Consider the following 72,089-nt stretch of genomic DNA (forward strand, 5'->3'; position numbering starts at 1 on the left):
CCTCATCTGCCACTTATCTGCCCAAGACTGCAATCTATCCAGATCCCTCTGTAGTAGTATACAGTCCTCTTCAGTGTTAATTACTTTACACAGTTTAGTGTCATCTGTGAAAATTGATATTTTACTATGCAAGCCTTCTACTAGATCATTAATAAATATATTGAAGAGAATAGGGCCCAATACTGACCCCTGAGGTACCCCACTAGTGACAGTGACCCAATCTGAGTGTGTACCGTTAATAACCACCCACTGTTTTCTATCATTGAGCCAGTTACTTACCCACTTACAGACGTTTTTCTCCCAGTCCGAGCATTCCCATTTTATATACTAACCTTTTATGTGGTACAGTGTCAAATGCTTTGGAGAAGTCCAGATAAGACATCCATTGATTCACCGCTGTCAAGTCTAGAACTTACCTCCTCATAGAAACTGATTAAATTAGTTTGGCTTGACCGATCCCTCACGAAGCCATGCTGATTTGCTTATTTCCGTTGAGATGCTCTAACATAGCATCTCTTAGAAAACCTTCAAACAGTTTACCTTTAAACTGTTTTAGATCAATGGTGTCTGACCTCTGGGACTCCCTTACGTGTTTAATTTATATTTCCACCAAACTATTCTGACCAGCCACCAAGTCTTACGGAAATATTTGTACAAACACTATAATGATTACAGCTAAGTGCTCTGTAAATAATAACTTTCTTTCTTTTTTCAGGTTCAGAACAACTTTACTGCTGGTTCCTATCTCAAATGTGCCAGGATGACAAAATGCTTGAAATGGCCTTTGTAATGGTAGATGCCAATCTCCTATTCTGCCAAATAATTATTAACCCTCATGGCTCCATCAAGCAGCAGCTGACCCCAGACATGGCAGACCACAAGCTATTGAGCTCACTATGTGGGCTGAGATTTGATGTAACATTACCATTTCAAAAAGCACAAAATGCAGCAGAATTTTGTATACGACCTGTATGTCCTGAAAAAGCAACCGAAAATTTGGAAGCAGGGACTTCAAAACTCTGCCCTCCTTTTCTGGTTACATTATGGTATGCACAGCCAGGAGCATGAAGACCTACAATCTATTAATAGCCAATGGAAGCTAATGAAGAACAATGAAGAACATTATCTATGTCATTCTGAGAAAAAAAAAAAAATCATACATGGGCAAAATTGTTTTTTCTTCACCATGATAAAAGTTACAAATAATAAAAAAATATAAACTTTTTTTTATTTCTAGCAAAGTGCTGGAAGCCTGTTGAAATACTGATAAAAAAAAAACATTCAGTCACAGTGTACGGCATGAGATCACCGCTGCAGCCAAAACAATGTGTCACTGCAGCAGCCCAACTGAGGACAGAGTAGCAGAGCTGCATTAGAGGGGGCTCTGGAAGGTTATTTTTTAATTTTTTTTGTTATTAATATTATTATATTAAAAGGCTCCTAAGGGTACTTTCACACTTGCAGCAGAGAATTCCGGCAGGCAGTTCAATCGCCGGAACTGCCTGCCGGATCTGTCAAAACGCATGCAAACTGATGGCATTTGTCAGACAGATCAGGATCCTGATCCGTATGACAAATGCATTGAAATGCCGGATCCGTCTCTCCGTCAGTGTTTTGCCGGAACACTCCGGGCTGGATCCGGCATAATGCATGTCAATGGGAAAAAATGCTGGATCTGGCATTCTGGCAAGTGTTCCGTAATTTTAGACGGAGATAATACTGCAGCATGCTGCGCTATTATCTCCGTCCTGAAAAGGCAAAAAGACTGAACTGAAGACATGCTTGCTCTCCATTTAGAATGCATTAGATTAAAACTGATCAGTTCTTTTCCGGTATTGAGCCCCTAGGATGGAACTCAATGCCTGAAAAGAATAATGTGAAAGTACCATAACATTGTGCTAGAATTGAAAAGAACTTGGAAAAACACTTTAAGTAACATTATACATTAGGCCTTATTGCTTGCCCTGGTGCCTGAATAATAAGCTATTTCAATAATTCTAAGCTGATTGATTTAACTGAATGTAAGTTTAATGTAAATTTCTAACTTTTATTATTATTATGTAAATTTAAGGGGAACCTGTCACCTGTAATATGCTGCCCCAGCATAGTGACAGACCCACTGATTGAGCTGTCACTTCTGTGATGGTACTTTAGCGTACTGACACGCCCCGTAGTGCTGGCCAGCGCTGCAAAGGAGACTAGTCCGATGAGGCTTGCTGCCCCTGCCCTTTCCTTTCGTCCTAACCATCAGCACAAGTGGGGATTTGCCCCTGTGAAGCTGGTCAGGACAGGCGAAATTTTTATTGAACAAAAAATCTCTGCCAAGTATCATTAATTAATTAATTGATGCCACCAATATATAACCCGCCCCCTGCCTGGACGGGGTTGCTTTTTTTCTGTCCTCTGGACTGGAAATGGACAGGCTAAACTCCTTTAGGAGTTTCTCCCCTGGTAGGGTTGAGTATGTTAATGTGTTTTACATTTTTGTTTGTTTTTACAGGTCCGCTGCCTGCTGCTGCAGACGATGGATCTGGCCGGGATATGAGGAGCGTCCGCTTTAGTGATCTTTTCTCTCCCCCCCCCCCCTTTTTTTTTTCCTTCCCCCTCCGATGCTCATAGCCTTACCCTGCACTGTCGTCAGCGCCGCAGGCTAGTGCTGCGTGCGTACACTGCATCTCTCTGCCATACTCACAAAACCGGAAGTGCGTCATGGATCACTTCCGGTTTCGGACGCTGATAGTGCGCTCCGAAAAATAATAAAACAAGCCACTGGGGCTCTTTCCCTCAGTAGTGCATGCAGGTTCCCTAAGTTTGATTAAAATCAAACAGGTTATTAGTACCTCCAAGGGCTAGGGCGGAGGGGGCGGGAGCAGGGGGGGCGGACCAGGCGGGGGGCGTGGCCTACCGCCCTATTTAAACCTCCAGGTGCTAGAGCTCAGAGTTGCATTCAGTTTTGTATGCAACTGACCTGTGATTTGAGTGGTGTCTTCTGTGTCTCCAGCATGTCGACCAATCCAGATCCCTCTATGCCCTCTCTTGGTAAGGTGGAGGTCAATTTTTCCTAAGGTTAGGTAAAATACACCTATATTAACTGTATTATTATTACTATTTCTAGGGAAGTCTACGCACAAGCAGAGACATCTGGCTTGTTCTAATTGTAGCACCCCCTTGCCTGATGGATATGAGTTCCACCGCTGTCCAGGTTGCCGACCCAGACCTGCGAATCCAGAACCTACTATGGTGGAGATGTTCTTCTGGATGAAAGAATTCATGGACACCTCCGTCGCGCAGATAAAAGGCGCGGTTTCGAATAAAAGACCTAGAGAGGCCTCTCCGGGGCCAGTCCCCGTGTTAGAAGAAGTCGTCTCCTTAGAAGAGAATTCTTCCTCTGATGATGAGAACGCGCCATTTTTCTTCCCGGCCGAAAAAACTCAGAGGTTACTTCGCTCCATCAGGTCAAGGGACCAGGATGTTGAGCATGGGGAAGCTCCACAATCCACCTCTAGGGGGCCAAGGGCTTTCAAAGTGGACGATTCTTTGAAAAAAACGATAGCTTTGGAATGGAAACACCCGGAAAAAGGTCCGGTCCTGACCAAAAGATTTAAGTTAATGTTTCCCCTACAGGAGGAAGACTCCCAGAGTTGGGTTTCCGCCTCCTAAAGTAGATATGGCAATATCTAAGCTTTCTAGGAGAACTCTTGTCCCCTCTGATGATGGAAGTAATTTAATAGACCCCTAGACAGACGAGCTGAATGTTCACTTAGATGCAACTACACTGCGGCTGCTGCCTCTGCCTCTGTGGCTATCGCCAGCAGTGAAGTCTCGAATTTCATCCGCACCCGCACTCTTAGAATTCAGTCTGAGCTGGATTCTGGGGTTGCCAGAGATGATATACTGGACCAATTCAAGACCCTTTAGTTAGGGATAGATTATTTGGCTGATGCATCCCAGCAGCAGCTAAAGTTAGCTGATAAATCTATGGCACTTTCCTCGGCCAGTAGACGCCCCTTGTGGCTGAAGCCATGGGCAGCAGACAACACGTTGAAATTCAACCTCTGTTCCCTTCCCTATGAGCCGGGTATACTATTCGGTTCTGAGCTGGATCGCTTAATGGAGGACCTCGCTGATAAAAAAGGGAAGTCCCTTCCTCAACAGTCCTTTCGGGGTCGAGGAAGAGGTAGACCAGCAAGGTTCCAGAGGGGAGACAGGACCCAGAGGTGTCCTGAAGGAAACAAAAGAGGTAAAGGCCGCGGTTGTGGAAACCGCAGGGCTGAACCATGACTCTCAGCAGCCCGACGGCCCTCCGTCCCCACCTGCTGTTCCAGCCCCAAACCCTCAGTCGATTCCTCCAGTTGGAGGTCGTTTACGTTTATTTAGAGTCTTTTGGAATAAAAAAATTCCAGACCCATGGGTGTTAGAAGTCATAACATCAGGATACAAGATCGACTTTATTTCCCTACCTCAGGAGAGGTTTATCCTGGCGAGGGTTTTGACTCCCACCAGGCAGTAGGACAGTACGTACAAAAGGGGGCACTGTAGGAACGTCCTCCGCGCGAGCAAGGTCGGGGAGTCTATTCTCCCATATTTCTGGTCCCAAAGCCATCAGGGGATTGGCGTATGATCATCGACCTACGCTATTTAAACAATTTTATCAGAAAGAAGCGTTTCCAGATGGAAACCATTCATTCAGTTCTAAACATCCTGAACCCAGCATGATATGATGGTGACGATAGATGTTCCCATCCATCCAGCGCACAAAAAATACCTCAGAGTTGCGGTGACCATAGGCGGTGTAGTGAAGCACTACCAATTTGCTGTGTTGCCCTTCGGCATCTCCTCTGCCCGCACACCTTTACAAAGGTGGCGGCTCCTGTTGTAGCGCATTTAAGGCTTCTAGGGTTAGAAGTCATCCCCTATTTAGATGACTGGCTGCTAAAAGCCACCTCCGCAGTCGTCTTGCAGACTCACCTCCAGCAAGCTCTCCACACTCTGCAGACTCTAGGTTGGCTTATAAACTGGGACAAGTCACAGTTGATCCCATCCACCACGAGAACATTCCTAGGGTTTGTGATCGACTCACAACAGATGATCCTGTCCCTCTCACCACAGAGGAAAGACAGAGTAATAAAAGCAGCAGAGTTTCTACTTCCACCCAGACGGGTGTCTATCAGGGTTCTCATGAGGATGTTAGGCCACATGTCAGCATCTGCAGAGGCAGTTCCATGGGCCCTATGGCATCTACGTCCACTTCAGGAGGAAGTGTTAACCGTATGGAGTTGCAAGCCAAAGGACTTGGATCAGATGCACTCCCTATCTGTAAAAGCCCGTTCTTCACTTAGGTGGTGGAGGAACCTAACAGATGGGAGGTCCTTGATCCAACCGCGTTGGATTACGTTGACCACAGAGGCCCATCTGGAGGACTATCCAGTACAAGGTACATGGAGTCCTCAGGAGAGACTTTTTTCTTCCAATTTGAGGGAGTTGAGAGCGGTCAGACTAGCCCTCAATCATTTTGCTCCTTTCATTCGCAGTCAGGCGGTGAGAGTCCGGACAGACAACACAACAGTAGTGGCTTATCTAAACAGACAGGGAGGTACGGGATCCCAGACTCTCCTTAGGGAGGTGGGACTAATTCTCGCTTGGGCAGAGACAAACCTATCCCACCTAATGGCAGTTCATATCAGAGGAGACCTCAATGTAGTGGCAGATCGCCTAAGTCGGGGCCTTCCTGTTCCAGGGGAATGGTCATTGAACAAGAACATCTTTTCCAGGAGTGTCCAGCATTGGGGTACTCCAGAGATCAATCTGATGGCAACTCGTTTGAACGCCAAAGTGAACAGGTACTGCTCCCTTTACAAAGAGGACAACCCTGTAGTGATAGACGCTCTGTTCATAACTTGGAGGTTCAGGCTGGCTTATGTGTTCCCTCCAATTTCCATGATACTAAGGGTATTGATGAAGATCAAGCAAGACCAGACCTCAGTGATAGCCATCATACCATTCTGGCCAAAGAGGTCTTGGTTCACCCAGCTCATGCAGATGAGTCAGGGCACATGTTGGAGACTTCCCCTAATACAGGACCTAGTGTATCAGGACACAGGTCCCTGTCTAGATCTGAGGAGGCTCAGTCTGACAGCCTGGAGATTGACAGGTCCCTTCTAGATGCTAGAGGGTTATCTGCGAAGGTCTGGAGAACAATCTCGCACTCCTGGGCGGAGTCCACAAACAAGAAATACTCCAGGATATACAAAATTTTCATTCTATGGTGTACTGAGAGAGAGGTAGTTCCCTCAGATCCTCCTCTCTCTGTGATCCTACAGTTTCTTCAAGATGGTCTAGGCAAGGGTCTAAGCCCATCTACACTCAGAGCTCACGTCTCTGCTTTGTCGGCATGTATTGGTAGGCCGATTTCTCAAGACCCCCTAATCAGGAGGTTCCTTAAAGGAGCTCAGAGACTTAAACCTATCATCCTGAGACCAATCCCTGAGTGGGATCTAGCAATAGTGCTAAAGGGGTTGTGTGTTCCCCCCCTTTTGAGCCATTAGACGAGGTAGACTTGAGATTCCTATCTCTCAAAGTCACCTTTCTATTAGCCATTACCTCGGCTAAAAGAATTGGGGAACTTCAAGCTCTAGGAGCGGCAGAGCCATACCTAACTTTCCTCCAGGACAGCGTCCTGTTGAGGTTCCTGCCAACCTTTTTGCCGAAGGTGCCTTCATTCGCAAATCTTAACCAGACAATAACATTACTGAAGTTTTCCCCTGCTCCAACGTCTCCAGAGGAGGAAAAGTTACTCACCCTGGACATTCTAAGGGTTCTAAAGATATATTTGCACAGAACACTGGACTTCAGAAGATCTGAGAATCTCCTTCTAGCCTACTCAGGGAAAAACAGAGGGCTTAAAGCCTCCAAGCCTACTTTGAGTAGGTGGATCAAGGACACTATCCGTTTGACCTTTCTATCACAAAATCTGTCACCGCCGTCATTTGTATCTGCCCATTCGACCAGGGCAGTATCTACGTTGTATGCTGAAAGGAAATTAATTCCTTTAGACCAGATTTGCGCTGCCGCCTCTTGGAGTTCCCAGACCACCTTTATCTCTCACTACCGTATAGATTCAAGGCGAGCTGAAGGAGCTGCCTTTGGATACTCTGTTCTAAGTGCTGCGCTCCCTTAGACTGAGAGAAATTATTTGTTGGTATATATGTTCACACATAATATTTTGCCCTCCCAGATTTGTGTAAAGTCCTTGCTACTTCCCCACTTGTGCTGCTGGTTAGGACGAAAGGGAAGTGTCAATTTTGACGTAAATTTGTTTTCCCTTAGTCCTAACAGCAGCACACAAATTTTCCACCCTTTTGGTTGTGTGAATTACTTGTTAAGAAAGCAACCCCGTCCAGGCAGGGGGCGGGTTATATAGGGGTGGCATCAATTAATTAATTAATGATACTTAGCAGAGATTTTTTGTTCAATAAAAATTCCGCCTGTCCTGACCAGCTTCACAGGGGCAAATCCCCACTTTACGTCAAAATTGATGCTTCCCTATCCAAAGATGACGGACAGGTTTTCTTTCCTGTTGTGCATAGGGAAAAAAACTGTCACTAACCATCTGGAGGTGGGAAAGGGTGGCGGCAGTGAGCCTCATGGGACCCCTCTCCCTCGCAGAGCTGGAATGCACGCTGCGAGGTTCGACATGTCAGTACTGACCACATCACAGAAGTGACAGACTGCAGAAATCAGCAGGTCTGCTGCTACACTATGCTGCCATCAGGGAGGGTGACAGGTTCCATTTTATGTGATTAATTCATTAGTATATCTTTATAACAGTTGGAGGACCATTTTACTGACACAGAGCTCCAAATCCTCTACATATAGCTATATTTAAATAATAAAATTCTGTTTGCCTGCTATTCCAGCACTGCATCTCCCACCCCCTTTATACAATTCAAGCTATAGAAGTAGTGACAACACGTTCTTGGTCACATGATCACTGCAGCCAATCATCGGGCTCAGCGGTCAAGAATTTGTGCAAGAATGGCACGTCATCACTTTTGGTGGTGTTTCCCATTCTTGTATATGTGACTACTTAGACCAGCAACTATCTGCAGTGGTTACATGACCAAGAAAAGGAATGTCATCACTTCCAGTCCAGCAAGGACTGATAATCGCAGTTCTGGAAGTCACGGTGCCAGAACAGAAGTATTCATTTTTTTTTGTACTTATTGCTGCCTGTCTTAAACTTTTCAGTTATGTCAGACAAGGCAACAAGAGAAACAAACCTCTAGCCACTGTAAATATAGTAAAATTAATCAACACAATTGCTGATCTTAAAAAAATAAAATAAAAAAATGACAATGTTATATGGTTGACATTTACTTTGAGTTTACAGTTTAAAGGGACACCTCTGTCAGAAAGGGCTATTCATAGAAAACCAAATCTTATCTGCTAACACACAAGTAGTTGTAGAATTGGGATGAGAGGTCTATTGTTTTCTGGATAGGCCTAGATAAATATACCAGCAGAAGTGCATTCCATTGATTCATGTAATGTAAGTCACGCACCCCCTACCTATCTGGTTGAAGTGAATGATCACAATGAAAAAAGGCAGGCAAGCCTGTTTGCTGTGCTAAAAGTACAAAAAAAGCTGAAAGTTAAAGGAAATGTGTTAGGCTACTTTCACACTTGCGTTCGGGGGTCCGCTTGTGAGTTCCGTTTGAAGGCTCTCACAAGTGGCCCCGAACGGATCCGTCCAGCCCTAATGCATTCTGAGTGGACGCGGATCCGCTCAGAATGCATCAGTCTGGCACAGTCTGTCCTCAGCTCCACTCAGCAGGCGGACACAGCGTTCGGATGTCCGCCTGGCCGTGCGGAGGCAAACGGATCCGTCCAGACTTACAATGTAAGTCAAAGGGGACAGATCCGTTTAAAGTTGACACAGTATGGCTCAATTTTCAAACGGATCCGTCCCCCATTGACTTTCAATGTAAAGTCAAATCCGGATACGTTTGTTCATGGTAATGCAAACGGATCCGTTCTGAACGGATACAAGTGTTTGCATTATAGGTGCGGATCCGCCTGTGCAGATACAGACGGATCCGCACCTAACGCAGGTGTGAAAGTAGCCTTACCATTTTATCTGCTAGTTAAAACCTGAGAGTAACACACATCCTTTTTATCTAATCAGTTTTTTTTTTATTCCTTCTACTTTCTGAGAACAATTATGGCGGTCATCTTGCCTGGGCTGTTCCTAACAGCATTAAAAAAACATAATAGACCTAAATGACTTCTATTGGAGAGTTTTCTGGACATGCTCTGTGCAGAGGTCATTGTACAAGGAAAGACTGGATAAGATGTGACACCTATTGTGAACAGAGTCTTATCTATACACAGAGGTGGTATCTCCTAATCATTACAGGCAGGTTTAGAATAATATATAACTGCAGTAAAGTAAGACTACTTTCACACAGGCGTTTTGGTTTCCGTTTGTGATGTCCATTCAGGGCTCTCACAAGAGGTCCAAAACGGATCGGTTTTGCCCTTAATGCATTTTGAATAGATAAGGATCCGCTCAGAATGCATCAGTTTGGCTCCGTTACGCATCCATTCCGCTTTGGAGGCGGACACCAGAACGCTGCTTGCAGTGTTTTGGTGTCAGTCTGACGAAACTGATCCAAACGGATCCGTCCTGACACACAATGTAAGTCAATGGGGATGGATCCGTTTTCACTGACACAATCTGGCACAATAGAAAACGGATACGTCCTCCATTGACTTTCAATGGTGTTCAAGACGGATCCGTTTTGGCTATGTTAAAGATAATACACACAGATCTGTTCTGAACTGATGCATGGGTTGTATTATCTGAACGGATGCGTTTGTGCAGATCCATGACGGATCCGCACCAAATGCGAGTGTGAAAGTAGCCTTATCAGTACAGACCAAAAAGTGGAACCTATTATTAGGCTTAGTGGCCAGTGTGAAAACTGCAGGATTTTATGGTTTTTGTTTAAATATAGATGTTGTCATGGAAAATTAAAAAATGACAGAAATTCTTAAAAAATATCTTAGAAAATTACCCATTGTTGAAATCTAATGACACATTCCCTTTAAGTACAGGGCAGAAGTAGGATTCATTAAGAAACTTCAAAAATTATATCCAGAAAACTATAAAATTATCCACCACTTTTATTTTTGTAAATAACCCATAATTAAAAGTTAAATGTGATAAAAATGTTGTTGATGGTAGTGTCCCTTTAACAATGACCACTCCACTCATGAAATTACAGAAAAACAAAATGATCTTGCCTTCTTAAATAATTCACGTGTTAATGTGCGGAGCTCTACTTCTGGCAATACTGACCATAAAGAATGTTTGTCATTAAAAAATATATATTTTTTTGTAATTTTGGACCAACTATTGTACAGTGATAAAATGACTATATTGCGCACAATAAAAAAAAAATTGTTTCTTTTTTTCTATATATGTGTAATATCGTAGTCACCTTTATTACAGTGGTTCTGCTCATCCAAGCGATCACATATCATTCTGTTCTTTTTATTGGATCTATTAGGCCCCTTTCACACGAGCAAGTTTTCCACGCGGGTGCAATGCGTGAGGTGAACTCATTGCACCCGCACTGAATCCGGATCCACTCATTTCAATGGGTCTATGTACATGAGCTGTGATTTTCACGCATCACTGCTGCGTTGTGTGAAAATTGCAGCATGTTCTATATTCTGCGTTTTTCATGCAGCCCTGGTTCCATATAAATGAATGGGGCTGCGTGAATAACGCATTGCATCCGGAAGCAAGTGCGTATGCAATGCATTTTTCACTGATGGTTGCTAGATGTAGTTTGTAAACCAGTTTTTTTTATCACGCGCTTGAAAAACCCATCAAAACGCATTGCACTCGCACGGAAAAAACTGAACGCAATTGCAGACAAAACTGACTGCATTTGCTTGCAAAATGGTGCAAGTTTCCCTGAACGCATCTGGACCCAATCGGTCACACTCGTGTGAAAGAGGCCTTAGTTTATGATTATTCATTAGTATTTATTGGTTTTGAGTAGCTGTTATTGGCAAATAACCCAATATTAAGATTAGCATTTTCAATTGTCACAACATCAATATTAGGATTGTAAAAATATAAAGGAGTTTTATACTGATGACCTATCCTCTAGATAGGCCATCAGTATCTGATCAGTGTGAGTCCAACAATAGGGACTCCTGCCAATCTTCTGTTTGTGAGGGCAGTAAAAGTTTGTGATGGATCTTACAGTAGCACCATGGCCTTCTCTCAGCAAACCAAGCACTGTGCTGTAAATTGCATAGCTGCTGTGCTTGGCCTAGGCAAAGCTGGTGAAGGTGGAGGCACTACTGTGAGTGCCGGTAAATTCTCAGACAGCTGATGGGTGGGATGACAGTTCTAGGCAATAAAAATTGTTGGAAGTGGGCTCAGAGGGGCTTAAAAGCATAAAAGAATGGATATTCTTCGCCCGCCCGCCCTGCCACTGCTCCAGTTCTTGCTGCTCTCCACTTCCTGTCCTGGCTTCAAATGCCGGAAATCCAAGGAAATTGGATTTGATCTAACGCATCAGCAGTTGTTCCTCCGTTATGTCCACATGGACTGTCCTCTACATAAAAGAACATGTCGTAAACATTGGAAGACGTATAAAGTTTTATAAGTGCTTTTAGAAAATATACATGCATAAAACTAATGTTCAACCTCTTAAGGACACAGGGCATACAGGTACGCCCTGATGTCCTGGTACTTAAGGACAGGTACAGGTGGAACTGGGTGCCTGCTAAAATCAATCAGCAGGCACCTTGGGTCAATGCGGATTAACCCCTTCCATGCTGTGACTGTGACCCCTACCTAAGCCAATCGCCCAAAAAATAAAAAAACGTTGGCTCAGAATATGGAGACACTAACACTTTTTGTTTAAAAAATGCTGGTATTGTGTAAAACTTAAGTAAATAAATAAAAAAGTACACATATTAGGTATCACCGTGTCAGTAATAACCTGCTCTATAAAAATATCACATTACCTAACCCCTCAGGTGAACACCGTAAAAAAATAAAAATAAAAACGGTGCATAAAAAGCCATTTTTTGTCCTCTTACATCACAAAAAGTGTAATAGCAAGTGATCAAAAAGTCATACGCACCCCAAAATAGTGCCTATCAAACCATCATCTAATCCCACAAAAATCATACCCTACCTAAGATAATCGCTTAAAAACTGAAAAATCTATGGCTATGGAGACACTAAAATATGATTTATTTTTTATTTTTTATGAAATCATTGCGTAAAACTTACATGAATAAAAAAATCAGTACACATATTAGGTATCGCCGCGTCCGTAAGAACCTGCTCTATAAAAATATCACATGACCTAACCCCTCATGGGAACACCGTAAAAAAATTAAATTAAAAACGGTCTAAAAATAGACATTTTTTGTCATCTTACATCACAAAAAGTGTAATAGCAAGCAATCAAAAAGTCATACGCACCCCAAAATAGTGCCAATCAAACCGTCATCTCAGACCCTACCTTTAGATAATCGTCCAAAAACTGAAAAAACTATGGCTCTCAGACTATTGAGACACAAAAACTTTTTTTTTTGTTTCAAAAATGAAATCATTGTGTAAAACTTACATAAATAAAAAAAATTGTATACATATTAGGTATCGCTGCGTCCATGACAACCTGCTCTATAAAAATACCACATGATCTAACCTGTCAGATGAATGTTGTGATCAACAAAAATTAAAAACGGTGCCAAAACAGCTATTTCTTGTTACCTTGCCTCACAAAAAGTGTAATATAAAGCAACCAAAAATCATATGTACCCTACAATAGTACCAACAAAACTGCCACCTTATCCTGTAATTTCCAAAACCACTTTTTTGGATTTTCTACTCTAGGGGTGCATTGGAGGGCTTCAAATGGGATATGGTGTCAAAAAAGCAGTTCACAAAATCTGCCTCCCAAAAACCGTATAGCGTTCCTTTCCTTCTACGCCCTGCAGTGTGCCCGTACAGCAGTTTACGACCACATATGGGGTGTTTCTGTAAACTACAGAATCAGGGCCATAAATATTGAGTTTTGTTCTTGAGTTTTTGGCTGTTAACACTTGCTTTGTAACTGTGAAAATATTATTCAAATGGAAAATCTGCCCAAAAAGTTAAATTTTGAAATGTTATGTCTATTTTCCATTAATTCTTGTGGAACACCTAAAGGGTTTGTTAAAAGTATGTAAAATCAGTTTTAAATACCTTGAGGGGTGTAGTTTCTAAAATGGGGTAATTTTTGGGTGGTTTCTATTATGTAAGCCTCACAAAGTGACTTCAGACCTGAACTGGTCCTGAAAAAGTGGGATTTGCTTGTAAACTTCTAAGACTTGTAACGTCCCCAAAAAAATAAAATGTCATTTACAAAATGATCCAAACATGAAGTAGACTAATGGGGAATGTAAAGTAATAACTATTTTTGGAGGTATTACTATCTATTATAAAAGTATAGAAATTGAAATTTGGAAATTCTTAGCAAATTCTTCAAAATTTTTGGTAAATTTGGAATTTTTTCATAAATAATAAAAAAAAATTGACAAAATGTTACCACTGTCATAAAGTACAATATGTGATGAAAAAACATTCTCAGAATGGCCTGGATAAGTAAAAGTGTTTTAAAGTTATCACCACATAAAGTGACACATGTCAGATTTGCAAAAAATGACCTGGTCCTTAAGGTGAAAAATGACCCAGTCCTTAAGGGGTTAAAAAGACACTGAGCTTTTTGTGAGGGCCTTCTGTATCTTTCTGCTGCAAACAGCATTCTGTGCACAGTAGAGGGTGTATGACAGTAAAATAGTTCATAACATAGTAGCTTATAGTTTATAAGGCCGAAAAAGATATTGGTCCATCCAGTTCGGCCTGTTATCCTGCATCCAGGCCACTCTTGAACTCTTTTAGTGAACTCACCATCACCACCTCCTCAGGCAGAGATTTCCATAGCCTCACTCCTCTTACCGTAAAGAATCCTCTTCTATGTTTGTGTACAAACCTTCTTTCCTCCAGATGCAGAGGATGTCCCCTCATCACAGTCCTGAGGATAAATGGATGATGGGAGAGATCTCTGTACTGACCCCTGATATATTCATATATAGTTACTAGCTGAAGGACCCGGCTACGCTCGGGTATATTTAATCTATCTCATTTAATGTTTGTATGTGTCATTAAGATATCAACACTATCCACTATAACAGTGACATCTACAGCACCCCGCCCCCAAAATAGGGACCTCCACAGCCCCCCAACCCTTAAAACTGCCCCCCCCCCCACAGTGCCCCGTCCCTTAAAATTGGACTTCCACAGCAGCCCACCCCCTTAACTTTGACCTTTACAGCATCCTTCCCATTTAACAGTGACTTTCACAGCATACCACCCCCTTGACAGTGACCACCACAGGGGCCCAGGGACCCGCCCCCTTAAAAGTGTCCTTTACTGGATCGGGGGCGTGTCCTTTTGAACAGCTCACTCTAAGACAGCAGCACTGTACTGTCTGAGTGTGAGCTGCAGGGAGAAAGTCACCCACCTCTGCAGCTGACAGAAGTTGAGTTTTACATTCATTTTTTCAATCCCTGTCGGCTGAGGAGTGGAGGGGGCGTGGCCTAACCAGATCAGGGCGTGGATTAGCGGGACCTAGAAGTTGATTTTTAACTTCATTTTTTCAATCTCAGTCGGCTGAGGAGTGAGAGGGGACATTGCCTAACCGGACCGGGGGCGTGTCCTTTTGAACAGATCACTCTAAGACAGCAGCATTGTGCTGTCTGAGTGTAAGCCTCAGGGAGAAAGTCACCCTCCCTCCCACTCCTGCAGCTGACAGAAGTTAGATTTTTAACTTAATTTTTTCAATCCCTGTCGGCTGAGGAGTGGGAGGGGGCGTGACCTAACTGGATCAGGGGCGTGGCTTAGCGGGACCTGGGGCAGGGTTTTAAGTTTGTCTATTGAGGGTGGACACATTGTGGCAGGGGGAGTGTCTGTGCTCCTTCTCGCAAGACTGACGCCCCTCTGGGCACCTTACTGGCTCATTTGCATACCAAATAAACTGGATTTTCAAAAGATAAAAACATCTATTGCTGGAACAAAGGCACATTTTGAAATAAGGTGCTAAGTGCTATTAGGCCATGGCTTTACTTCGATAGCGATTATCCTGGTGACAGATTTCCTTTAAAGCTCTCCTACAGCAGTGAAGAAAAATGGCTGGGTTGTTATGGAAACCTTGAGTAAAACTGTGTATGTGGAGGCTAACGGCCTGCGAGCTTCTATTGGCTGATAAGGGTCATGTGACCAAGCTTATATTGGATAATGTATTTTTTGGGAATATCTCAGGAACGGTACGTCCTAGAGAGCTGAGACCTGGTCTAAAACCTTCCCGGACACCTGATGTAACTGTGTCCAAAATGTTGTGATTGTAAATGCGACGGTGCGGATTCCTTTAGCGGACATACACACACATACACTCAGCTTTATATATTAGATTAGATCTCCCCCCAGTCATCTTTTTTTAGTTTTTTTCTGAAGTGAATAACCCTAATAGATAGTTTTTTTCTAAAGTGAATAACCCTAATTTTGATAATCTTTCAGAGTACTGTAGTCCACCCATTCCAGTTATTACTTTAGTTGCTTTCCTCTGAATCCTCTCCAGCTCTGCTATGTGTGCCTTGTTCTCAGGAGCCCAGAACTGTACACAGTACTCCATGTGTGGTCTGACTAGTGATTTGTAAAGTTGTAGGATTTTGTTCTCATCACGGGCATCTATGCCCCTTTTGATGCAACTCATTATCTTATTGGCCTTGTCAGCAGCTGCACACTGGTTTCTACAACTTAGTTTGCTGTTCACTAAAATCCCTAGGTCCTTTCTCATGTCAGTGTTACCCAGTGTTTTACCATTTAGTATGTACCGTTGACTTGGATTATTCCTTCCCATGTTCATGACCTTACATTTGTCAGTGCTAAACCTAAATCTTGTGAATGTAGGATAAGGAAAAAATAGGCAGCACTCACCAATGGTTCTTTTGCTTCTTTTATTCAAGACAGGCGACATAAGAATTGTCCTAAGCATCCTGCAAACCGGAGAAGTGATGGCATCTATGGATCTAAAGGATGCGTACCTACATGTACCAATCCACAAAGATTCAAGAAAATATTTGAGAGTGGCGATCAAGACTCATCATCAGACATGGCATTATCAGTTCAAGGCTCCTCGTATCTTTACAAAAATTGTTGTGGTGCTGGTGGCTGCACTATGGATATGAGGTCTAAGAATAGTCCCATATCTGGACGACTGGCTATTTGTAGCAGCATCCCCAGAAATTCAAAGCAGTGTCAGGTCAAATCTTCACACTGATTTGACCTTAGTTCAGCAAGCCGGGTTTATTATCAACTTAAAGAAATCTCAACTGATTCCTACGACGAGAATTCAGTTCCTGGGCCTTCTGATAGACTCCGAGTTAATGAAGGTCTTTCATCCTCCTCACAAAGTGACTCAGATCGTCCAAAGAATTCACGCTTTGATATCTACAGCAAAGACATCAATCAGGACAGCGATGAGCACCCTAGGATTGTTGACGGCCGCAATAGAAGCAGTTCCGTGGGCAAGGGCTCATATGAGAGACCTACAGAAAAAGATTTGGGATTCTTGTCCCAACAATAGAGAATCTCTAACATCCATGATGAAGATATCATGTGCAACTCGAAAAGGTCTTCTTTGGTGGACAAAGGAAGAGAATCTTCTGAAAGGTCAAGATTTTCGCTTTATGGAAAAAGTGGTAATAACCACAGACGCTTCTCGCAAAGAATGGGGCACGCACATGGGAGAGCGGTAGATTCAAGGGGAGTGGTCGTCGGCCATAATTAAAAGATCTTCAAACTTCAGGGAACTGAAAGCGATTCAGTTAGCCCTGCAACATTTTGAGCCTTATCTCCATAACAAGGCAGTTCTCCTCCAGATGGGCAATTCTACGTCAGCGTTTTATGTGAACAAGCAAGGAGGAACTCGTTGCCTGTCTTTCCAGGCTATTTGCAACAGAATGGCTTGGGCGGAACTGGTGCTACACAGTTTGGTGGCAGTTCATATCAAAGGATCCGAGAATATCACAGCGGACCGTATCAGTCGAGAAAGAGTGCCCCCGGGAGAATGGGCTTTAAACCCCAAATACTTCCATCAAATAGTGGACAGATGGGGCTGTCCAAGTGTTGTTCACTCAGGAGAACAGACAGACCAGACTGTCTGGATGACTTTTCTCTCAATTGGAGTCACAAGTTTTGTTACCTATATCCTCCCACACCGCTATTACCTCAGATCATAACCAAATTGATCAGGGAAGCACCAGAAAGTATACAGATAGCCCCATATTGGCCTCGCAGGGCTTGGTTTCCTGTCTTGTCTCAGCTATCGGAAAACGATCACTGGACTTTTCCTCTGTACCCGGATCTTCTTCTACAGGGAGACCTCTACCATCCTCAACTTAACAAGCTACATTTAACATCCTGGTACCTGAGAGGGAAAGACTAAGAGAAAGAGGCTTATCAGATGAGGTCATAACCACTTTATTATCTTCCAGGAAGCAATCTAAAAAATTGTGTATAACAAGTTATGGAAGAGATTTTCATCGTGGTTACAAGAAAAAGAATTACAAATATCTGTCAATTCTATTCTGCAATTCTTGCAAGAGGGACACCAAAAGGGATTAAAACCTAATACTTTGAGGGTCCACAGGACTGCAATTAATTGCTATCACATGTGCTAAGAGACTAGGGGAGTTACAAGCATTATCCTCAAGAGAGCCATATCTAAAGATCCTACCCAGGGCTCCAGATGGCGACCAAAATGGTCGCCAATGCGACTTATAATTTACAAATGGCGACAAGACTTTTTAGTCTTGTTGCCATTTGTGACTAGACCTGCCGCAGCTTTGCAGTTGAATACAGCGGCGGGGCACAGGAGATGATAGTTCTCTGCCTCGTCGCCGATGTTCTTCTCAGCAGTGCATTGGAGAAGAAGTCTCTCCCTCCCCCCTGTGCTGCCGCCGACAATAAGAAGAGAGAGAGGAGGAGGAGGAGGGGAGGCCTGTGACCACTGCGCCACCAATGAAGATAACTGACCTGTTAATACAAATACAGAAGGCGGGTGCCGGAATCAAATAGCCGTCACCCGACCTCTATGACAGGGAGCTGGGATCAGCGGCAGTTAACCCTTCAGGTGCGGTACCTGAGAGGTTAACTGCAGCGGATCGCAGCTCCCTGTCATAGAGGTCGGGTGACGGCTATTTGATTCCTCCTGTATTTCTATTAAAAGGTCAGTTATCTTCATTAATGGCGCAGTGCGCCCCCCCCCCCCAGCGCCCCAGTATAATAAACATTGGTGGCGCAGTGCGCCCCCCCAACATCCCAATATAATAAACATTGGTGGCACAGTGCGCCCCCCAACACCCCAGTATAATAAACATTGGTGGCACAGTGTGCCCCCCCCAACCCACAGTATAATAAACATTGGTGGTGCAGTGCGCCCCCCCTAACACCCCAGTATAATAAACATTGGTGGTGCAGTGCGCCCCCCTAACACCCCAGTATAATAAACATTGGTGGCGCAGTGCCAATGAGGGTTAAAAAAATAAAAATTAACTCACCTCCTCTAATTGATCGCGTATCTGGCAGTCTCCTGTTCTTTCTTCAGGACCTGTCAAAGGACCTGTGGTGACGTCACTGAGCTCATCACATGGTCCATTTCCATGATGATGGATCATGTGATGTACCATGTGATGACCACAGTAATGTCACCACAGGTCCTTTGACAGGTCCTGAAGAAAGAACAGGAGACTGGCAGCTACGCGATCAATTGGAGGAGGTGAGTTCATTTTTTATTTATTTTTTAACCCTCAGTTGACCTTCTACTAAGCATTCTGTATTAAAGAATGTTATTATTTTCCATTATAACCATGTTATAAGGGAAAATAACGCAGTGAATAGACTTTCATCCTAGCAACCATGTGTGAAAATTGCACCACATCCGCACTTGCTTGCAGATGCTTGCGATTTTCACGCAGCCCTATTAACTTCTATGGGGCCTAAACACACAACATAGAGCATGCTGCGATTTTCACGCAACGCACAAGTGATGCGTGAAAATCACTGCTCATGTGCACAGCCCCATAGAAGTGAATGGGTCCGGATTCAGTGCGGGTGCAATGTGTTCGCCTCACGCATTGCACCCGCGCAGAAATCTTGCCCATGTGAAAGGGGCCTAAGGATGAATAGGACAAGGGTTCCAGCACCTATGGGGGCTAATAGTAAGTAAAAACAAAACAACAAAAAAACACAAACACTAAGGCTACTTTTACACTTGCGGCAGTGTGATCCGGCGGGCAGTTCCGTCGTCGGATGTGACTGAAAGCATTTGTGAGACGCATCCGGATGCGGATCCATCTCACAAATGCATTGCAAGAACGAATCCATCTCTCCGCTTGTCATGCGGACAGACGGATCAGTCTTGTATCTTTTTACACATTTTTACCGGTCTGCGCATGCCCAGACCGTAAGGACGGATCCGGAATGCCGCATCTGGCTCTAATACATTCCTATGGGGAAAAATGCCGGATCCGGCATTCAGGCAAGCCTTCAGTTTTTTTCGCCGGAGATAAAACAGTAGCATGCTACGGTTTTATCTTTTGCCTGATCAGTCAAAATGACTAAACTGAAGACATCCTGATGCATCCTGAACGGATTACTCTCCATTCAGAATGTATGGGGATATGCCTGATCAGTTCTTTTCCAGTATAGAGCCCCTGTGACGGAACTCTGTGCCGAAAGTGAAAAACGCTAGTGTGAAAGTACCCTAAAATATTAAGTTTAAATCCCCCCTTTCTCAATTTTACATGTACAGCAGGCTGGTTTTCCAGCCTGCATTTGTGGGAGGGGCATAGGGTACTTAACCTTCCCTCGCTGCATCCATCAGACGTCGGCATCGCGTGGTGCGCATCTCGTGTTTCGGTGACGTCATCCGGGTGCGACTTCCGGTTCCGGCCTTCCCTGTGTAGACGAGCAGCGGCGCCGGCGTCTTTCATCTCCGTGGTAAGCAACTCGGGCCCGGTTTCGTACTGCCGCCCGTCGGTACGTCCGGCCGGCCGGCCCCAGCTGGTTCACCTCGCTCACCAAGCTCCCTCCGCACGGCCATCCTGCCAGCCCCTGCTGTTTCCCGCCCGGTCCCTCCCACGTCCGGCACCCTCGTCAGGCTCGAGTGCGCCATCCTCGGTTCAAGTGGCCACCGCAGCTGGGCGCCGGGGGGGCCGCGGGCAGCAGCGGGGTTTTTTTCGCCGTCCCCGCAGCAGGGCCTGCCCTAGCAACCATCAGAAACTTGTATCATATCGCATATTCTCCCATCATGAACTGTTTTTTTGCACATGACACAATCTGACCTAGCGACAGCGTGCTGCGGAGACGCGCACCGGCCACACCAGCTCCTCCTCCTGGCCCGAGGCGGCCTACAGGGGGCGCTGTGCGGTCCAATACTGCACAGGGACTGTGAAAACGTGCATCCATTGCTTCCACCCTGCACATTTTTCAATTCACGTTCACACACCTTTTTGCCAGGAACAACTCTCCTGATGGGCCAGGCAGTCTCCGGCAGGGTCAGTGACCACCAGAGCGCACCATCACTCCTCAGAGGAGCAGCCCTCACCCACCCCGGAGGGGCTGCACCCAGACGCGCACACGCAGCAGAGTGCCGGGATCTTCTGCTCGGGGCGGGTCCGCCCCGCTACAGCTCCCCCAGGGCCCGTGCACCCCGGTTTCTGGTCCCAGAGCTGTGGTGGGGGGAGCTTGCCCAGGTCAGAGCAGCAGGGCAAGTCAGGTCCCTTTTCCTGGCTCCCGGCACGCTGCACGGCACGGGCATGTCTTCCACCCTTCACCAGCCCCCCCTCGTCCGTCCATTGCTCCTGGCAAAAAAAAAAAAAAAAACCTCTCCGTGTTCTGTCACCCTGATCCGTTCAGGTTCTCTTCGTGTCCTGTCACCTGATCCGTTCAGGTTCTCTTCGTGTCCTGTCACCTGATCCGTTCAGGTTCTCTTCGTGTTCTGTCACCCTGATCCGTTCAGGTTCTCTTCGTGTCCTGTCACCCTGATGATCCGTTCAGGTTCTCTTCGTGTCCTGTCACCCTGATCCGTTCAGGTTCTCTTCGTGTCCTGTCACCCGATCCGTTCGGGTTCTCGTCATGTCCCGTCACCTGATCCATTCAGGTTCGCCTCGTGTCCCGCCTCCAGATACGTTCATGTTTCTCTCTCGTGTCCTGTCTCCATGTTTTTCTCAGCTTCTGTTCGGGTCCTGTCGCTCTTCATGTCCTGTCACCTGATACGTTCAGGTTCGTTTTGTGTCCTGCCACCTGATACGCTTCAGGTTTGTTTCATGTCCTGCCACCTGATACATTCAGGTTTGTTTCGTGTACTGCCACCTGACACGTTCAGGTTCGTTTCATGTCCTGCCACCTGATACGTTCAGGTTCATTCGTGTCTTCTCACCTGACACTTTCAGGTTCATTTTGTGTCCTGTCACCTTTAGGTTCAGGTTTTCTCGTGTCTTGTCATCTGTTTTCAGTTTTCTCTTTATGTTCTGTTACCCTTCATGTCCGGGCGCCCGATACGGTCAGGTTTCGTCATGTCCCCTTGCTTGGCAGGCTCAGTTTGTCTCCTTCACGATGCGCACGGATTTTCAGGGCTGACTCTCCCACAATCACTCAATGTTTTCCAGTCGTCCCGTCAAGGTCCTTCACCTGTCCTTGTCCACCCCTGTCAACTCCCTCCCCACTGTCCTGTCACACTTTTTTCGGCTTCAACATGCCATCACGGTCAGTTCAGGCTCTTCACCTCTCTCATTCGGGTCCCGTTGGCTCTCCGTCGCCATCATGCGCGGGTCATGTCGCCTCGCTGGCGGCCACTCTGGTAAAATCCACGTTGACACCCAGCTGAGGCCTCGTCACCTGAGGCTTTTCGGCTTTCGGTCTCGTGTACGGGACCCAACTTTCCAAGTCTCCTGTCGAGCAGCTCATGCTCCTTTCATTAACCGACTCGCTCAGGCCATTTCATTTTCCGGCTTCATGGGGGCCTCTCGGCCATGGTACCATTTTCCTTTTCTCCAGCAACCATCTCCCGGCATACCCCGGGGTCTTCAGTCCAATCTTCCTGCACAGTCATTCACTCTCGTAAATTCCTGGCCCGCTCAGGTTGTCATTTTTTCTTCCCTCATTCAGGTCTCGTTCTTCCTGATCATCATCCGCGTAAGTTCCGTTTTCAGAAATATTGTTCAGCGTATCTCTTCACGCAGGTACCTGTTTAATTCCGCCTCGCTTACAAATCCCAGGTTGCGGTTGCGAGGTCTCACCCTCTTCGTGATTTTTCCCGGGCTTTCGCTTACTCCCAGGTCCCCCCTTTTTTCTCCACCCCAAATCCTCTTGACTCCAGGTAAGAAAAATAAATAAATAAATAATAATAATTTTCGTGGGGTTAGTTGCATGAGTTTTGTTATTTCAATTTAGATCCTCCCAACAGGGTCCAGCTCAAACGAGGGCCACCCTTCCCGATACCATGTCCCACGTGTCTGACATTGAAGACTCAATGTCTATCCCGGAGTCAGCAATCTCCGAGGCAGCCAGCCGTGCTTCATACAGGCACTGGACCGTCCCCAGGTTGGTCACCGAACTCAGAAAGAAGGGGATCCGTTACTCTGCATCGGCTCGAAAGGCAGAGCTATATCGTCTGCTCTTTCCTGAAACGCCCAGGGCCCCTGAACCACCCAGAGCTCCCGAAGACCTAGTCTCCATGTCGACCATCCAGCTATCATTGACCCAGCTCCACGCAACCATAAACAATCTGGCATCCTCGATTTCGGACATCGACTCACGACTCCAGGTCATCGAGAACAAGGATTCTGCGTCTCCTCCCCCGGCGGAGCCCGAAGCCGTTCCTTCTACTTCCCGGACCAACCCACCAGGTACAAGTCTTGGCACTCCTGACATCGCCCCCGCTTTCTTTGTACCAGAGAACATCAGGCGGGATATCCTAGCAGGAAAGGACATCAACTTGGCCGCTATCCTGATCTCTACCCACGACACAGTCGAAAATCGGACAATTGCCTGCGGTGACGTATCGGTGGTGCTGAGATCTAAGGACGTCCGACTCAACAGAAAACTCACCATTCCCGAGTTCATGCTGACCTTCAGTCTGTACCGTGACATCGTGTGCTCCGTTCATCCCCACCATAGGGAAGAACTAGATACCTACCTATACCAGATCACCGAGCTAGGTTACAAGTACGGCGGCTCTGCTTTCTACGAGTATCACCGGTCGTTTTCCGCAAAAGCTGCAGCGGCGTTCCTCCAGTACCAGCATGTCACCAACTGGGCCGTCCTGGATATGGAACTCTTTTGCAGGCATTTTGCCGGCCAAAAAGCCCCGGCTTGTGCCAGCTGCCAGTCTGTCCTCCATGCTTCCGACTGGTGCCCCCATATCTCCAATCCAACTTCTGCCAGACCAACGACCAGCTCCAGTGCGCCAAGGTCCAACCCCCTTACGGACAAACTCGGGCGACCTATCACCTTTTTAGGGAAGAACCAAGTTTGCAATAATTTTAATCTGGGGTTCTGCAGTTATGACAAGTGTAAAGCCTTACACATCTGCTCCATTTGCTTTAGGGCCCATCCGCAGTCCTCCTGTTCCCAGCGCACGGCCAAGCGCTCATGACTAGGCGGGGTCAACATTGACCTATTACTCTCCCTCCTCCAACGGCATCATGATCCCAGTTTCGTCCTGTTCCTCAGGCAGGGTTTCTCCGAAGGTTTCCACACAGGGTTAGTCACCCTCCCACAGGTCACCCATGAATGCCCCAACCTTCTGTCTTCTCTCGCGGACCCCGTGGCAGTGGACGAGTTGTTGGAGGCCGAATTGCAGAAGGGCTTCATGATCGGGCCGTTCGCTCAGTCTCCTTTCCTGGTGTATCGGGTCAGCCCCATAGGTCTGGTCACCAAAAAAACCTCAAATAAAAAGAGATTAATATACGACCTGTCTGCTCCTCATGCATCCAGCACCCCCAGCTTAAATTCCCTGGTCCCTTCAGACGAATTTTCAATGCAATACTCCTCTTTGGATGAGGCCATAGAGCTCATTTTACAGGTCGGGGCAGGAGCCTGGTTGTCAAAGGCTGACATTTCTGATGCCTTTAAGCTGCTGCCAATCCTGCCTCACCTGTGGAGGTTCTATGGCATCAAATGGAGGGCTAAGTATTATTTCGCCACCCGCTTGACGTTCGGGTCAAAGAGCAGCCCTTGGCTCTTTGACCAGTTCGCCCAAGCTCTCCACTGGATCCTGGTGAATCATGTCCACTGTCCGAGGGTGATCCATTACTTGGATGATTTCTTGCTCATCGAGCAGGCGGTGCACGCCCCGGACAGGCTGGACAGCCTACTCAACCTGTTCAGCCGCCTGAACGTTCCCGTGGCTTCGGCAAAGGTCGAGGGACCGTCCAGGGTGATCACCTTCCTAGGCATCACCTTGGATACCGTCAAGATGGAGGCCAGCCTTCCCCTGGACAAATTAGTCAGACTCAGGGACTCTGTGGGTACCCGCACGGTGTCAAAATTGGAACTCCAATCTTTATTGGGGTCCTTCAATTTTGCTGCCAGGATCACGCCCCAGGGCAGATCCTTCACCTCTGGCCTGCTCAGACTCCTCCCAACAGCCTCGGATCAGCATGCCCTCGTCCACCTCGGACGCGATGCATTGGCAGACCTGGCCATGTGGTCAGTTTTTTTGTCCAGCTGGAACAGCATCTCCCTCTTTGTTCCTCAGTGGAACGATGCCTCCCCCTTGGTGTTCTCTGACGCTGCTGCTTCCCTCGGTTTCGGGGCCATCTGCGGGGACCAATGGTTTGCGGGTCCTTGGCCCACGCAGGTCTCTTCTGACCAGGAGGCTGCCAAGTCCTCCCCCTTACTCGAGGTATACCCCATCGTAGCGGCTGCTCACGTCTGGGGGCAGTCATGGAGGGACAAGCCGGTGTGCTGCATGACAGATAACCAAGCAGTTGTCGACATCCTCGCCAGGGGCAGATCCAGCTCCCCAAGGTCATGCGTCTAGTTCGCAAGCTCACCTGGCTGTCCTTACAACACAATTTCCGTATCATCTGCAGGCACATTGAAGGCAAGAAAAACACCGCAGCTGATGCCCTGTCCCGCTTAAACTTTAATTTGTTTTTTCAGATCATGCCGGGAGCACGGAGAGTCGGGATCACCCCCCCAGGGTTCGAAGACTTGATAATGGACTAGATAAGTACATCTCCGCTGCCCATGGTCTCATCCGCAAGTCACTCTCAGCCAACACTGCCCGGAACTACTTAACGGGGTGGAACACCTTCAGACGGTTTTCACTTCTTCACCCCAGGGGGGACAGGGACAAAGTCTCCTTCGTCCTGGCCTTCCTGGCTTACTGCCACAAGGAGCTACGATTATCCCACAATACCATCAGACTCTACCTAGCAGGGATCCAGCATCACCACATGGTCAGTCACCCCAGTCACTCCTCCTTTTTTTCCTCTCAGGCGGTCAAGGAGGTCCTGAGGGGCATCCAGAAGCTCTCTCCTCCATCCGCTCCCACCAGGCAACCGGTCACAGGGGACATTTTCCCAAAAATTTCGGCCGCCCTAGATGGTAGTCCCTTTGGCCCTTTCAAAAGCCTGGTCCTCAAAGCTGCCCTCTATCTCAGCTTTTACGGGTTCCTCAGGCCTGGGGAGTTCTGCTGCACCTCGGCACGGAACTTAGGGCCAGCAATCGGTCAGCTCCACCGCAGTCTCGACCATTTCATTTTCTTCCTTCCTCCAAGACCTCCCAAGTCGGTCCGCCAGTGCAGATCGAGTATTTCAATTCATTCAACCCTTGGTGTCCCGTGACAGTTTTCAACCAGCTGCTCTCCGCTCTACGTGACAGAACTCCCGACAGCCCCTTACTGCCTTTTCCCGTGCTCTCACTGACTTCTGCGCAGTTCATCAAACACATCCGCTCCTTAGCCTCGGGGCTAGGTTTTCACGCTGCCTCAATATCCGGGCACTCTTTCCGAATCGGAGCAGCATCCGCTGCTTCCAAACACGGCGTGCCCCCTCACGTCATACGGAAGATGGGACAGTGGCAGTCTTCATGCTTTTCCCGTTACGTCCCCCATCCACGTGCTGAGATCGCCAGGGCCTTCTCCAGTCTGGTTCTGTAAATTCTCAACCAATAAACTGCCTAAATCCATGTTTTGCCCCCTTTTCTGGCTCACCCGCGTTACATGGCTAAAGGCACACCACTAGCCAAGTTAGGTTCCACATCTCCAGTTCCCCACCTTCGGCCGGCGCTCCCCCGGAGCCTTGACCACAAGTACACAGGCTGGTTTTCCAGCCTGCATTTGTGGGAGGGGCATAGGGTACTTAACCTTCCCTCGCTGCATCCATCAGACGTCGGCATCGCGTGGTGCCCCACCCTACCCTCCCTCATCTCCAGTCTCGCTCCAAGCTCAGACTCCCTGGGTTAGCCCCCTTTTCTGGCTCACCCGCGTTACATGGCTAAAGGCACACCACTAGCCAAGTTAGGTTCCCCATCTCCAGTTCCCCACCTTCGGCCGGCGCTCCCCCGGAGCCTTGACCAATAAAATATATAAACAATAAATAAATAAACATATTAAATAGCACTGCATCCGAAAAGTCCAAACTATTAAATTATTAAATATCTCCTATGCGGTGAGCGCCGTAACAGAAATAAAAAAATAAAAACCATACGATTCGCCATTTTTTAATCACCTTGTCACCACAAAAAACAGGATAGGACTGTTCTATCCTATTTTTTGTGTGCGGCTTTTTTTTTGTGTGTTTTTTTTTGTTCGGTATTGAGTATAGCAATACTTTTTTATGTTGCCGAAAGCTAATCAAAATTTTGGTATCAAAACAACCCTACGCCGATCTGATCGGCATAGCGTTGTCACGATACCAAAATTTTTATTCGGTTTCGATTTTACGACGAAAAATTTTATTTGGCCCCTAAAGTTTTCAGTTCAGGAGCCAATGGCTACAAGGTATTTTTTTTTTTAAATGAAAAAAGGCGGCTGGCACTCACTATGTGGTTTCACATCAAACAACAGTTTATTATAATCACTATACCGCTAATATGACAATAAAATACATATAATATAAAAATGGTAATTAAAAAAATCCCCTAAAAAATAATTAATAAAATGCAAAGTATCTTATTATATTGGGTCATAAACCGCACCAAAAATGAATAAAGTCTCTGTTGGAGAATAAATAATTCTTTGCCTGTTTGGGCAGTAATGTCCAATTTGATACCAATGCCGTCACTTTAAATGCAAAATGTAGCCCAGTCCACAAGCTGTATGAAATACTGTTGGGGAGTAGTATCACTCACTTTATATTTCTCTTTCACAGTTCGTATAGCAATCTTGTCACTTCCAATTTGAGATATATGATCGGTTTCTAGGGTAAATGTTGTAGCTTACCCTCCCAGACGAATCTCCGGCCGTCTGTTTGTGCTGCTACTGCTCGCTCTCGGCGTCTCCGCTCTCCGGCGTTTGTCACGTGGTGTACAGGAGTTATCGCGGGATTTGAGTGTCTCAGTCCGAAGATCTGATGAGAGCTGCAGAGTAGGTAAAAAATGGAGCGCTCCACTTGTAGAAGGTAATTCAAATATCGTCGATCATGTAGAAAGCTTGTAAAAAGCTTGTTGTTGGCAGGGATATAACGCTAAACGCGTTTCGAGGACTTCAGTCCTCTTCCTCAGTAGCTATATCCCTGTTGTTAAATCCCCTCCTTTTATATCTTCATCAGCAATCCACAAAATCTGGACTGGAATCGCTTTTCCTCCCATTGCGGTTTTTTGGTGCGATTTTTGGTGCGGTTTTAAAATCGCATATGCGTTTTTTGTGGCATTCAAACCGCAACCTATTTGTTAGTATAAATATATCAACTCACAGTTCTTCACAAATATAAAATCACAACAATAATGCTCAATATATAAAATGATATGAAAAAATATAAAAATATATATACTATAAGGTATAGTCCAGGAGATCAATGTTTTTTTAAAAATAATTTAAGGACAACATAGTAATTTATGACAAATATTCATTCATAAAAGGCATCTATATCCTCAAGGGCCTCATCCTCTATAGATTTTCTTTTTATCTTTCTTATAATATTCATATCAATGTTGGAGAATAACGAAACTGGTGGTGTGCACATACAGGAATGTTTGAGACAATTATCGGACAATTGTACATATAAAAAATTGGATACAGATCCTACAAAAAAATTTCTTGATAAATTAGAAGAATACTGCCATAAAGGCACACAGATGGGTATTTTGTCTCAACATGAATCTGATTATATTATGGGGACGCCGGGAAGACTCCCGGTCTTTTATTGCCTTCCTAAGGTACATAAGGACATGGAGAGTCCTCCCGGCCGCCCCATAGTATCAGGCATTGGCTCTTTAACATCCAATTTATCCAGATACATCGATACATGGCTACAGCCCTTGGTGAAAACCACTACATCATATCTAAAAGACACCACGCAAATAATCCAAATCTTAGAAGGGCTAAATGTGGGAGAGGACTGGATTATGACTACACTCGATATCCAGTCCCTCTACACAGTGATAGACCATGAAGCTGGAATAAGAGCCATTAAAACCCAATTGGAAAATAGTAAGAGAATGAAAGAACAACAATCAGATTTCATTTTAGAAGGTATTAAACACATCTTACAACATAATTATTTTTATTTTGAGGGATGTTTTTATTTACAAATTAGAGGAACAGCCATGGGCACCAGGTTTGCCCCCAGCTATGCAAACCTGTTCCTAGCACAATGGTAACAGGAAACTATTGATCTGCATAGAGGGGGTAACCTGGTGCTCTGGCGTCGATATATCGACGATGTCCTTTTAATCTGGAAGGGAGATCAAGATAGTCTTAATAGTTTTTTAATGGGACTCAATGACAATAATTTGAATTTAGTTTTTACCCAAAATATTAATACGACAGAAATAGAATTTTTAGATTTGGCAATTACGAGGGCAGCGGATAAATACATCTGCAAGACATATCAAAAACCCTCCTCTCGAAATGCTTTTATCTTGCACTCCAGTTGCCATTTGCCTAACTGGCTGTTAAATGTACCCTTCGGACAATTCCGTAGGCTGAAACGGAATTGCACCGAAGAGGCGCAATTCGAATTGGAAGCAATGCACCTGAGGGACAAATTCCTAGTGAAACAATACCCAACCAATTTATTAGAAAATTCATTGGAAAAGGTTAGGAAATTACCTAGGAGTGCATTATTAACTGTAAAAACAGTAGAACCAAAAGAAACGGATTCCCAATTCAGGATTATTCTGCCATATACAACACAGAGAAGAAAGGTGGAAGAAATTATCAAACGGCATTGGCATCACCTACTACAAGATAAAATACTAGGTAGGTTAATACCAGCCAGACCACTAATAACATACACAAGAGCAGCCAATTTAGGGATAAAAGTTGCCCCATCGATCAAAACTAGGAAAAGAATAACATCAAACTCTGGGAGATTAACGAATTTAAAAGGTTTTTACAAATGTGGACACTGTATATGTTGTAAAACCACAAAAATCCCTAGGAATGTTAAGACAGTATCCTCCACACAGAATTATTTTACATGGGAGATCGAACAATTTCTTACATGCAACTCAGAGAGTGTGATCTATTTAGCTAAATGTCTGTGTGCAAGACAATACATTGGACGGACAAAAAGGACCTTGAGAGTGAGGATATCGGAACATATTTCTAATATCAAAAAGGGGTACGAAAAACACTCACTCTCAAGGCACTTTAAAGAAGCCCACGGACAAGATCCATCAGGCCTGTCATTTGTAGCACTAGAAAAAATTGATAGACACTGGAGAGGTGGAAACCATATCGAGCGGATGTCTAGGGCAGAATCCAAACAAATATACAATTTTGGAAGTCTAATGCCAGGTGGTTTAAATGCAGAACTGGAAATTTTTGGATTCTTATAGATTAGGTGGTGTGCCCCTTATTCAATTGGAGATCACATGTTTAGCCGTTTACCGGCTCTGTGGTCTCCTCTTGTTTGATGTGCACACCACCAGTTTCGTTATTCTCCAACATTGATATGAATATTATAAGAAAGATAAAAAGAAAATCTATAGAGGATGAGGCCCTTGAGGATATAGATGCCTTTTATGAATGAATATTTGTCATAAATTACTATGTTGTCCTTAAATTATTTTTAAAAAAACATTGATCTCCTGGACTATACCTTATAGTATATATATTTTTATATTTTTTCATATCATTTTATATATTGAGCATTATTGTTGTGATTTTATATTTGTGAAGAACTGTGAGTTGATATATTTATACTAACAAATAGGTTGCGGTTTGAATGCCACAAAAAACGCATATGCGATTTTAAAACCGCACCAAAAATCGCACCAAAAAACCGCAATGGGAGGAAAAGCGATTCCAGTCCAGATTTTGTGGATTGCTGATGAAGATATAAAAGGAGGGGATTTAACAACAGGGATATAGCTACTGAGGAAGAGGACTGAAGTCCTCGAAACGCGTTTAGCGTTATATCCCTGCCAACAACAAGCTTTTTACAAGCTTTCTACATGATCGACGATATTTGAATTACCTTCTACAAGTGGAGCGCTCCATTTTTTACCTACTCTGCAGCTCTCATCAGATCTTCGGACTGAGACACTCAAATCCCGCGATAACTCCGGTACACCACGTGACAAACGCCGGAGAGCGGAGACGCCGAGAGCGAGCAGTAGCAGCACAAACAGACGGCCGGAGATTTGTCTGGGAGGGTAAGCTACAACATTTACCCTAGAAACCGATCATATATCTCAAATTGGAAGTGACAAGATTGCTATACGAACTGTGAAAGAGAAATATAAAGTGAGTGATACTACTCCCCAACAGTATTTCATACAGCTTGTGGACTGGGCTACATTTTGCATTTAAAGTGACGGCATTGGTATCAAATTGGACATTACTGCCCAAACAGGCAAAGAATTATTTATTCTCCAACAGAGACTTTATTCATTTTTGGTGCGGTTTATGACCCAATATAATAAGATACTTTGCATTTTATTATTTATTTTTTAGGGGATTTTTTTAATTACCATTTTTATATTATATGTATTTTATTGTCATATTAGCGGTATAGTGATTATAATAAACTGTTGTTTGATGTGAAACCACATAGTGAGTGCCAGCCGCCTTTTTTCATTTATTCTATTTTCTTGGACTGTTAGAGTGAGCAGTCTTTCGGCTAAAGCACCCCTACCTTACTGAGGAGGGTGGTGAGCTATCCACATACCTTTGCAGTTTTTTGTTTTTTTTTTGTCTGGAGCACTGCTACCTAATGGTGTCCGAATTAGAACTGTACCAAAAGTTGCTTCCGCTAATAACATTAATAGAGAGTTGGTTCTTCCAGTCTTTTACCCGGAGCCAGAGTCTGAAGAAGAAAAGAGATTCCATACTCTGGATGTTCGTAGAACATTCATTTATCTGGAGAGGGTAAAAAAAAATTAAAAGAAGAAAATGTATTCGTTTTATTCACCGGTCCAAGAAAAGGTATGAAGGCCTCAAAGGACACTCTGGGTCGATGGATAAATATTGCGATCTCAAAGGCCTATGCTTTAGAAGGTAAAGAGACACCTATTCCCTTAAGAGCACATTCTACCAGAGCGACTTCAACATCTTGGGCAGAGAGAAAACAGGTTAATCTTCTGGACATCTGCAATGCAGCCTCTTGGATGTCATCTTCAACGTTTGTTCAGCATTATAGGCTCGACATGCAAATCAGGGACTCAAGCTTCAGAACAGCAGTATTGTCAGCAGTAAGAGAGCTATCCCCCCCTTTGATTTCTATGTAGATCCCTTCTGTGCTACTGTATGACTGAGAAGAAAGTGGAAATTTTACTTACGCAATTATACTTTCTTCGAGTCTGAAGGCAGCACACTAACCCTCCCAATATTTTTTTTTTTATTGCATGAGTTTTGTCTATGTTATTACACGAATTGCTGCAGTACGCTGGTCCCTCATATAGGGGTGCCTAAGGTGTGTTCAATCTGGTTAATTGATTCATTATTGGATTATTTCTAGGTGGGTGGTCCTAGAATGGAGTACTGGGACAGAAATATTTCCCTTCTGTGCTGCCTTCGGACTCGAAGAAAGTATAATTATGTAAGTAAAATTCCCACTATCCTCAATTGTCAGGGGGCTGGCTATACACAGGGACACTAATGCCTCCATGAGACCTGTCTGAGGATTTTCTGGTTTCGTCTTTTCCTGTGGCCCTTCCAGGTGCCTCGCCTAAAGGGTGCTCAGCTGATTTTTCACTAACAACACCCATTTGACCCATATCATCTGATACGCTAGAGTCAGAATCAGTAGTCCAACCCCCACTTCTTTGTTGGCGGCTAAATCTTATACTATTTGGTTTTCTTCATTGTATGTTCCAATCCAAAACTCTCCCCGAGTCATAGTCCTACTTATCACATAGGAATTTATCCTTTTTACGTTCTTTCACCTCTGCTTGTGTCACAATTCATTCTATTACCCTCCTTATAAGATCTGAACGAGTTTATTGTCCAGAACAGATGAACTTCACGGTCAGCTAATTGCATAATTTTTATTTCCAAGGCTCTTGTACTATAATTTTGTACCGCATCTCTACTGTTGCACTGAGTGAAAAAGGCATCTGCACCTTCTCTGCCGTCACTTAAGGTAGGTAACGATTCTTCAGGGGCCATATTTCTATGCAATTATACACACTGAACTTGACAATACAGCGTGCTCTACCCAAAAAGATTAAGTCAATGCAATCCACAGGTGGCATTACTGATTCGTGTTAACACTGATGCGTATTTTCACAAGCCTTTCGATACTTCCAACATGAACCAATAAGATGGTGCACTATCCAGGAAAGCCATTCAAATCTTGCGAATGTAGGATGAAGAAAAAATAGGCAGCACTCACTGATGGTTCTTTTGCTTCTTTTATTCATAACAGATAGGTTTTCATGCGGCTAGGTATCAGATTGCCATATTCACATATAAGCGGCGATGGCCGTTTCGCGCACGAGTGATCGTGCTTCCTCAGGCCACTGCATACGCACGTATCTATGTGCTGACCTCTTATACCTGGCGTCCGGTTGCCATGGAAGTCCATAACAAACCGGACGTCATGCACACAAAGGTCCACTAATAACAAAGTATAACAAAGAGATACTGTTACAAGAACACATTCAAACCATTGTGGTCATTCAGACCTAGCTGACCTACTGCTCCTGTGCATATAATCCATTTTGCTTCTTTTTGTAAAAGGGTACGGTGTCTGTCTCCTCCCTGAACCGGGTATGGTACAGCTTCTATTCCAGCAAACTGGAGTGCTTTTACATTGCCTCCATGAACTTCTCTCACATGGTCAATTAGTCTGGGGCAGCCTTTTCCCATCCTTATAGAGTTAAAATGCTCCCTGATCCTCTCAAATAGACACCTGATAGTTTTTCCTATGTAAAAGTGGCCGCAATCTGCCAGTTATCTGCCCGAGCCTCCAATCTATCCAGATCCATCTGTAGTAGTATACTGTCCTCTTCCGTGTTAATTACTTTACACAGTTTAGTGTCATCTGCAAAAATTTATATTTTACTGTGCAAGCCTTCTACAAGATCATTAATAAGTATATTGAAGAGAATAGGGCCCAATACTGACCGCTGAGGTAATTCACTAGTGACAGTGACCCAAGCTGAGTGTGTATCATTAATAACCACCCTCTGTTTTCTATTACTGAGCCAGTTACTTACCCACATACAGACATTTTCTCCCAGTCCAAGCATTCTCATTTTATATACTAACCTTTCATGCGGTACAGTGTCAAATGCTTTGGAGAAATCAAGTCTAGAACTTGCCTCCTCATAGAAACTGATTAAATTAGTTTGACATGACCGATCCCTCATGAAGCCATGCTGATATGGCGTTATTTGCCTATTTTCATTGAGGAATTCCAAGATAGTATCTCTTAGAAAACCTTCAAACAGTTTACCCATGACAGATGTTAAACTTACCAGCCTATAGTTTCCGGGCTCTGTTTTTGGATCCTTTTTGAATATTGGCACCACATCTGCTATGCGTCAATCCTGTGGAACACTCCCTGTCAGTGTAGAGTCCTTAAATATCAGAAATAAGGATCTGGCTATGACATTACTTAATTCTCTCAGGATACAGGGGAGTATGCCATCTGGTCCTGGCGATTTGTCTATTTTCATCTTTTTAAGAAGCCGCTGTACTTCTTTCTGGGAAACTTTTAATGGGGAATTTACTTTTACATTCTGCATTTAATCTGACAGTTTATTTTCCTCAGTGAATACAGAGGAGAAAAAAATATTTAATAGCTTTGCTTTCTCCTCATCGCTCTCTGCAACTTCCACCTCATTTCTCTGTAGAGAGCAGACACCTTCAGATTTATACTTTTTACCATTTATATAATTGAAGAACATTTTAGGGTTAGTTTTGCTCTCTTTGGAAATTAATCTCTCGGTCTCTACACTACGTGCAGAATTATTAGGCAAATTAGTATTTTGACCACATCATCCTCTTTATGCATGTTGTCTTACTCCGAGCTGTATAGGCTCGAAAGCCTACTACCAATTAAGCATATTAGGTGATGTGCATCTCTGTAATGAGAAGGGGTGTGGTCTAATGACATCAACACCCTATATCGGGTGTGCATAATTATTAGGCAACTTCCTTTCCTTTGGCAAAATGGGTCAAAAGAAGGACTTGACAGGCTCAGAAAAGTCAAAAATAGTGAGATATCTTGCAGAGGGATGCAGCACTCTTAAAATTGCAAAGCTTCTGAAGCGTGATCATCGAACAATCAAGCGTTTCATTCAAAATAGTCAACAGGGTCGCAAGAAGCGTGTGGAAAAACCAAGGCGCAAAATAACTGCCCATGGACTGAGAAAAGTCAAGCGTGCAGCTGCCAAGATGCCACTTGCCACCAGTTTGGCCATATTTCAGAGCTGCAACATCACTGGAGTGCCCAAAAGCACAAGGTGTGCAATACTCAGAGACATGGCCAAGGTAAGAAAGGCTGAAAGACGACCACCACTGAACAAGACACACAAGCTGAAACGTCAAGACTGGGCCAAGAAATATCTCAAGACTGATTTTTCTAAGGTTTTATGGACTGATGAAATGAGAGTGAGTCTTGATGGGCCAGATGGCTGGATTGGTAAAGGGCAGAGAGCTCCAGTCCGACTCAGACGCCAGCAAGGTGGAGGTGGAGTACTGGTTTGGGCTGGTATCATCAAAGATGAGCTTGTGGGGCCTTTTTGGGTTGAGGATGGAGTCAAGCTCAACTCCCAGTCCTACTGCCAGTTTCTGGAAGACACCTCCTTCAAGCAGTGGTACAGGAAGAAGTCTGCAAGGTAAGAAAAACATGATTTTCATGCAGGACAATGCTCCATCACACGCGTCCAAGTACTCCACAACGTGGCTGGCAAGAAAGGGTATAAAAGAAGAAAATCTAATGACATGGCCTCCTTGTTCACCTGATCTGAACCCCATTGAGAACCTGTGGTCCATCATCAAATGTGAGATTTACAAGGAGGGAAAACAGTACACCTCTCTGAACAGTGTCTGGGAGGCTGTGGTTGCTGCTGCATGCAATGTTGATGGTGAACAGATCAAAACACTGACAGAATCCATGGATGGCAGGCTTTTGAGTGTCCTTGCAAAGAAAGGTGGCTATATTAGTCACTGATTTGTTTTTGTTTTGTTTTTGAATGTCAGAAATGTATATTTGTGAATGTTGAGATGTTATATTGGTTTCACTGGTAAAAATAAATAATTGAAATGGGTATATATTTGTTTTTTGTTAAGTTGCCTAATAATTATGTACAGTAATAGTCACCTGCACACACTGATATCCCCCTAAAATAGCTAAAACTAAAAACAAACTAAAAACTACTTCCAAAAATATTCAGCTTTGATATTAATGAGTTTTTTGGGTTCATTGAGAACATGGTTGTTGTTCAATAATAAAATTAATCCTCAAAAATACAACTTGCCTAATAATTCTGCACTCCCTGTAGTTTGGCTGCTTTTATTTGTTTTTTACATATTCAATTTTTTTCCTTATAGTTCTTTTTTGTGCTTCATCACTACCCTCTGCTTTAGTGATTTAAATGTTTTTTTTTGTCATTTATTGTTTTCTTTGCAGTTTTATTTTTCCACATAGTTTTTTTTATTGTTCCTTAACTTTTTATTCCCATAAGGTATCCCTCACAATTAGATTTTAGGATGCTTTTAAAAATATCCCATTTTGTGGCTGTATTTTTATTTTTGAGGACTGTCGCAGTTAGTTATGCCTATGGCCTCTCTCAAAAATCATATTTACCTTAAAATAGTACCAACAAAACTGCCACCTTATCCCGTAGTTTCCAAAATGGGGTCACTTTTTTGGAGTTTCTACTCTAGGGGTGCATCGGGGGCTTCAAATGGGACATGTTGTCAAAAAAACAGTTCAGCAAAATCTGCCTTCCAAAAACCGTATAACGTTCCTTTCCTTCTGTGCCCTGTCGTGTGCCCGTACAACAGTTTACGACCACATATGGGGTGTTTCTGTAAACTACAGAATCAGGGCCATAAATATTAAGTTTTGTTTGGCTGTTAACACTTGCTTTGTAACTGGAAAAAATTTGTTCAAATGGAAAATCTGCCCAAAAAGTTACATTTTGAAATGTTATCTCTATTTTCCATAAATTCTTGTGGAACACCTAAAGGGTTAACAAAGTTTGTAAAATCAGTTTTAAATACCTTGAGGGGTGTCGTTTCTAAAATGGGGTAATTTTTGGGTGGTTTCTATTATGTAAGCCTCACAAAGTGACTTCAGACCTGAACTGGTCCTGAAAAAGAGGGTTTTAGAAATTTTCTGAACAATTTCAAGATTTGCTTCTAAACTTCTAAGCCTTGTAACATCCCCAAAAAATAAAATGGCATTCACAAAATGATCCAAACATGAAGTAGACATATGGGGAATGTAAAGTAATAACTATTTTTGAAGGTATTACTATCTATTATAAAAGTAGAGAAATTGAAATTTGGCAATTTTTGTCACTAGTTTTTTTAGTGCTTCATCACTGCCCTCCTGCCTATGCCTATGGCCTCTCTTAGTTGGCTAAATTTAGCTTTTTTGAAGTGTGGTATTTTTGTTTCTCCCTGAAGAAACAATCTTTTGAATGACAATTGGAAGGTTTATACTTTATGGTCACTATTTCCCAGGTGTCCCCCAACCTGCACATTCGTTGTTCTGTCAGGTCTATTGGTTAATACTAATGATGGACGAACATCTGATGGGACTGTTCGCGAACGCGATTGCTCGAACTCGCTCAAATGTTCGCGAACCACAGGTTCGTGGTGGGTCCCATTCATTTGCCTCCAGGTCAAATTTGTAGCAACAAAATATTTAGAAGATGCACACACATAGTCCCACAACAGTATTAATCGCAAGAGCACATGCGCTAGGAAGGCGTGGCCTACAGCAACTGGTTTGCACCGACTAGCAATTAGATGGATGCGATGGTTGGAATGAAGTTCACTGACGAAGAGGAAGAACTCCTAGTGACTGTAAGTAATCTTAAAATTAAAATAATGTATTTGATTACATTTCACCTGTATGTCTGAACAATCGCTTTATATGCCTAAAGAGTGTTATAAAAAAATACCAGTGCGACCTTCTGCGATTCAAATTTTTCTTAAGTGTACAAAACTTCACATTTTATAAGGTCTCACTAGATATTATTGATTTTTGCACTAAGTATTCTGTGATATCACACCCACTATGTTAGTAGCATATTTGTATGGAAAGCATAGAAATATATTTAACATGCACATTGCACATCCATTGTCATGCCGCACACTATATATAACACACACACTATATACCACACACACTATATACCGCACACACACACTATATACCACACACACACTATATACCGCACACACACAGACACACACTATATACCGCGCACTATATACTGCACACACACACTATATACCGCACACACACAGAGTCTATAGATTATAGTTTGTATCCTGTTGGTCAGGACTCAGGAGAAGCTTTCTTTGTCAGACCGCCAGTATTTGCTGGTTCATTTAGAGTTACCCAGGGTGCATCCCGGGGAGGCGAACCAGCTGCACACCCCATACTGTACCGTCACTTCACTAGACAGGTACATCTCTGCTTAGCTGGACAGTATCTGATAGCTCCGACCCCACCCACATACAGTGGTAATACAATCTCATCTTCTAACCGTAACAGTAAGGCTGCATACACACGGGTGTGTTTTTTCATAACTACGGACCGCTGTCCTGCAGAGTGGACGAGCGCACGGTGTCATTGGTTGCTAACTCTTTATGTCGCCACGTGCTTCTTGCCGCCACCGCTGTACAATAATACACTTGTATAGATCATACAAGTGTATCACAGTACAGCCGTTGTGGCCGGAAGCGCACGTCGTCATAGCAGCCAATGATGCTGTGCGCTCCTCCACTCTGCAGGACGGGTTTGCATGGTCCTTAGTTGTGAAAAAAGCACACCAGTGTGCAGGTGGCCTAAATCTAATATTTCCACTTCAAAGCATTAAATACTTTTTGCAGTTTATTTGAGTAAATTATTTTCAATACTATTATTGTTAAAAATTGGGATTATATGGTTGTATTTTTATCTTGCAGCGGATGTTGGGGCGGGGATATGACCGCACCCGGTCCCACGCCGAGAAACAGCGAATTGTGCGGGAGCTGGCCTATGAGATCTGGCGCCAAACGGGTGTAAACCGTCTGGCCATTATAAAAAAAGTTATAAAAAGAATCCAGGATGAAAAATGCCCAGGTAAATGCGTAAATAACTTTTGTATGTTTTGCCAACACTCTGTAATGTATACAGTGTTAAGCAAAAGTATTCACCCCCCTCGACTTTGTTCTTTTTTTTGTTGTCTCACCCCCTGGAATTAACATGGATTGTTTGAGGATTTTCATCATTTAATTTGTAGAACATGGCCAAAACTTAGACCTTTTTTTAAATTGGTTAATTGTAAAGCATACAAAAAATAGGACAAAATAATAGAAAAAGTCCATGTGCATAACTATTCACCCCCCTAAAGTCAGTACTTTGTAGAGCCACCTTTTGCAGCAATCACAGCTCCAAGTCGCTTTGAATAAGTCTCTATGAGCTTGCCACATCTTACCAATGGGATTTTTGCCCATTCCTCCTTGCAAAACTGATTCAGCTCCTTCCAATTGGATGGTTTTCACTTGTGAACAGCAATCTTTAAGTCTGACCACAGATTTTCTATTGGATTGAGATCTGGGCTGTGACTCGGCCATTCCAACACATTTACATGTTTCCCTTAAACCACTCAAGTGTAGCTCTAGCAGTGTGTTTGGGGGCATTATCCTGCTGGAAGGTGAACCTCCGTCCTAGCCTCAAATCACGCACAGAGTGGTACAGGTTTTGCTCAAGAATATCCCTGTCCATGTTTCCCTCAACTCTGACCATTTTTTTTAGCAAAACCTGACCAGTTTCCCAGTCCCGGCTGCTGAAAAAACGGATGGTGTTCTTTGGGTCATGTGATGTGTTGGCTTTGTGCCAGACAAGCGACAGACTGAATCATCAATGTGTCTGCAGTAGAAGCCTGAGGGCTAGACTCCTTCCTACGGGCTCTTGACCCAGGACTATGGAGACCCCCACTCTGACCTATTTGGGTTAGAGGGAACTATTAACCATTATTTTTTTATTGAGTTTATAGGCCACATCTTTCCTATTACCCATTAAAGTTGCATGGTGTAAATCCATAAACGTAATAAGGGTTAACTCTGCTCTGAGACTCCCAATGAATGTGTCAGTTTATTTGTCCCTTTGTTCTATTGTGTTAGTGATGGGATTAAGAAGTAGCCGACTCTGGTGTAGAGAAGTAGATCATCCTATGATACACTCAGGAGATAATACCATCCCATGGGTCTCCTCTCGCCCTATTGTTTTATCAAGACACTGTGTCTTTTTGCATGCTTTTTATTTTTGATTAAGTTATGCGTCATAAAGCTGACATATTTGAATTTCTTTATATCAAATGTTGTTAAGATTTCGGTGTTGTTTATCTAAAATCTGAACATTCTGTGATCACAGAAGTTCCTATTCCCTCCACTCGGAGAAGGCGATCGGTGGAGGCCATGGAGGTGGTGGAAGTTTAGGAGGAAAAGGAGGACGAGGCCGGACCCTCCCAGCCTATAGAGCCACCCACACCAGATGTGGGAGAAGTTAAAGAAGTGGAGGTGGAAAGTGCTGGACCCTCGAGCACCACCCCATCTCAGGACTCAGAGGAAGAGGAGGCGATCACCAGCCCCCGCCAGGAGGGTAAATATGTGCACATCGCAATATGATTATGTATCCATAACATGTACATAAACATTAAAAGGGCCAACAATGAGGCGACAACATACAAGAAAGAACACTGCACAATAACTCTTTAATCTACATTAAAACCATTAACTTAACAAATAAATAATATTAAACTCTATAGAACTATCACTAACAAACAAAATCAAATTATACTGTACTGAAATATCACTAACTAATAAACAATATAATCATCATAAATATCACAAACTAATGTATTGAGATTTAAATTGTCAATGTGTATAAAGACTTTAAATAATATTAAAAAAAACTTAAAAAATAGACAGACATATTTAGTACCGCCGTGTACATATTGACCGTCTCTATAAAAATATCCTATGATCTAACCCCTCAGATGAACACTGTAAAAAAATAAAATAATAAACAACAAAAAAATACGAATTTTTTTTTAATAGCGTTTATTTAACACTTTTCAAGTTAATACAACAATCCCAAAGGGAAAAACAGTTCAGCATGACACAAAAAAAAAATACTAATTTAGTCATTTAACATCACTAAAAGTGCAACACCAAGCTATCAAAAAAGGCATATGCCCCCAAAATAGTAACAATCGGTCATTTTATTCTGCCAAAATGAGACCCTAACATAAGACAATCGCCAAATAAAAACAATAATATGGCTCTCAAACTATGGAGACAGTAAAACATGAATTGTTTTAGGTTCAACAATGCTTTTATTGTTTAAAATAGAAATAACTAAAAAATAAGGAAAAATATTAGATCTTGCCGCATCTGTAACAACCAGCTGTATAAAAATATCATACCAACTAACCCCTCAGGTGGACACCTTTCAAAACAAAAATTTTAAACTCTGATCACAAAAAGGTGTAATAGCAAGCGATCATAAAGTCAGATGCACCACAAAATAAAGGTTTAAAGGTTTAATAAGAATTGCAAATAATGTTAATATTTTAGTTTTTTCAAACAGTACTGAAGACATTGAAGGCCAAATTGGCCAAAATGCCCAAGGAGCAGCGCAACGATATGTGGGCCTTTCAGAAGAGTATGAAGGCCATAGAGGAGAGGCAACGCCAGGCCATAAAGGGGGTGCAGGAGATGATCCTGCTATTGGAAAAGTTGCCATAAAATGTATTTATTTTTCTAATAAGTTATATAAATCGTTTATACAGTTATAACGTGTATTTTGTTTTTTGCCTAAATCAGCCAGAACTGACAGCAGCCGGTAAAAACATGTCAAATACATATAGGGTCCATTCACACGTCTGTAAAATGGGTCCGCATCCGTTTCACAATTTAGCGGAACGTTTACAGACCCACTGCTTTTCAATTCCAGTCTGAAAAATTAGGCATTCACAGGATAAAGAAGTAAGTGTCGGCCATTACAGGCCCCAAAAATTAGCCGACAGGCGTTCACCTGACAGCAAATAACTTTGTATTCTGTGGCTGGAGGTACATTAGGCATTCACCGGATACAGAAGTAAGTGTCGGCCATTACAGGCCCCAAAAATTAGCCAACAGGCGTTCACCTGACAGCAAAGCATTTTTTATTCTGTGGCTGGTGGTACATTAGGCATTCAGAGGATAAATAAGTGTCGGCCAGTACAGGCCCCAAAAATTAGGCATTCAACGGACATAAAAGGCCTTTTATGCCGCTGTATTTACAGAAGTATTTCCATTGCGTCGGGCAGTCACAAATAAGACGTCTGACGGGCAGGTTGTGTCGCTGCTGAATGTCAGCAAGGTGAGCCATGGCTGTGTAACATCTTCTGAAATTTTCCTGGCCTCCCGCAAGACGTCCTGGACCCCAGCGTATTTGACAACGAATCGCTGCACGACCAAGTTCTGGACTTGTGCCATCCACAGCACGTGTGTAATTTTGCCCTGTTTCAGCGCGCTCAGCAGATTGGCACCATTGTCGCACACCACTTTGCTAACTGTCAAATTGAGCGGTGTTAGCCACGGATCTGCCTGTGAACGCAAAGCTGAAAGGAGTGCAGGACCAATGTGGCTCTTGGCTTCCAGGCACAACAGATGCAGCACAGCATGGCAATGTCTCACCTGGCATGTCAAATAGGTTCTGGGGTTCTTGGGAGGTGCAGCGGACTAGACGATAGCAGTGGAAAAAGAGGAGTCAGACGAGGAGGAGAGGGAGGCTGGAGTAGGAGTAGGAGAAGAAAAGGCAGGCCTGCATGCAATCCGTGGCGGTAAAACCAAATCTACACGGGTGCCACGGGTTACATGCTTGACGGCCATCAGAAGAGTCACCCAGTGGGCAGTAAAAGTTATATACCTTCCCTGCCCGTGTTTGCTAGACCACGTGTCTGTGGTCAGAGGTATCTTGGCACCGACACTGTGTGCCAGAGATACAATCACTTGCCACTGAACGTGGCCATATTACCCTTCTGCGAGAAATATTTCCTTCCTGGGACCTTCCATTGTGGCGTTCACAAATTTTCAAAAGGCCTCTGGGTCCACTAGTTTATATGACAGGCGTCATCATTTTTTTACGCTCGAATATTTGGGCCACGGAAGCCTGCCTTTTTCCAGACAAACATGAGGACGGCATGATGGAAGGTGGAGTGGAGGACAATTGTGAGGAGAGAGGAGAAGGAGAAGAGGCTGGACGGTGAGAGCCTAGAGTGTGGCTTTGTGGGTTCTGACGGCGTTGCTCCCACTGGGCTCGGTGATGGGAGGCCAGGTGCCTTCTTAAGGCTGTCGTCCCTAGGTGAGTGTTGGGCTTACCATGACTTATGCGTTGACTACAAATGCTGCAGATGGCAACACTATTGTCAGCAGCGGACATGTTAAAAAAAAAAGCCCACAATGTGGAGCCATGTGCCGGCATCCTGGGAGCACCAGATGTGACTGTACATGGTTGATGGCTCGCTCCTGATACATTAGCAGTCTGGTTTGTCCCTCCTGTGCAATGTAAGTTCGGCCTGCTTCTCCTCCCTATCTGCTGGTCCATCTCTCCCTCTGAACTCCCCTCCTCTTCCTCTCTTGTGGGCACCCACGTGATGTCCATAGACACGTCATCATCGACGTCACCTTCCCCACCACTAACATTAGAGATCTCGGTGTAGGCAGCAACAGCGGGGACCAACCTCCTTGGGCTGATCTGGGTACTGTCGTCAGACTGCTGAGTGGCAGCTGTTGCTACCTCTTCTTCCTGATCCAATGCCAAGAATGGCTGTGCATCGGAAATATCTTGTGATGGATCGGAAAATAATTCCTGTGACTCAAGCGGAGGGTATATGGTGGTGGTGTCTTTGGGCATGCACACAGCAGAGAGTGAAGAGGGTGCAGATAGAGAGGATGAGGAGGGTGCAGAAGCAAAAGGCTGAGTGAGCCACTCAACCAAGTCTGGTGCGACCTTTGACGTAAACGAATGCACCTTCTGCAACTTCCCACTTTGGCTCCGGCCTGGTGCTCCTGCCCTACCCCTATCACCCCTGTGGAAGGGCCTGCCTTTTCCTCTGCCTGTCATTTTTTAAATGACCCTGTGACAAAAGTCTCTAGAGAAGCGCAGTGTATGTGGAAGAAGGTATATAACACCCCGCTTCAATATGTCATTTTGGGGGCAACTGGTCTATCACACCAGTTATAAAAAAAAAATCCTCTAACTTTTCTCACTGTGTGTAGCAGAGGTAATGCAGCTAAAGAGATTAAATTTCTGAAGTACCCAAATACACTATTAGAAAAGTATATTCTTATATAACACCCCGCTTCAATATGTCGTTTTGGGGGGCCACTGGTCTATCACACCAGTTATTAAAAATACTTTCCTGTAACATTTCTCACTGTGTGTAGCAGAAGAAATGCAGCGAAAGAGGATCAATTTCACCAGTACCCAAACACACTATTATAAAAGTATATTCTTATATAACACCCCAATATGTCATTTTGGGGTGCCATTGGTCTATCACACCAGTTATAATACTTTTTTCTAATTGCGTTTGTCACTCTTTGTAGTTGTAGTATCGCTGCAGAACAGCTCACCAGTCACAATGCTGCACAATACATATCCACTATAATATGCTTTCTATGTTAGAAAGTATATTATAAGTGCATTACACCACTATATACTGCACACCAAAAAATAGTACACCTATACCAGTCCTTAAAAGGACTTTTGTGGACCTATTAGCTAGCGATTTGTGTCCCTAACAGCTTGTCCCTGCTCCACACAGCAACCTCTCCTTACACTGACAAAAGACAGAATGTAAAATGGCAGCCAGATCAGGTCTATTTATAAGGTAGGGGGTATGTCCATGTTCTGAAATGTCTCAATTGGCTGTCCTGTACCACCTGATGGATGTGTCATGGGTCAAAGTTCTTCACAATGTAAAAGAATATGGCGGTCCCATGTTCGGCGAATAGCGAACGAGCAAAGTTTGCCGCAAACCGACCGCTGGGCAAACCGCAAGGCCATCTCTAGTTAATACTAAGTCCAGTATGGCTGTCCCTCTAGTCATGTCCTGAACCAGTTGGGAAAGTAAAATGTCTTTGATTATTGCCAACAACCTCTTTCCTTTAAGGGATATGCAGGCTTCAGTTTCCCAGTCTATATCTGGGTAGTGTAGGGATTTCCCAAATAGTAGCCTTCGGATAAATGCACAGCAGCAGTTTTGCGGTGAAAATTAAAGTAAAAAAAAGTATTTTATTGTTGGCATACAACAAGTCAACAGGCGGCAGTGATCGGCTTACTCCAGCAAAATTACAAAAATAAATCAGTCCCCTATCTGGTAACATCACACAGGTATGCTTAAGGCACAGTACCGTAATCCCCATGAAGTGGAGGGGGATCTCTCTTTGTCCTCCATCTCTTGGCAGAGACCCTCCAGCTTTCACCCAGATCAAAAACACCCAGCTAGCCAGAGCTCCACCGTCAGCCAGGTAATCCCCCCCTGCTGGCTGACTTTTGTAAGCCAGTCAAAACCCAGTCTGGACCTTGGGGAGTAGTCACACACCCAGCACTATGAATACTCCCAGTAAGAGCTTTCCCGGATTAGCTTTTCACAGCTATACTAACTACCAAAGTGTCCATCAGCAACTGTTGCTGACACAAGCACTACTGACTCCTACTTAACCAAGGCCAGGAACCTCGTGACACATATCTCCCATCTATGATAGTCCCTTGTGCCTTCCTACATAGTCCCTTGTGCCTTCCTGCATGTAGGCCAGATTTTTGCGATCAGTAATTACCGCAACGGGATGAATTGCTCCATCCAACAAATGACGCCACTCTTCAAAAGCCAATTAAATGGCCAACTCCTCTCTATTACCTATATCATAATTTCTTTCGGCAGAATAGAGTTTTTTGGAGAAAAAAGCCCAAGGGCGCCATTTGCTAGGAGAAGAACCCTGCGACAAGACTGCTCCAACCGCTACCTCTAAAGCATTAACTTCCACAATAAATGGTTGTGACACCTCCAGTTGCACCAGAATAGGAGCAGAAGAAAAAATGTTCTTTATTGCTGAAAAAGCATACAATGCTTCTTCAGACCAGACTGAGAAATCCGCGACTTTCTTAGTCATATCAGTTAATGGTTTAACAACAGTTGAGTAATTCAAGATAAATTTACGCTAGTAGTTGGTGAACCCCAAAAATCGCATGAGTGCCTTCAGATCTTCGGGTCGATCACAGTCCAACACAGCACAGACTTTTTCCTGGATCCATACGAAAACCCGAAGATGAGAGTAGGTACGCCAGAAATTGCACTTCAGGGACCGCAAATACACACTTCTCCATTTTGGCATACAATTTATTCTCTCTTAGGATCTGTAAAACCTGTCTCACGTGATCCTTATGCGTCTCCATATCAGGGGAATAAATTAAAATATTATCCAGATAAACCACCACAATCCTGCCCACCAGATGATGAAAGATGTCATTGATGAAGTGTTGAAAAACCGCAGGAGCATTGGACAAACCAAAAGGCATGACCAGATTCTCAAAATGACCCTCAGGAGTATTAAAGGCTGTTTTCCATTCGTCCCCTTCATTGACTCTTATCAGATTATATGCCCCCCTTTAATCCTATTTAGAGAACACCTTGGCGCCGACAATCTGATTGAATAAATCTGGGATCAAATGAAGGGGATAGGGATCATGGATAGTGATGCGATTAAGCTCACGGAAGTCCAAACATGGCCTAAGAGTTCCATCCTTTTTCTCAACAAAGAAGAACCCTGCTGCCATTGGTGATTTGGATGGTCTAATATGACCTTTAGCCAAACTCTCAGTGATATACTCTCGCATGGCTACTCTTTCGGGTTCAAAAAAATTATACAACCGAGACTTTGGCAATCTAGCTCTGGGAATAAGGTTGACGGGGCAATCATACTCCTGATGAAGAGGGCAACTCCTGGTCTCCACTCTTAGAGAATACATCAGAAAAATCCAAAAGGAAAGGAAGTAGCATTTTCGTGTTTACAACAGAAAGCGACCTGCTACGACAGTTGTCAAGGCAGAAATCACTCCAATTGAGAATCTGTCTCGCTTGCCAAATCGATAGTAGGGTTATGTTTGGTTAACCATAACATAAGACCAAAGGAGCAGGCAAACCCTCCAGCACAAAACATGAAATTTATTCAATATGAGAATCTCCCACCTTTAGGCAAATGTCCTGCACCATTTGAGACAGACACTTTTGAGAGAGAGGGGTGGAATCAATCGCAAACACAGAAATATTTTTGTTTAATGCACTTGTTGTCAAACCATGCATACCGACAAACTGGCCATCCACTAAGTTAACCCTTGCCCAACTGTCAATAAATACTTCCATTTCCACAGTTTTTGAATCTAGCGCTACCTTGGCAGACAGGAGTAATCGGGTACTACCGTTTAAAGACAAAAGTACATTCTCAACTTCCCCATCCACACTGCCAAGAGTGAGAAGAGGACTATACGCACCGCCAGAGACATGGCCACCTCCAATGACTCTGGATTTGTGTGAAATGCCAAGGCGTTCTTTAGGTTCTCAGACAGTCTTTGACAAAATTGACTACGAAGAGCTGGGTCATTCCACTCCGTATCAGTTGTCCACCTCCTAAATTCAGAGCAATAGGACTCAGCTCTCCCTGCTGCAAGCAACGCAACTTAGATTCGGCCAGGGAAACCCAATCTGGGTCATCGTAGACAAGTCCCAGAGCTCTGAAAAATCCATCCCTGGTTTGTGCTGCTGGAACCCACCGCCTGTGGTCTCTAAAACTGTGCTACGGCCGTGCGGAGGTCAGCCACCTCCAAAGACAGCCCCTGCATATGTTTGATCAATGCCGAAACAGTATCCATAGCTGCACTGAAAAAACAAGGGATAACGGTTTGCGCAGTTGATAATGTCACAGTTTAAGGGGAAGGGAAAACACCAAATACACACCACAACGAATTAAAAACAATCTAGCCCTCAAATGCTAAGAAGGAGGGCAGGGGCGTACATAGAAATCATGGAGCCCCATAGCAAAACTCAGAATTGCCCCCCCCTCCCCCCTTGAAATAAAAAATAGAATTATTGTAGCTGATCCGTTGGCAAGTGGGGTTTAATCTGATATTAATGAGAAAAAGCTTGTGAAGTGTTTTTTATCTTTTTTTTTTACTTTTAATCAAATTGTATGAGTATTATCTTTGCCCCCCCCCCCCCACAGTAGTATTGCCCTCATTGTAAAACCTTCACAGTAGTTTTGTACAGATGTGTGCCCTCTCAAAGTAGATATGCCCACATTGTGCCCTCTCTTTGTACCCCTTCACAGTAATAATCCCCATTGTGCCCCCTTTATAGTAAAAATCCCCATTGTGTCCCCTTTATAGTAATAATCCCCATTGCGCCCCCTTCACAGTAATAATCTCCATTGTGTCCTCTTAATAGTAATAATCCCCATTGTGCCCCATTCATAGTAATAATCCCCATTGTGCTCCCTTTATAGTAATAATGCCCACTGTGCCCCCTTCATAGTAATAATGCCCATTGTGCCCCCTTCACAGTAATAATGCCCATTGTGCCCCCTTAATGGTAGTTATGCCTACTGTGTTAGTAATGCCCTCTGTGCCCCCTCTATAGTAGAAATCCCTATTGTGCCCCCTTCACAGTAAAAATGCCCACTGTGCCCCCTACACAAAAATAATGCCTTCTGTGCCCCTTCATTGTAGTAATGACCTCTGGCTCTGTGCCCCCTCCATAGTAGAAATGCCCATTGTAGAAATGCACATTAGTAATGCCCTATGTGCCTCCCTCCATAGTAGTAATGCCCTCTGTGCCCCCTCCATAGTAATAAAGTCCTCTGTGCCCCCTCCATAGTAATAAAGCCCTCTGTGCCCCCACTGTATTAAAAAAAAAAAAAAACAACAACAACACAGTAGCTAATCACCTTGTCCCGCTCCTGAAGCTCACATACCTCTCTTCCCTGCAAGCACAGATTGCTCTGCAGCAATGTGTGGGTGGGGCTTATGCAGATTTTTGGGCTACAGGCTCCGCCCACACATTCCGACTGCGTGATCTGTGCCTGGAGACTGAATGGTGGAGTGGGGAGAAGTCTTCCTGCTTCACCATCCTGTGCGATGCCAGCCTGAAGGAGAGAAAGAGCGCGGGGAGCTGAGCAGGGAGTGACAGGACCCAGCTCCCAGCGCTCCAGCAATGAGCGCTTCCCTCTGTATTGATGGTAGTGCTCATTGCTTCTGGCAACCCCCTGAGGGCCAACACCCAGGGAGGAACGCACCCCTCCTTTTACTGGTAGGGGGTGTCAGAAGGAGTACTCAGGAGGGCTGGCATTTATCTGTCCAGCATCTGTATGAGGCGTGTATTCAGGTCAGAAAGGGGGCAGGGCCAGTCAATCTAGCCATGCCCCTGAAGCTCACGGGCCCCATAGTAACTGCGAGGTCTGCCGCTATTGACTGGAAGAGGGATGTTCAAAGAACATCCTAGCAGTCGTGTTGCATATATCCAAGTCTCTATTTTATTTTCCGTTCCAAGTAAATACCAGGATGCGTTTCGGCTATACAGCCTTCATCAACATCAATAGAGACTTGGATGTACACACAATGGCTGCTGGGATTTTCTTTGAATTACACCTGGAGTGAGCTCCTTCCCACTGCAGCGTGGTTCAGTTTGAGTGCCGGACAGATTGCTACATACTGGTGGAGGGATAGGTAGCAAGGGATGAGACAGCTGATTCCTTCCAGAATGAAGGAACTTGCATCTCCCTGAGGCCTAGAAACAACACACACCAGATAATAAGAAACAGAGAAGGCAACAAGTACTTAGCTTAGAGATGTATGAAGAAGCAGGAGATCCAAGACAAACCAGCACTAGCAACTCCAAGCAGAAACTATCAAACGCATGGTCAGCGGTGTGAGGCAGGTCTAAAAGGAGTCTCATCAGTGATAAGAGACAGCACCTGAGGAGAGGAGAGATCCTGCCAAACAACAACATACATAGAGGAAAACAGAGAGACCTGTCAGATAGCCTCATGTGCAGCAAGTCTATCCAATCTTCTCACCTCTCTCACAGGAAGGACCGTGACACCTAGGCCTACCTCTGATGCATCTTCCGGAATAATAAATTGGGCTGTCTACAAAGAGCGGACTTAAGCTTTTGTAAAAGCCTTCTTCAGCCTCGAGGGACCACTTGATTATAGCAAATTTTCCCCCTTTTGTAAGGTTAGTTATCTGGTTAGTTTTTAAGTACAATATCCGATATATACTGTATACCCCAACCGCGGGATGATTACTTATCAAAAGTAATTGGTATAAGCCTGTGGCATAGTACCGTACCATATAAACCTACACAGAAAATGCCAGAGCACTTATAATGAATCAATACTTTATTACAAAATTCGCAAATGTTTGAAAAACATGATTAAAAAGAATGTGGTGCAGGAGATAAAAAACTACATCACTGGGGGAGACATACAGTGGATGTAAGTCCATATGACAGTCTATCAATGTATTACATGAACCAATAAAGTGCTAGTGCAAACATTTAATTAATATCAAAGGACATCAGACAATTACCCATACTGTGTCTCCTCCAGCATGGCGCCAACCCCAACACGCGTTTCGGCGTACCTTCGTCTGGGGGTAGCGTCATCACTGGGGGGCAAGGGTTATATACAACAGTTAGCCAATCATTAGATCCATCTTACTGATTTTACTTCTCCGTCATCTCTGCGACACCGGAAGTGACCTAAGATGTTATAGCCCGGCGCCTAGGAAGACATGTGATCTAAATTGAATCACGTGCGATCATGTGATGAGGATGTTGACACGCAAACCGCGTACATAAATGTCGCGGGTTCGTGTCCCCACCCTCACAAGACAATGCGCATGTCAAAACAATATCATAGAACGGTCATTTGTCTGCATAGTATATATGTAGAAAACAGAACACAGGAAATAGGTAGGAGGACAGGAGAAATAAAGAGGCGGCCACCCTCATTAGATTTAAAAAGGCAAATAGATAGGAGTGGACACAACCCAGGGACTGTATTTCAATCAATAAATTGAGGTGTGCACAATGTTGATGAACTTATTCAAAATTATAAAACATTAGTACATGATTACTCAATTATATCTAGGCTTAGATAATTGTTTAGGTGAGCTATTGTGACATAAAAACTACTGATGCTGCTGTTGCATGCTACATACACACAGGCAATGTCGGACCTATCTCTCCAAGAAATCTAGGTATAAATAATCGATGAGCCCATATTTACACATCTATCAAGTGCATCCGATTACATGATTATAATATATTAAGAATACATAACTGCACAAATGATAAGCTCATGGAGAACATGATCGTGAGTGGTAGTGCATACTATCTTCTCACTTTTTGGAGCGAACCACTTGTGTATAACTTGTGGGGAGCCATGATGTCATGGCAACCTACAAGTTATGGCATTAATCATATTTATCTTACCTGTTTACAAGAGTTTGGACTAATCCCAGGGTCTGTTGATCTCGGGGTCTTCTTGACAGCTGATTGGAGATTCTGCTAACGGTCTTTCAGTGCCTATAAAAGAAGAAATCGTCATCACTGGCGCATTCACGTAAGTCTTTTACCAGATAACCACCTGCGCTGTTTCTATCCATGGAGGAATTACTTAAACAACTCATTTTGAAGGCTGAAGACAATGGAGGTGAAGAGTGGTTACGGCAATGTCTGCGCATACCTTCCGGACAAGAGGAAATGATCCTTTCCACTCCTGCTACTGATTTCGTCTGCTCAGTTCGCAGCACGAGCCCTAATCTAATCGATTTAACCTCCGTCACTGGCGCGCGCATGCGCAGTGAACCTAAAGTTACTTCGCCAGCCAAGAAACGGAATCGCAAAGAAAAGAGGGCATATTCACCATCTCAATATGCGCCTCCTTCTTCTAAGAAGAAATCGATCCAGCAGCCATCATCCAGTAAAGGTACCTCTCTCTATAGACGCAACTCTTCAGCAACTGCCACTTTGCAGTCTGCTTCTGCTGTGCAGTCCAACCGTCAACCTGAGCAGCAACTAAGTGGTGAGATAAATACTGACATCTTCTTAAGTGACTGCAAATTGCAGGGCACTTCGTCTCAAGATAATTCTATTACACTACTTAACTCTTCTTTTAAGTTACAATTATTTAATGAATTTATGCAATTCCTTAACAAGCAATCTGTTACATCAGGCAATGTTTGGTCTGAGCCTGTTATTTCTAACCAATCCAATATTGCCTCTGATGTAACGGATTGTAATCCAAACTTTTCTATATGTAATATCATTAAAAAATCTTCTGACCTCTTTGTTCCGGAATTAGAAAATAGTTCTGGGATTAAAGAGACAGTAGTAAAAGAAGTCATGGCTTGTCAAATTTCTCCTTTAGGATTTCATCTTCCTCAAGCCATTAAGGAAAAAATCTGGAGGAAGGATTATATCGATTTATTTTCTTTTTTACCTTCTTCAAATGAAATATTAAAAAATAAAACTGCTAAGGATAAAAAATCTGACTCTGATGAGAAAAAGAAACCGGTACAAAAAACTTTTCTTAATTGGATCCAGGCTTTTTGTATCTATGCTGCAGTTTTAGGTGAAAAACACCCATCTTTATGTACCGGTCTCTTTTATCACATAGATTCCATATTAGAGGCATATAGGAACTTTGGAGGCATGGGTTGGTGTTCTTATGACAAATCTTTTCGTCAAAAGATTGCAGTCTATCCGAATTTAAACTGGGGTAACAAAGACATGGGACTTTGGTTGAGCCTTATGCTCCCTAATAAAAATTATCTTTTTCGTCAACAATCAAGTCCCAGTAATCCCAAAAAAGGTATTTGTTTTGCCTATAACGAGGCTTTTTGCAGATGGCAATCCAACTGCAGATATCGCCATGAATGTTCCTTCTGTTCAGGTCCTCACCCAGTTATCAAATGTTTTAAGAAGCAAGGAATTCATTTCCCAAATTCCATCAGAGACTTTCATACAAATAAGCCAGGTGACACCTCTGAATTTGCAAAGATTACTCCAGTGGGTAAAGCTTTATCCAAACACACAGATGGCTAATTTACTGTTTAATAGTTTTTCTGAAGGTTTTTACGTACCTCAATTTTTAGGTCCGGGTTGTGTTATTGTTGAAAATGCATATTCTGTTAAGAAAAATTTAGATATTGTTAAGGATAAAATTTTGTCTGATATGTCCGCAGGTAGAATAGCTGGTCCATTTGATTTTCCTCCCTTTATTAATTTTCGTGTTTCTCCTCTAGCTATTGTCCCTAAGAAAGAGTGTAATTCTTATCGCCTCATTCATAATTTATCTTTTCCAAAATTTTCTTCCCTCAATGACGAAATTGATAAGAATAAAGCTAGTGTAAAATATTCTTCCTTTGATCAAGCTTTGGATTTTCTTCAGAAAGCTGGTAGACACTCTCTGTTAGCTAAAGCAGATATAAAATCTGCGTTCAGATTATTACCAATAAATCCTACAGGTTATAATTCTCTTGGGTTTAAATTTTTGGATAAGTTATTTTATGATATGGCCTTACCCATGGGTTTTACTCTATCTTGCTTCTATTTAAAAGCTTTTTCCACTTTTTTACATTGGATAGTAGAAGTTCATTCTTATTCTGGATTTATTTTACATTACCTAGATGATTTTTTATTCATAGGTCATAAGGATACTCCAGAATGTTTGAATCTCCTTAATAAATTCATAGCAGTAGCTGATTATTTTAACATACCTTTGGCTGTGGAAAAAACAGTTCATCCTACTACTACGTTAAAATCTTTAGGTATTTGCATCAACACGGATACTATGGAATTTAGTATTTCCATGGTTAACATTTATGAAACTATTCATCTATTATCTTCTATGGTAAGCAAGGAAAAAACTACTCTGAAACAATTACAGTCATTACTTGGATCTCAAAATTTCATCACTAGAGTAATTCCCATGCGAAGGGTATTTTCTAAAAGACTTTACGCAGCAACAGCAGGTAAGTCTTCTCATTATTCTCACATTAGATTAACAAGGGAATTAAAAAGTGATATTAACATATGGTTACAAATTATGAAAGACTTCAATGGACATACAATTTGGCAGGAAGAATTTATAGACTCTGACTCACTATCCTTTTATACTGATGCTTCGGGTGTCATTGGTTATGGAGAATTCTTCAACAATAACTGGTCTGCTGAAAAATGGCCTCAATCTTGGTTAGAAAACAAATATTATTCAAAAAATTTAGTTTTTCTTGAACTCTTCCCTGTTTTGGTTTCTTTATTAATCTGGCATGAGGAATTTCAAAACAGGCGGATTTTATTATGTTCAGACAACATGGGTGTGGTGTTTGCCATAAATTGTTTGTCGTCCAAGTCTCCTCTGGTATCTTCTTTATTATGAAAATTTGTATTGCACTGTCTTAAATTTAATATTAGGTAGAAGTAACATTATTGCTGATGCTTTATCTCGTCAGCAGCTCTTGAAATTTTTCGCAATGGCACCTCAAGCATCTTTGAAAGTAATACCTTGTCAAGATCATTTATGGAGTCTTACAGAAGAACAGAAGAATAAATAACGAATTATTAACTTATTCGTTAGCCAAAAATACATGGGCAGCCTATTCTGCTGCATGGTTCGATTGGAAGGAGTTTTGCGGAATGGGTTGATTAACAGCCACGGAATTTAATTTGGAGAATTTCAACGCTTTTATAATTTATTTATGGAATAAGGGATTAGCAGCTGAATCTATCTCAAAAAGATTATCTGCTATTTCTTTCTTTTTAAAATTGAATGGTCACAATTCAATATTAAACAATTTCAAAATTAAACAAATCATTAAAGGTATCAAAAGATTTACGATTCCGAGGGAAAAAACTAATCCATTATCTGTTCACCAATTAGTTGGAATTTTAAAACAATTATCTAAAGTTTGTTCTTCAGCTTACGAAGAATGCTTATTTTCTGCAGCTTTTTCTTTAACTTTTTTTGCTGCTCTACGAATTGGAGAGATTGCAGCAGAAAATAAACATTCTGGTCCTCCTTTAGTCATTTCCGACTTATTAATTGTTAATAAACAAGTTAAATTATTCATAAAAAAATCTAAGACCGATCAAATGGGAAAAGGTGTTTGGCTTACTCTTAATACATTTTCTTATAAATATATCTGTCCATTTGAACATATGTCAAAGTAGTTAAGTATGAGAGAGAAAGCATTTTTCGGCATTATTCACTCATGTTGATGGCTCATATTTAACAAAATATCAATTTAACTTCGTTCTACATAAGAGTTTACAAAGTTTAGGTCATACAAATCAAAAAATTTCAGCACATTCTTTTCGCATAGGTGCAGCAACATTTGTGGCAAAAATAGGTTTAGATTCTTCCATTATAAAACGCATTGGTAGATGGAATTCCAACTGTTACAAGCGTTATATCAGACCTAATCTACTTATTCATTAATTGCAGGAGCCAAATGGAATATTTGGATATTTGGTGACGACTTAATTAGATGTGTAATGGAACGATCCAATATCAGAAAATCCACCAAAAATTTAGGTTTTTCTGAGGATTTTTGTATTGAGTGGAGAGCATTTCCTAACCTCCGGTTCTCAAATATTCTTTTTGAAGTTGACTATTTGTTTTCAAAATGTTACATTCCTGATTTAGTAATATTACATGTTGGGTCTTTTGATATAGGTAAAATAAAAACGAATTTGTTGATCTACGAACTACAGGAATTGATGTGCAAGATAAGACAAATTTTACAGAACTCTGTTCTTATATTTTCGGATATTATTCCTAAATTTACTTGGTCAAGTCCTGAATTGTTCTTTTTGGACAAAATAAGAAAAAGAGTCAATAAAAAAAAAGGAGAAGTTTATGCAAAGTATTGGTCAATTTTCTTACAGACACATAGAACTTGAAGGTTTTTTAAAAGGACTTTATTGTCCTGGTCTGGATCAACTTTCAGAAATAGGTTGCGATTAGAGTTGAGCGAACACCTGGATGTTCGGGTTCGAGAAGTTCGGCCGAACTTCCCGAAAATGTTCGGGATCCGAACCCGATCCGAACTTCGTCCCGAACCCGAACCCCATTGAAGTCAATGGGGACCCGAACTTTTCGGCACTAAAAAGGCTGTAAAACAGCCCAGGAAAGGGTTAGAGGGCTGCAAAAGGCAGCAACATGTAGGTAAATCCCCTGCAAACAAATGTGGATAGGGAAATAAATTAAAATTAAAATTAAATAAATAAAAATTAACCAAAATCAATTGGAGAGAGGTCCCATAGCAGAGAATCTGGCTTCCCGTCACCCACCACTGGAACATTCCATTCTCAGATATTTAGGCCCCGGAACCCAGGCAGAGGAGAGAGGTCCCGTAACAGAGAATCTGGCTTCATGTCAGCAGAGAATTAGTCTGCATGTCATAGCAGAGAATGAGGCTTCACGTCAGCCACCACTGCAACAATCCATTGGCATATATTTAGGCCCAGCACCCAGGCAGAGGAGAGAGGTCCCGTAACAGACAATCTGGCTTCATGTCAGCAGAGAATCAGTCTTCATGTCATAGCAGAGAATCAGGCTTCACGTCACCCACCACTGTAAGAGTCCATTTTCATAAATTTAGGCCCAGCACCCAGGCAGAGGAGAGAGGTCCCGTAACAAAGGATCTGGCTTCATGTCAGCAGAGAATTAGTCTGCATGTCATAGCAGAGAATGAGGCTTCACGTCAGCCACCACTGCAACAGTCCATTGGCATATATTTAGGCCCAGCACACAGGCAGAGGAGAGAGGTCCCGTAACAGACAATCTGGCTTCATGTCAGCAGAGAATTAGTCTGCATGTCATAGCAGAGAATGAGGCTTCACGTCAGCCACCACTGTAACAGTCCATTGGCATATATTTAGGCCCAGCACCCAGGCAGAGGAGAGAGGTCCCGTAACAGACAATCTGGCTTCATGTCAGCAGAGAATCAGTCTGCATGTCATAGCAGAGAATCAGGCTTCACGTCACCCACCACTGTAAGAGTCCATTTTCATAAATTTAGGCCCAGCACCCAGGCAGAGGAGAGAGGTCCCGTAACAGAGGATCTGGCTTCATGTCAGCAGAGAATTAGTCTGCATGTCATAGCAGAGAATGAGGCTTCACGTCAGCCACCACTGCAACAGTCCATTGGCATATATTTAGGCCCAGCACACAGGCAGAGGAGAGAGGTCCCGTAACAGACAATCTGGCTTCATGTCAGCAGAGAATCAGTCTGCATGTCATAGCAGAGAATCAGGCTTCACGTCACCCACCACTGTAACAGTCCATTTTCATAAATTTAGGCCCAGCACCCAGGCAGAGGAGAGAGGTCCCGTAACAGAGGATCTGGCTTCATGTCAGCAGAGAATTAGTCTGCATGTCATAGCAGAGAATGAGGCTTCACGTCAGCCACCACTGCAACAGTTTATTGGCATATATTTAGGCCCAGCACACAGGCAGAGGAGAGAGGTCCCGTAACAGACAATCTGGCTTCATGTCAGCAGAGAATCAGTCTGCATGTCATAGCAGAGAATCAGGCTTCACGTCACCCACCACTGTAAGAGTCCATTTTCATAAATTTAGGCCCAGCACCCAGGCAGAGGAGAGAGGTCCCGTAACAGAGGATCTGGCTTCATGTCAGCAGAGAATCAGTCTGCATGTCATAGCAGAGAATCAGGCTTCACGTCACCCAACATTGGAACAGTCCATTGGCATATATTTAGGCCCCGGCACCCAGACAGAGGAGAGGTTCATTCAAATTTGGGTAGCCTCGCAATATAATGGTAAAATGAAAATAAAAATAGGATTGAATGAGGAAGTGCCCTGGAGTCCAATAATATATGGTTAAGGGGAGGTAGTTAATGTCTAATCTGCACAAGGGATGGACAGGTCCTGTGGGATCCATGCCTGGTTCATTTTTATGAACGTCAGCTTGTCCACATTGGCTGTAGACAGGCGGCTGCGTTTGTCTGTAATGACACCCCCTGCCGTGCTGAATACACGTTCAGACAAAACGCTGGCCGCCGGGCCGCTAGGACGTGTGGATGTGGCAGAACGGCCACGTCCTCTCCCAGCACCAGAGGGTCCACTAACACCACCACGACCATGTCCACATCCGCGTCCCTTACTAGATGTTTTCCTCATTGTTATCGTTCACCACAACAACAAAAATATTATTTGGCCCAATGTATTGTATTCAAATTCAGCTGAATATAAATTTGAGGCCTAGTATTTAGGCGCTGGGTGACCGGTATAGATTTACTGACAGAATTAGACTTGGAAATGCACAGTAGCGTGTGTGTGAAGTTATTCTGAATGACCCTATGTGCACCTTGAATATTATATACCCTTTTAGGGATAGATTTCAAATAGCTCTGATATAGCAGAAACCACTAAATTATGAAATTGCTAAATTGGGAATTGTATTTCAACCCAGAACAAAAAATGTGCTTTGACGGACACTAAATAACTTTCCCAGCCACAACAGGACAGCGGTAACGAGAGATTTAGCGGGATATAAATTTGAGGCCTAGTATTTAGGCGCTGGGTGACCGGTATGGATTTAGTGACAGAATTAGACTTGGAAATGCACAGTAGCGTGTGTGTGAAGTTATTCTGAATGACCCTATGTGCACCTTGAATATTATATACCCTTTTAGGGATAGATTTCAAATAGCTCTGATATAGCAGAAACCATATATTATGAAATTGCTAAATTGGGAATTGTATTTCAACCCAGAACAAAAAATGTGCTTTGACGGACACTAAATAACTTTCCCAGCCACAACAGGACAGCGGTAACGAGAGATTTAGCGGGATATAAATTTGAGGCCTAGTATTTAGGCGCTGGGTGACCGGTATGGATTTAGTGACAGAATTAGACTTGGAAATGCACAGTAGCGTGTGTGTGAAGTTATTCTGAATGACCCTATGTGCACCTTGAATATTATATACCCTTTTAGGGATAGATTTCAAATAGCTCTGATATAGCAGAAACCACTAAATTATGAAATTGCTAAATTGGGAATTGTATTTCAACCCAGAACAAAAAATGTGCTTTGACGGACACTAAATAACTTTCCCAGCCACAACAGGACAGCGGTAACGAGAGATTTAGCGGGATATAAATTTGAGGCCTAGTATTTAGGCGCTGGGTGACCGGTATGGATTTAGTGACAGAATTAGACTTGGAAATGCACAGTAGCGTGTGTGTGAAGTTATTCTGAATGACCCTATGTGCACCTTGAATATTATATACCCTTTTAGGGATAGATTTCAAATAGCTCTGATATAGCAGAAACCACTAAATTATGAAATTGCTAAATTGGGAATTGTATTTCAACCCAGAACAAAAAATGTGCTTTGACGGACACTAAATAACTTTCCCAGCCACAACAGGACAGCGGTAACGAGAGATTTAGCGGGATATAAATTTGAGGCCTAGTATTTAGGCGCTGGGTGACCGGTATGGATTTAGTGACAGAATTAGACTGGGATATGGCCAAAAAATAACCACACTATTGCTGGTTAAATGCACTTGGTGACGGGCGCAGCTTGCCCCTGATGTAGTATATGGCCAAAAAATGAACAGACTATTGCTGGTTAAATGCACTTGGTGTCACAGCTTGACCAACCACACTACTGAGGGTTAAATACACTTGGTGACGGGCGCAGCTTGCCCCTGATGTAGTATATGGCCAAAAAATGAACAGACTATTGCTGGTTAAATGCACTTGGTGTCACAGCTTGACCAACCACACTACTGAGGGTTAAATGCACTTGGTGACGGGCGCAGCTTGCCCCTGATGTAGTATATGGCCAAAAAATGAACAGACTATTGCTGGTTAAATGCACTTGGTGACGGGCGCAGCTTGCCCCTGATTTAGTATATGGCCAAAAAATGAACAGACTATTGCTGGTTAAATGCACTTGGTGTGATAGCTTGACCAACCACACTACTGAGGGTTAAATGCACTTGGTGACGGGCGCAGCTTGCCCCTGATGTAGTATATGGCCAAAAAATGAACAGACTATTGCTGGTTAAATGCACTTGGTGTCACAGCTTGACCAACCACACTACTGAGGGTTAAATGCACTTGGTGACGGGCGCAGCTTGCCCCTGATGTAGTATATGGCCAAAAAATGAACAGACTATTGCTGGTTAAATGCACTTGGTGTTATAGCTTGACCAACCACACTACTGAGGGTTAAATGCACTTGGTGACGGGCGCAGCTTGCCCCTGATGTAGTATATGGCCAAAAAATGAACAGACTATTGCTGGTTAAATGCACTTGGTGTCACAGCTTGACCAACCACACTACTGAGGGTTAAATGCACTTGGTGACGGGCGCAGCTTGCCCCTGATGTAGTATATGGCCAAAAAATGAACAGACTATTGCTGGTTAAATGCACTTGGTGTCACAGCTTGACCAACCACACTACTGAGGGTTAAATGCACTTGGTGACGGGCGCAGCTTGCCCCTGATGTAGTATATGGCCAAAAAATGAACAGACTATTGCTGGTTAAATGCACTTGGTGTGATAGCTTGACCAACCACACTACTGAGGGTTAAATGCACTTGGTGACGGGCGCAGCTTGCCCCTGATGTAGTATATGGCCAAAAAATGAACAGACTATTGCTGGTTAAATGCACTTGGTGTCACAGCTTGACCAACCACACTACTGAGGGTTAAATACACTTGGTGACGGGCGCAGCTTGCCCCTGATGTAGTATATGGCCAAAAAATGAACAGACTATTGCTGGTTAAATGCACTTGGTGTGATAGCTTGACCAACCACACTACTGAGGGTTAAATGCACTTGGTGACGGGCGCAGCTTGCCCCTGATGTAGTATATGGCCAAAAAATGAACAGACTATTGCTGGTTAAATGCACTTGGTGTCACAGCTTGACCAACCACACTACTGAGGGTTAAATGCACTTGGTGATGGGCGCAGCTTGCCCCTGATGTAGTATATGGCCAAAAAATGAACAGACTATTGCTGGTTAAATGCACTTGGTGACGGGCGCAGCTTGCCCCTGATTTAGTATATGGCCAAAAAATGAACAGACTATTGCTGGTTAAATGCACTTGGTGTGATAGCTTGACCAACCACACTACTGAGGGTTAAATGCACTTGGTGACGGGCGCAGCTTGCCCCTGATGTAGTATATGGCCAAAAAATAAACAGACTATTACTGGTTAAATGCACTTGGTGTGACAGCTTCACCCTGATGTAGGCTTTAGCCAAAAAACAACCACACCATTGAGGGTTAAATGCACTTGGTGACAGGCGCAGCTTGCCCCTGATGTAGTATATGGCCAAAAAATAAACAGACTATTGCCGGTTAAATGCACTTGGTGTGACAGCTTCACCCTGATGTAGGCTTTAGCCAAAAAACAACCACACCATTGAGGGTTAAATGCACTTGGTCGCAGCTTGTGCTGGCGCACCACAAGACACAAAATGGCCGCCGATCACCCCAGAAAAATGTGACTGACAAACGGTCTGGGCAGCCTAAAAACAGTGAGCAATTGAGTATCAGCAGCTCAATGATGCACAGCTGCAGATCGATCGATTAATCAAGTCCTTTGGAGGAGTTAATCTGCCTAATCTCGCCCTACTGTCGCAGCCGCAACCTCTCCCTACGCTAATCAGAGCAGAGTGACGGGCGGCGCTATGTGACTCCAGCTTAAATAGAGGCTGGGTCACATGGTGCTCTGGCCAATCACAGCCATGCCAATAGTAGGCATGGCTGTGACGGCCTCTTGGGGCAAGTAGTATGACGCTTGTTGATTGGCTGCTTTGCAGCCTTTCAAAAAGCGCCAAGAAAGCGTCACAAAAGCGCCAAGAAAGCGACGAACACCGAACCCGAACCCGGACTTTTACGAAAATGTCCGGGTTCGGGTCCGTGTCACGGACACCCCAAAATTCGGTACGAACCCGAACTATACAGTTCGAGTTCGCTCATCCCTAGTTGCGATATCTTTATTTCTGACCTTCAAAATATGATTGAGAAATATGTTACTTAATTGATTGCGATGCTTTGTTGGCCACTTCGTTTCCGATTTGGCGCTTTAGGGGTTAAGTCACTCTCTGAGTGGACTGACGGTTATTATTTTGATTAATTTGGTTGGTTGAAGGTTAATTGGTATTCTGTTTGTTATACATCAATAATTATTGGAAAACGTAATAAGCATCGCGGCCATTTAAGTACCATAAATTTAAATAAAGTACAATTTGGTTTACTTTGATTACGTGTAATTGTCTTTTTTCTGGTGTAATGGTTGCTTATGACATCATGGAGCGAACCACTTGTGTATAACTTGTGGGGAGCCATGATGTCATGGCAACCTACAAGTTATGGCATTAATCATATTTATCTTACCTGCATACAAGAGTTTGGACTAATCCCAGGGTCTGTTGATCTCGGGGTCTTCTTGACAGCTGATTGGAGATTCTCCTAACGGTCTTTCAGTGCCTATAAAAGAAGAAATTGTCATCACTGGCGCATTCACGTAAGTCTTTTACCAGATCCCTCCCTCCCTCTTTTTCTTTTTTGATTAGTCGCTTGCTTATTGACGGGGGTTAAGTCACTCTCTGAGTGGACTGACGGTTATTATTTTGATTAATTTGGTTGGTTGAAGGATAATTGGTATTCTGTTTGTTATACATCAATAATTATTGGAAAACGTAATAAGCATCGCGGCCATTTAAGTACCATAAATTTGGTTTACTTTGATTACGTGTAATTGTCTTTTTTCTCGTGTAATGGTTGCTTATGACATCATGTTACATGATTCAAAAGGCATCGCTCTGAGTGTGTGCATGCAAAAGAAGCGCAGCCGGACAGTATTATTCTTAAATTGTGTGCACCTTCAATCCATCATTGCACATTCATATCACTATACAGTGTACATATCATCCTCAGTGTATTGAGTCTATACTGACTCCATCCCATCTGTGACAGGTACATATACATATTTCCACCTACACTGGGTAGGTACATTACAGTGTAAATTGTGATGCTGTGAATGACACACACCATAGTGCAATATCAAAAAGGACAAAGAAAAAGGAAAAAATATATATATAAAAAATATATTGTTTAGATAAGTCTGTGAAATTCGACCAGGTGAATTATACATCTCAATAAACGTCTCTCCATATGTGACCGTGTAATTTGTGAATATTTTTACCTTACTATTGCAATTAATACTAAACAAACATGTTAAAGGGGTGTATGATTTACACATATATACTCTTGTGTGTGACCCTTATAGGGGGAGGGAAAGAAGGAGGGAAAAAAATGAAGGAAAGGGGGGGAAAAGACGGTAGGGGAGGGGAGGAGGGGAAGGGAAAAGTTAATGCGCATCAGTGTTAATATCCTACGCCTTTGGTCTACGGCATGCATTGACGGTGATATTTCTACTGATTCTAACCTAATTTTTAGATGCAAAGCCACCAGCACCACAGCATGGATCTCACTTGTGCATAACCCACTCATGTGGTCACATTTCAAACATAATTTTCAGTGCATGGGGTGTACACCTTGGTAATTACCTCTAAGCAGCTCCATCTCCTATGCTCACCATGTTAATGTATTTGTGTCCCTATGACTGTGTATATCTGCTCCTTCACTCAATCCCTTCAGTTGTAAAATCACTGACTGTATGGTTTAAGGGGAGTGTGAAAGCAACCTATTAAAGAAACCCAAAACCCACGATGACCCTAGAAAGAAGGGAGTTAATCAATATTAAAATCGTAAATACGAACACTAAAATCAAAACAAGAAACCCCTTTGGGTGTGGAGACCCGTATGAACCCCATAGAACTTATAAATATGAGGAGAAACCAGTGGACTAATTTAAGCCATTTGGACACAGAACATGTATTACCCATGATATGCTGGACCCAGAGCGTGTGACCAAAAGCTGCACCTCGACGTACGTTTCACCTGACGAAGCCTCTCCAGGTGAAACGTACGTTGAGGTGCAGCTTTTGGTCACACGCTCTGGGTCCAGCATATCATGGGTAATACATGTTTTGTTGTTTTGCTCAGTTAGTTGTTACACTTCTTTTTATATCTCTATTACCACCTGCACTTGGCACACTTGCCTCTGTCTGTATTGTACAGTTCAATGGCTATGTGCATACTTTATGCGGCCATCCCAGGTCTTTGTGTGGGCTAGTTTGCCTTGTGCTATTTGCACATTTTTTCATTTATCTTTCTCTGCATGCAACATACATACCAGTGCTTGTTACTTTGAGTGAACCTACAGTTCTCACAATTTTATTGCTGATGTATACCTAGGGCTGTGACATCTTTTTCCCTGCCAGCTGGGTGTTTGGGAGAGAGGTTGTATCTGACCTCCTTACATGAGGTCTCCCCCCCCCCCCCCTCCTGTACACTTGTCCCTTATGTCTCATATATTGTTTATGTGATCATGTCTTAATAAATTACATATATTTTATATGTGTGTCTCCCACTTTTCTTTGGGGTTATTGGTTTTGTTTTTGGGTTGGCATAGAGACTATGAGGCCATTCCACAATGTTTCCCCCTTTATCAGAGGGTTTGAACACCACATCCTTTAATCTGCCAAGTTTCTTTAGGCTCTGCCATTGAGCTCTTGACAGATTATCTCTTGGAATAAACATGCCCATATTTTCAAATTCTTTAGATACAAGTTTGACAAACAAGTCAATTGCCAGGCATAATGATAAAGGGGGAAACTTTTTGGATTTACATTTAATGGATGCAGGGATGTCCTCCAATGTATGTTGTTCATTTTCTCCTGCTAATTCTTCCAATATCCGCACCGCCTGTATTTCTTCCACAGTAGAAAGTGTCCCCATGTTATCTTCATTGTGATGCCATCTTTTAAAAAGTAGTGAGCGAGCAAAGATATGCAAATCTTTCACTGCTGTAAAGGGGTCAAAAACGGCACAAGTCAAAAAGTTAGACCTTTCTCCAACAGTGATATGTCTATTGGTGAAAGGATTCAGCCCATTATGACTGCTGGTATCCCTTCTCTCCACAAATGTCCTCCTTTTTCCATTTGAGCTAGACCCAGGTGGTGTTTTTGTTTTCTGTATCCCACCTGATCTGGTCATTCTACCATCTGACTCCTGGTTGTCAGAGATTGATGATAGGGATAGTATTGAGGATGTTCGATTCCAAAAGGTTGATTTGCCTCTCCTCTGGTAATAGGTATCTTTATGTCTCCATTTGTACACCCGTTTTTGTTGAAAATCCGCAAAATCTTTTTCCCACTTCTCAAAACTCTTATTGAGTGCTATATCAAAAGCTGCCAATGACTCCTTATTGCATTCTTGTTTCAAGGATAATTGTAGCTTCTCAATCTCGGCATCTAGTGACAGTAAAGTCTGGCTGTTGTGCTTAACTACTAAATTCATTAGTTTCTTGGCTGACTCAACTAGACAGGAATATCTCACTATCAATATCAAAAGATGGTGTCACCTGGATCTGTAAGCCACGTGGTATCAGGTCTATCTGTAGATATCTCTCCAGAAAGGCTTTGTTCCACCATGTTTTTGTTCTTTTGTGGAATAAATTCTAAAGAGTCGACTGCATCTCCTTCACATTCACCGGGTCTCCACACCCAACGCCCGCACCCTTATCTTTAAAAATACTATCCAAGGACGTGAGCCAGGATTGCTCTCTGGCCCTGTAATCTATGGTCTTGGTTGTGGTTGAATCTGTAGAAACAACAGAATGTAAACACAATATATCCGATATATACCCCAACCGCGGGATGATTACTTATCAAAAGTAATTGGTATAAGCCTGTGGCATACTACCATACTATATAAACCTACACAGAAAATGCCAGAGCACTCATAATGAATCAATACTTTATTACAAAAATCGCAAATGTTTGACAAACATGATTAAAAAGAATGTGGTGCAGGAGATAAAAAACTACATCACTGGGGGAGACAAACATTGGATGCAAGTCCATATGACAGTCCATCAATGTATTACATGAACCAATAAAGTGCTAGTGCAAACATTTCATTAATATCAAAGGACATCAGACAAATACCCATACTGTGTCTCCTCCAGGATCTATACAATCTATACAGAGGGATCTGGATAGATTGGAGGTTTGGGCAGATGAGGTTTAACACTGACAAATGTAAAGTTATGCACATGGGAAGGAATAATGCAAGTCACCCATACATACTAAACGTTATAACAATCGGTAAAACTGACATGGAAAAGGATCTAGGAATTTTAATAAACAGCAAACTAAGCTGCACAAACCGGTGTCAGGCAGCTGCTGCCAAGGCCAATAAGATAATGGGTTGCATCAAAAGGGGCATAGATGCCCGTGATAAGAACATAGTCCTACCACATTACAAATCGCTAGTCAGACCACACATAGAGTACTGTGTACAGTTCTGGGCTCCTGTGAACAAGGCAGTCATAGCAGAGCTGGAGAGGATCCAGGGAAAAGCAACTAAAGTAATAACTGGAATAAGGGAACTACAGTACCCTGAAAGATTATCAAAATTAGGGTTATTCACTTTATAAAAAAGACGACTGAAGGTAGATCTAATTACTATGTATCAATATATCAGGGGTCAGTACAGAGATCTATCCCATCATCTATTTATCCCCAGGACTGTGACTGTGACAAGGGGACATCCTCTGCGTCTGTAGGAAAGAAGGTTTGTACACAAACATAGAAGAGGGTTCTTTACGTTAAGAGCAGTTAGACTATGGAACTCTCTGCCTGCGGAGGTGGTGATGGTGAGTACAATAAAGGAATTCAAGAGGGGCCTGGATGTATTTCTGAAGTGTAATAATATATCAGGCTATAGCTACTAGAGAGGGGTCGTTGATCCAGGGAGTTATTCTGATTGCATGATTGGAGTCGGGAAGGAATTTTTTATTCCCCTAAAGTGGGGAAAATTGTCTTCTACCTCACAGTTGTTGTTTTTTTGCCTTCCTCTGGATCAACTTGCAGGATGACAGGCCGAACTGGACAAATTTATTTTTTCGGCCTTATGTACTATGTTACTAGCTAGGGGTAAGTTCTTGGTAAGTGTCAGGGCTATTCTTGTAAAGCTTCTACTTTAGATATCTGGGGTTACATTATTCCTCTTCCTACGATGTATCCCAAGTATCTAACCTCTTCCAACCCCATGGCACACTTACTTGGATTTATAGTGAATCCGGCCTTTCGTAGCGCATCTAGGACAGTTTGAACTTTACTGAGGTGACTCTCCCAATCTTGACTGAAGATCACTATATCATCCAAGTAAGCGGCTGTATATTCCCAGTGTGAGCGTAAGATCTGGTCCATAGCTCTCTGAAAGGTGGCGGGGGCCCCTTTTAACCCAAACGGCATTCTAACGTACTGGAAGGACCCTTCCGGTATAGAGAGCGCTGTTTTTTCCTTCTTTTGACAACAGAATTTACCAATATCCCTTTGTAAGATCTAGGGTCGTTATGTAGCGAGCTGGCTCTAGTCTCTCAATGCGCTCATCCACCGGGGGCATGGGATAAGCATCTACTTTGGATACCTCGTTAAATTTGAGGTAGTCATTACAAAACCGCCATTCTCCATTGGGCTTAACATTCTCTGGACCTCTTTGGAAACTATCTCACTTCGGGCCTCGGGTATCATGTACGGTTTTAAATTTACTCGCGCCTGAATCTTATGCTCCACGACCTTGGTTAACCCGGGGGTTTCTGTGAGCAAGTCCCTATTCTGCTGTAACAGGAGCTGGCATTGGTATTTTTGGGACTCGGACAGAGTTTCGGAATTATTTACATTGTCAATGGTGGCGTCTGGTTGGGTCAACAGACATAGGCTCTCAGGGTCCCTATCCTTCCATGGTTTTAGCAAGTTGATGTGGTAGATTTGATAGGGCTTTCTCCTACCTGGCTGATGTACCCGGTAGTTTACTTCGCCCACCCTCTCAGTTATCTCATAGAGCCCTTGCCACTTGGCTAGGAACTTTCTCTCTACTGTGGGGACTAAGACTATAACCCGGTCCCCTGGACTGAACTGTCTAAGATGTATATGTTTGCTTGCACCTCCTGTGTCTGGAGCATATGCTCTTTCACAATAGGTGTTACCTGAGCTATTTACTCCTGAAATGTAGTGACATGTTCAATGACACTTTTGTAAGGCATGACCCCACTCTCCCAGGTCTCCTTAGCGATATCTATCAGGCCTCATGGATGCCTTCCATCAGTGGTGTATCTTGGGTTTGTGCTTCCCTAGGCGAGACTAAACTCGGGCACCCCCCTAATATAAATTTGACCCACCCCTTCCTGTCAAGGCCAAACCCCTTTCTCTCTAAACCCCACCCCTTCCTATGTGCCATTCACAGATTTCCCCCTAAAGAGTGCCATCCACAGACCCCCTCCCCTAAATAGTGCCATCCTCGGATCCCCCTCCCCTAAATAGTGCCATCCATGGATCCCCCGCCCCTAAACAGTGCCATCCACAGATCCCCCTCCCCTAAACGGTGCCATCCACGGATCCCCCTCCCCTAAACGGTGCCATCCACGGATCCCCCTCCCCTAAACAGTGCTATCCACAGATCCCCCTCCCCTAAACAGTGCCATCCACGGATCCCCCTCCCCTAAACAGTGCCATCCATGGATCCCCCTCCCCTAAACAGTTCCATCCACGGATCCCCCTCCCCTAAATAGTGCCATCAACAGATCCCCCCCTAAATAGTGCCATCCACAGATCTCCCCCCTAAATAGTGCCATCCACAGATCCCCCCCTAAATAGTGCCATCCACAGATCTCCCCATTAAATAGTGCCATCCACAGCTCCCCCTTCCCTAAATAGTGCCATCCACAGATCCCCTTTCCCTAAATAGTGCCTTCCACAGATCCCCCTCCCCTAAATAGTGCCATCCACAGATCCCCCCCTCTCCTAAACGGTGCCATTCACAGATCCCCCCCCTTCCCTAAACGGTGCCATCCACAGATCCCCCCCTCTCCTAAACGGTGCCATCCACAGATCCCCCCCTCCCCTAAACGGTGCCATCCACAGATCCCCCCCTCCCCTAAACGGTGCCATCCACAGATTCCCCCCCTCCCCTAAACGGTGCCATCCACAGATTCCCCCCCCTCCCCTAAACAGTGCCATCCACAGATTTCCCCCCCCCCCCGACGCTCACAGGAAAACATTTAAAAACAAATCAGTAACCTTAACTTTATTCATTGGTGATGTCTTTACTGTATACCTTACTCTGTCTTTCAGCTTTGGTAACAGCAGGCAGTGCAGGCAGGCGGCGCTCACTCACTGACGTCACGCGCCTGCTCCTCCCATTAGGCGGCGCAGGCGCGCGACGTCAGTGAGTGAGCGCCGCTCGCCCGTACTGCCTGCTGTTACCGGAGCTGAAAGACAGAGTAAGGTATACAGTAAAGACATCACCAATGAATAAAGTTAAGGTTACTGATTCGTTTTTAAATGTTTTCCTGTGAGCGGCGGGGCCCTGTATATTCTAACCCCCAGGCAAGCGTCCCTGTCACCATGGGAACGCCTGGGGGTTAGAATATACCATCGGATTTGTGTTTTCACGCTCTCACTGAGAGCGTGAAAACTCAGATCCGATGGTATATTCTAACCCCCAGGCATACGTCCCCGTCACCATGGGAACGCCTGGGGGTTAGAATATACCATTGGATCTTCTGAGTATACCGGAGGCAGATAAGACTGATGGGACAAGGGGCAAACAAAGCATTTTGCCGCCCAAGGCTCCCCGAGTCCTGAAGTCCCATTGTGGCGTTGCAAATCCACAAAAAGGAACTCCACAAATTACGTAATTGCACAAAAAGGAAGTCCCTTCTCATCATTTGGAATCGCACTGCACGTGAACATTGAGGTTCGTCTCCCCACAGAACAGTCCATTTGTTCCCGGCTAATAGGACACTGGGCTGCCATATGTCCCAGGCCATGACACCTCCAGCAGATGACTTCTCTTAACGAAGGTCGTAGCATTGGCTCTAGTAGGCTTTTGGCCTCATAACATCCACCCCGGGGCGGTTTTAGCCCCTTTTTCTGTATTTCAGAGTCAACCTGGGCCTTTCAGTAGGGTGAGTTCAGGGACCCTGAGGCATCGAGAGTGGGCTTTATGGCATAGTACCTCTCTACCAAGCCTAGTAAGTCATCTGAAGTCTGCGGGTTTCCTTGTGCAACCCAGCATTGTACCGGCTTAGAGAGAGCATGCATGAATCTGTCCATTACGACCTGCTCCACCATTTTCGCTGGAGAACAGACGCCCGACTGCAGCCATTTTTTGGACGAGGTGCAGGAGGTCAAACATTTGAGACCTGGGAGGCTTGCCTCTCTTAAACCCCTACTGGTGTACCCTCTGAGCTTGGACGGTGATGGTTACCCCCAGACATGCCAATATTTCTGCTTTTAGTCTGGGAGTATTCCCGTGCATCTTGCAATGATAAATCATAATACGCCTTCTGGGGTTCGCCTGAGAGAAAGGGGGCTAGTATCTCGGCCCAGTGCTCAACTGGTAATCTCTCATGCTCAGCGACCCTCTCAAAGACGGTGAGGAAGGCTTCTACGTCGCCCTCTGCGGTCATTTTTTGTAATGCGGACTGCACACTTTTCCTTCCCCAATTCTGTTCAGCTCCATACCTCACTGTTTGGACTGCCACCCCTTCTCTTAGGGCTGCAATTTGCTCTGTCAACAGCCAGTTCGTCTACTGTTGATGGGCATTAGCCTCCAAAGCCTCTGCATGAGCCCTTTGCTGTTGCTCCAAGGCTTGTCGTTGCTGCTCCAATGCGTGTTGCTGCTGCAGGTTGCTCTGTACCATCTACTTAATAAGATCCTCAATTTTTACAGACTTTTGTTGAAGCTCTGCTGCTACTTTAATCCAGAACATAAAAAAAAAAGTTAATTCAGTAATTTAGGCACTGGCCCTTTAAGAGTCCAACAAGGGAAAAAAAAACAGCTCCTGGCGTTTCAACTTGTTGCTGCTTTCTGGCAATCCTGGGAGTTTGCCCGCATCCTGCACCAATTGTAGGGATTTCCCAAATGGTAGCCTTCGGATAAAGACACAGCAGCCTTTTTGCGTGAAAATTTATGTGATAAATGTTTTTTATTGTTGGGAAACAACAGGTCAACAGGTGGCAGTGTTCGGTTTACTCCTGCCTCCAACACCTAAAGAAAAACAATTCAGTCCCGATTCTGGTAACATCACACAGGTATGATTAAGGCACAGTACCGTAATCCCCACAGAGTGGAGGGGGGATCTCTCTTTGTCCTCCATCTCTTGGTAGAGACTCTCCGGCTTTCACCCAGGGCAAAAACACCCAGCTATCCAGAGCTCCACCGTCAGCCAGGTAATCACCCCCCATCTCACCCTGCTGGCTGACTTTTGTAAGCCAGTCAAAACCTGGCCTGGACCGTGGGGAGTAGTCACTTACCCAGCACTAAGACTACTCCCAGTAAGAGCCGTCCCGGATTAGCTTTTCACAGCTATACTAACTACCAAAGTGTCCATCAGCAACTGCTGCTGACACATGCACTACTGGCTCCTACTTCACCGAGGCCAGTAACCTCTGTGATACATATCTCCCATCTATGATAGTCCCTTGTGCCTTCCTACAGTAGTTGAAGTCCCCCATAATAACGACCTCATTATGATCTGCCACCTCATCTATCTCGTTTAGTAGCAGATTTTATGTGGACTCTGGTATATTAGATTGTTTATAATAAACTCCTATTAGTATTTTATTATCGTCTTTGCCTCCATGTATTTCTACCCACAGTGACTCCACATGTTCATGTCCCTCACTTATATCTTCTCTGACTGTGGGCTTTAGACAGGACTTTACATAAAGGCAGACCCCTTCCCCTCTCCGGTTTTTGCGATCCTTTCTAAACAGACTGTAACCCTGTACATTAACTGCCCAGTCATAGCTATCATCCAGCCATGTCTCAGTTATTCCCACTTTGTTATAGTTCTCCT

This window comes from Bufo gargarizans, unplaced genomic scaffold (genome assembly GCF_014858855.1).
Source record: "Bufo gargarizans isolate SCDJY-AF-19 unplaced genomic scaffold, ASM1485885v1 original_scaffold_1308_pilon, whole genome shotgun sequence".
Lineage (NCBI taxonomy): Eukaryota > Metazoa > Chordata > Amphibia > Anura > Bufonidae > Bufo > Bufo gargarizans.